Genomic DNA, 53847 nt, shown 5'->3' with positions numbered 1-53847 from the left:
AGTTCATTACTGGTCTCGTTCCCCTACAAGGGAATCAATCATCTATCTATCATTCTAGATATGAATATTGTGCATATCAGTGTGGTAACTTACACAGTGTAAGTGAACTGGAGAGGAGGATTTTTGCTTCTCTCCATCAACCCCTAAGCCAGTGAGAAATTTAGTAGGTAAATATTTATTTTTATTTCATATATAATAATAGTGACCACCCCCCATCAGAACATGCTACAAGGAGGAGGTGTGGCTGATCTCTTTGACCACTGCTTGTTGTGGATCCTGATATGTCAGGTAATTGACAAAGTGTGTCACTGGGACCCCAAAGGGCAAGTGCCAGAGAGGTCAGTGTAATATACAACACAAAAATCCCCATTAAGGGCCATTGGTGGGCAAGGCATTATACACTTAGAAGACCAGGCCCCTGCTCTGAGAAGATGAACATCTATGACAGATATTATTTACTTGTACTACTGTAGCTCCCAGGAGCCCTAGTCATGAACTTGAACTCTGTTGCGCTAGTGCTGTACAAACACAGAACAAAAAGATGGTCCCTGCCCCCAAAGAGTTTACAATGTAAGTAAAGACAATGGATTGTGGTAGACAGGAAAGGGGAAGAGATACATGTAAACAATGGGAAAGAACTAAAGCTGAGCTCTTGTAATCACAATACTTTTTAAGGACAACATAGTCTGTCTATCTGCATTGTCTCTATAATGGCCAGATGCAAGAGTGGGAGTAGATAAGAGTGGACTAGGGGAAGGTCTCTGATATCTGGTGAGGGGTGATCCTCAGGGATGTGGAGTGACGGAGACCTTGGAGTCTGGGCCATGTCAGATCTTGGATTGCAGAGACTGCAATAGTCCACCCTAATCACATCTCTTTGTGAATGTATTGGACTGCTCAAGCAAGGAATTCGAAAAAAGAAGCAAGTACATTCTGGAAGAGAATTTGGACATGAGGAAAACAGAAGGGGAGATTTACTTTAAAAACCGTAGTTAAATCCAGATTGGATTACAGGAAACAGCCACAAAGCAGGCATCTGAAGCTGAGATCAAATGAGCTAGCTCTTTAGGCCCAGCATGAATTTCCCCTGATCAGCAGTTCTTTAGTTTCTCATGACCTTCCACTCTTTCCTCCTCAAAAGGCACTTTTTCACATCTGTTCAGCACCAGGGGAGGTAGGAAAGGAAGATGGGAGCTCTAGTGTAGATAAGGTAGCAGCAATCACTGCCATTTTAACCACCATGTCATGTAGATTTGCTCTGGCTTAGCCAAAATGGTAGTTAAAACACCAGTGGCTACTGGACTGTTGTTTACCCCATGCTAGTGCTCCCAGGGCTGCTACCACAGATAGGGCTGCACTGGAAGGAATAAGAGTGGGAATTATTTGCAAGGAGGCCTTTTAACCCTACACCATTCACCTCCACACCCATGGGGCTTACTTGAAGAAAGCATCCATAATTGTAAAACATACTACATTTACCCACTCAGTCACACTGTCTTTTGTTCTCTTCATCTTGCTCATCACCCCAGCATCTGAGCACCTTTTGTAATTCCCTTCCACCTCCCTTTGACTGCATGTTGTTTATCTGTGGCCCGATCCTGCCACTGGATCCCCTCAGGCAGATCTTTCCACCAGTGATCTGCAGGGGTGCAGGAGCCCCACCTACATTAACCTGATTGCCGGATCCAGGCCTTAGATTGCGTGGGCTAGTTCTTGCAAACAGCTGTGCCCACAGTGTGTCAGGCACTTTACAAACACATAAGAGAACAAAGGTCTTTTGGGGCAAGAATGTTGTTTTCTGATCTAGCTATAATGTGCTTGGTAGACTAGAGGCGGTAAGGAAAGAATTTACACCTCAACTGGGTCACTTATAGGCAATGAGGGAGAGGTTGTTGAGCTAATAGACTGTTCACAGGTATGCAGAAGTTTTCTTGCAACAGGGTGACTTCTAATATCCTCTGTTGTATGAATCTCTCTCCCTCCCTTGCCTAGATTCCTCTTTCTGTTCGTTTTTTGCCCCCTCCCTGTATCTCCCTTGCCCCAATGGATAGCTTCCTGTTTCTCCTTCTTTTGGACGAATGCCTCTCTTCCTTCCCCCTCCCCTTTCTGCTATGCAGCTCTCTCTGCCTTCCTCCTTCCCTTAGATTCCCCTCCCTGGCTGTCCTCTGCCGCTGTTTGTGAATGAGACTCAGTTTCTGAATGGAGTTGCTGGGGGCTCTGGCTGGCTCATCAGGGGAAGCAGTATTGGCCATGAGAAGGGGAGGGGGACGGGTTGTCTTTGCTTCCTTCCTCCCTCACTGCTGCTTTTGAGGAATAAGGACTGTGAGACAGACAAGCGAGAGATGGAGGCTGCAGGAAAGAGCTTCATTCTCTAAAAGGAAAATACAAATGAAGAGAGGGAATTGATGGTCTCCTGCTAACTATATTCAGGAAGCAACAGCAGGGGGATCTTGCAAAGGCAGAGAAGAAAAGCCCAGGCGGACTCAGCCACAGTCTGGAGAGATTGCAAGCAGATCTTGTGGGGGGAATGAAACTTCCAGAGCAGCTGGGTTTTTTACCCCCTTCTTGTGTGTGCAATTTTCTCTAACCTGCAAAAGCTTTTATGAAACCGAGGAAGAACTGAAAGAGCGTGACGTTTGCAAAGAAACCAAAAGAATCGTTGCAATTTAAAAGGGAACAAAACTGAACTTTAATTTATTTTTTCTTGCAAGTTGCATCAGCTTTTCGGGGGAAGGGATCACTGCATTAACCTTTCTCCCTCCAAGTGTGTAGCTAATCTACAAGAGAGACTAATGGGTGCTCCCTGGGAGCTCAGGAGCAGCGTCCCCAGTTGAGCGGGGTGTTTGAGGGGCCCCTGGCTGGGAGGGAGGCCAGCTGCCTTCTCCGGGGTGTTGGCTGGGGGAAAGGGGGCCGGTTTGCTGCTTTTGAGTCAGACTGGTCGATGTTTGAAAGCCCTGGTTTAAAAACTCCAAAGAAGCAAGCAGCAGCAGCCGCCGCCTCCTCCTCAGCAGTTTGCAAGCAGGAGGAGCTGCGGCAGCAGGATGGCCGCAGAGCTGAGCCCGGAGGAGGAGCAGGTAAAGCCGTACCCCCACACCGGGCGCCCCAAAGCAGGGCGGGCAGGGGGTGGGCGCGCGCACATCCGAACTGGGGGATGGGCCTTGTGGGAGCAGGCAAGTGGGGGGCACATACTGCTCCCCATCCCCCCCGTGTTTTCTCTCTGAGCTCTGTGGAGATGTGGGTGCCAGCGGGGGGCTGGTGCCTCGAGCGGCTGGATTAGTGCCCCCCACGTTCGCTACATCCCCTTCATTCTCCCCTCTCCGCCTCGAACTGGGGGGCTCCCCAGCCCCTCCGATTGGGAAAGGGTCGGGGTAGGGGGGACCCCATAGTCTAGCCTCCCCCTCCCTTCCGGGGGGCTGGTTCCCTTCCGGCGGTCCCGGGGCTCTCTCCCCTAGGGGTGTTATCCCCTCCATGGGAAGCAATGGGGGGATCACCCCGATTTGGGGCCAGGGGCTCCAGGGTGCGCGGGGGCGGGGAGGAGGCGGCGCGGGGATGGTCTGGGGGAGCCGCGGCCTAGTCCCCGGCCTGGCGGCTGGGCCCCATGCGGACCCCAGCGCCCCCACCCCATAGGGCTCCACGCAGGGGGCGCCGCCCCGCCCCAGGACGAACAGCGCGGGGGGAGGAGTTGGGGGGCCCCCTTGTTCCGGTGGCAGCCGCCGCCCAGGGGCTCGAAAGGCAAAAACGATCGGGACCATCCGCAATCGCCCGTAGACCCCCAGCTCCCCCGTTGTGCATGGGGTGTGTAGGGGGACGATGGGGGGCCAGCCCCCCACCAGGGGCTGCTGTAGGAGGGCTGAACCCCCAGCCAGATGGGGGCCTCAGTGTCGGACCCGGCGGGGGGACAGGCCCGGGGTGTTTCTGGGGTTTCCAATCTGTGCCCCTTTCCACCTTTTATCCCCCCACCCCACCCCCAAAATCATCCCGGCCCTTTTTATTCTTTTGAGTGGGGGCGGCGACGTGAAACTGAAAATTGTGCAGAGAAGTTTCCCCCTCCCTTCTCCCTCCTTCTTCTTCCCGTAATGTTTTAGAGAGTGGGGCGGGCGAGAAAAGACTCAACTCTCCCCCAGGCTGTGTGTCCCCAGCTGCTCCAGGGGCTGCTGCTCAGTAGAATCTGCCTCCTGTCCCTGTCAGCTCCCGAGAGATTCCGCAGGGCAGCTTGTGCTCAGGGAAGCTGGCATCTCTTCCTGGACTTGCCTCAGTGTGTGACCTTGAGAGGGAGTGGCTATGCCTTTGTGCCTCAGTTTCCCCGTCTGTAGAATGGGGCTGTCCACCTCGTCAGGTGTGCTGCGAGCCTTACTGGATATTTGTGCGGTGTTGTGCCCTCCCCCCACCCCCCCAGCAAATATGCTGTGGCAGTGGTATGAAGGGATGACTGCGATTATTGCCTCACTCATTTTAAACTGGGGCCACCCCCTTTTCCTGTTTTGCCCTCTTCAGTTCACTCTCTCCAAGGCTGGATTTAGGATTTTATGCTTCCCACGCCCCATTCCTCCCTCTGACGTTTGTATCTTCCTGTCACTGGGTTGCATCACTGCAGGAGGATGTTGCATACATATAAATATAGGGACTGTGCTGTGAATTTTATGGGGGGGGGGGGTGTTAACCTCATCCTGGTTATGGGGGGAAGGTGGAGAAGGCTGGTGGGTATGGGTCGTGCTGCTGATTCAAGCCAGCTCTGATTTTCCCATGCTCCTGTGCTCTTTAAAGATGAGAACTCTTATAGTCTGTATCTTTAACACTTCTATGTCCACATCTTCTGCCTGCTGTGCCTGGCGCTCTCCCCTTCCCGTACCCAGCTGTCTTCGCCCCCCCCCCCCCTTCCCCAGTCTTCTCTGCTACCCTTGTGGACTCACAGCAGCTCCTTTTTCTGCCCAAGCTTAGACCAGTGTCCTCTGAGCAGTCCAGAGTGGTCCTCAATCCAGCCAAGGAAATATCTCTATCTGGTATTCCTGGGAGCAGAGGAAGGGAAATGCAGCTTCCGGCACAGATCTGTAGATCAGATCTGCTTGGTTTGGAGCTGTAGAAAATCCAGGGCTCTGCCAGGTTCTGGTTTCAGTAAAAATAAAGCCCGGTGCCCTGCACTTGCAGTGAGCTCCAGGCAGGCAGGTAGACCCACTGTGCTGAGCCCCACTGAAGTCAAGGGCATGGGTCCTCATGGACATTCATTACAAGACCACTGGTCATTACAACATGAAGTCAGCCTCAGCAACTGGCTTCTGTATAAGATCAGAGTGAAACACGATAGCTAGGTTTTAAACAGTGGGGAAAGGGGGCCTGGATTTTTTTTTTTTAAAAAGATATACTTTGCTTTATATTTTAAAAGTGTCTTTGATAAATCAATCCTCAGAACACCCCTGTGAAGTAGGAATTGTAATCACCATTTTACAGCTAGGGAAACTGAGCCACAGAAGGTTTGAGTGACTTGGCTCAAGGCCGCAGGAATCAATATAAGAGCTGGGACTAGAACTCCACAGTTCCTAGCTCCTAGACATGTACACTCACCACAACGTTCTCTCTCCTTATAGGTCACATGAGAGATTTGTAGTGATGAAATCTAAGTGAGGTTAATCAGATCCCATGCAGGTAGTTCCTGCAGGGGTCAGATAGGAATTAATTCCCCTTGTCACATCATTGCACAACTTGTCTGGGACATTATTATTATTATTGGTCATCTTCTGAATCCTTAATTAGTGCCTCCTGTCTCAGACAGGATGCCAGATTTGAAAGACCAGTGCCCCAATCTGATTTGGCAGATCTTTTGTTCATAGATTCATGATTCTAAGGCCAGAAGAGATCATCTAGTCTGAGCTTGTGTATAATACAGGCCAGAGAACTTCCCCAAAATAAATCCTAGAAGAGCATATATTTCAGAAAAAACATCCAATCTTAATTTAAAAATGGTCAGTGATGGAGAATCCACCCTGACCCTTGGTAAATTGTGCCAATGGTTAATTATCCTCACGTCTTACTCCTCCACTATCTCCGAGTTCCTGGCAGGTTCATCACGTGTCTAAACTTCATATTCTCTTAAAATATCATGAACTGCTCTACAAATCAAGATGATTCTTGGGTTATTATTGGCAAAGAAACTGAAGTAGACATCGATCCTGTGTAAATCAAGGCTCCACATTAAACTTGATGTAGATTTCTTTTTCTTAACATCAAACTCTACTGTTGCGGAGGAAGCCTGGTTAGCACTGAGAGTCACAGGTAAACTCCTTTATCCCAATCTCTCTGGTGTTACCAGATTTGCCCGTTGCTTTGGGATACACTAATTTATTAGGGTTACTGTTCTGTGGAGGGGGGAGGTTCTGTAATTCTATCAATGTACTGCTTGTGTCACTTGTGTTCTCATACGGAGCTCTACTTCTCCCTGCTGCAAGTTCCCTCCCAGTGGAGCTATCTTGCAGGACCTGAGTTCCCCAGGGCTGGGTTCTTCCAGCCCCAGAATCGGACGGACAAACACACACATTAACAGTGCACGTCTGACAGGACCGGGTTAATCAGCACTCCCAAGCTGACCCCTTATATGTTCCTGGACTCAATAGTGTGGGTCGAGCAACGCTTCCATGCTGTCACCCTCCTATGCCATGGGCACTGCACTGGAATAGTGCACGCCTGAGCAGGTTGAGTCAAGCAGCACTTTCAATCTGCCACCCTCATATGTCCCAGGTTCAGCATGTCCCTATCGCCACTTTCACATTACAATGGTACTGGTAGTAACCCACTTGATGAGCAAACCCCACAAAATTTTTGGGCGCTGCAGGGATCTTTAGCTTAGGTAGGAGGAGCGTTGCTGCAGAGCGAATGGGGAAGCCAAAAAACATCCATGAGAGGGAGAGAGAGAGAAGCTATCAGCTTAACCATGAGTTATTTATTGCCAGGTAATAACCATACAAGGGGTGCCAAACAAACAAAACAGTTATAATATTAAATCTAACTTAAATTTGATTATAAAAGTCAGGTTTAGAAAACTGTAACTGATCAGACAAGTCAGGGTGAGAAGGCTATACCTAGGGAGAGAGGGTTGGGTTCTCACCGCTCCTGAAGCTTGAATCGATCAGGGTTCCCAGGTGGTGGTGGTGGTAACTGAGGGTCCGGAGTGCTGGAGACAGGCAAAGCCCTCAGCATGATCAGTCAGAAGAAAATGAAGTCCGAATGGAACTGATGCAGATGTTGGATACAGGCATCAGAACGCTTACTTGAGCATGGGTAGGGGTTTTTGTAGGGAAAGAACAATGGTTCAAGGGAGAACACTAGATTTGTTTATGGATAAACTGATGGCTCAAGGGAGTATACCAAAGTTGTTTTGTTCAGGCTAGACAATGGGAGCTGATCATTCCTGGCTATGGGCGGTGTTCCTTGGCGGAAACTCACAATGCAATTAGGGAGCTTCACTATTTTGGATACCAATAAAGGATTTATTACTAGAATTGGTCTGATAACTACTGAGCTGGGTGTGTGCAGGCGTGGGTTCATTAACATCTGGAGCAGAGATCCCCGGTCATACAGTGCTTCCCTCCTTTTCTGATCCCAGAGTTTCATTTGGTTCTTGCCTTGGAATCTCTGTTCTCCATTCTGTATGCTAATGGGGATGCCTCCCTGTCCCATCTTTGATGCAAATGTGGCTAGGGGAGTTTCCTTAATCCTATCATCATTGTCCGGAGTGGTTTAGGTGTGTCTTCCAACTGCCATTTCATTGCTTTTTGTAAGTCTGTCTTCTGATTGGCTTTGGTTCAAGCAAAGGCTGTGGGTGGGGCAAGGTCTTTCACGAGTCAGACAGACTGGACACTGTGCCCTGGTTCCCCAAGAACACAGAGCTGATAGGTAACACGGGGGAGACATCTGAAACCTTTGTTTACTAATGTTGCACTGAGGAAGCAGAAACAAATACAATACTCATGGCTCAAAAATCCAAGCAGAGGCCTTTAGGGGGAAAGAACTAATGGTTCTTCTGATGGGGGGGAGAATTCTTCCAGTTTTGACCTTGATAGTTTGTCTAAAGATTTTATGCTAAAAAATCCTGTATGCTTGTTTATTTTTAAGAGCCGGTTACACAACAGTCAAGGATGGTCTAGATAATACTTAGTCCTGCCATGCATGCGGGGGACTGGACTAGATGACCTTCCAAGGCCCCTTCCAGTCCTACGATTCTATGATTCTATAATTTCTGTGCAGTGATCTATGGATGCTGTTTAGGCTACAGTAGAAATGCTGGGTAGTGCTATCATTGCAACCCATTCTCTCCACCTGTCCTCATATAAATGGATATTACCATTTTGATCCCCCCAACCCCCCGGGATTTCAACCTTCAACCTCCCGTTAGTTTGGAAGGGTTCTAGTCTTCCATGTCACCTCAAGCAAGCAATAGGAACTGTTTATATGACCAGTGCCAGCTTTTAGTTCTTTCCCAGTGTTGCTGCTATTCTGGATGCACGAATCAGTATGTGGGGATAAAATATTCTTTGCTCTTTCCTCTGAAAAAGAAATGGCCACTGTGGTCAAATAGGGGTGACATGGCACACTGGAAAATGAGGTAGTTGCAAAGAATTGTTCAGTCAGTAAGGACTGGAGATCTCTGAGGACTTGTCCACTAATGTAATGTGGATGGATCAGAAGTGCTAAATCCATTATATCCTGATGTAATTTGTACGGAATATATGATCTCCCAACTTTTTGTTGAGAAGATAGTGGGGTTTCTTGATGTCACTGGATACGCCATCCCTGAAAATGGGTGGGCAGATGGGCCAGGGCTGCAACGTTCAATTGCACAAATGTCGGGCAGTGCAATGTTTTGAGAGTTATTGATACTTTTTTAATTCCACCCTCTTGCAACGAGGGACTTCTGACATAACCACATAAAAGGCATGCAGTGATTAAAAAATTCTGTGGACAGTTTCACTTAAAGCAATATTGTCAACTTAAGAAGTCTGACTTCTTTCTGAAAATGTTACCTATTGCCAGAAGTAATGCTTAACGCCCTGATCCTTCAAAGACTTAAGGACGTGCTTAAGTTTAAGTGTGTGTGTAATCCGAATTGAATTCAATGGGACTACTCACAGTGCTTAAAGTGAAGCATGTGAATAAATCTTTGCAAGATTGGGGCCCAAAATGATGCTGATTTAAAGAGTTTAGCAACAAGAACGATTTCCCACCCCCATCCCCTTTGTCATTTGTTTACTTTGTGAATTTGAGCACTTTGGTCCATAGTAAGTTTTTTATTGTTTCCCTTGTAGGGTCAGTTTCCCTGTTTGTTTATTTGGGTCTTTCACACAGCAACAGGAAAAGACAAACTCTTAGAAAGAGATTTTCTGGAGCATTCAGTGTTGTCCTAACTCTGCTTCCGGTGAAGGCACTGGGAGTTTTATCACTTCAGAGTGGAGCGGTTAGACTAGCGCCGTGAGCCCTCTGAAAATCCTACCCTTGGCTAATATTAAAACACAACTGCAACCATGACAGTTGTCAGGAGAACTGAGGGCAGGGCAGGTGGATTGGGGAGACCTGAAATGACTTTACCTGCTATTTAGATATGATTAGATTTCAGGATAATGGTGTCCCTGTACAAATCCAGGTGAAGGGGCAGTTTCTACATAAAAGAACACAGGTGCAGGCATATCACCTTGTGCTATGGGCCTGCCATATCTCACCAGCTAAACAGGGTCAGCTTTGTTTAGTTAGCACTTGGGTGAGACATCTTAAGAAACATCCATGTGCTGTCTAAAGTGTTGTTGATTAAGGTAGTATTCTTCCCTCTGAGTCATTTCTGAACCAGTGATCTAGCTTGATACTACAGGGCGCTGCGCTTCTGGGCGCGTCACTTCCCAGACGAGAGTTAAAACCTGACAGCTTGTGGTCACTGGAAATCTTGGGGTACCTTTCACAAGAGTAGGGAAGTTAATTGTAGTAGTCTGGAGAAACTGACTAATTACATTCTGTTGACCTAAATAACTCCTGGAATTTCAGAAAAATTTATTTTTCACTTCCTGTTCTAAACTAATGTGCAGTCATAAGCATACCATTGAAGAGTTGCTGTATTTCACTCCAGAAGTGTACAATTCACTCTATTTACATGGATTTTTTTGAGGAACAGTGTAGGGAAAAATTATTTCTCTTCTGTCATACTGTTTGACTATCACGTGAGTCTCTAATTTATGGCCCTGTAACATAAGACCCTACTGCAATGCGTAAAAAAGGGGTACAGTTACAAGTACTACTTACACTTCAATTTTTGATTCCCTGATTCTTGTGCCATTAAAATGTCAACACAAGTATGTTTTGGATTTTATCTTCTGCTGAAAAGAGAATGCTTTGGAATGCTCTTTCCAAGCACGTCTGCAAAGCCCCTACCCTCTTCTTATTCAAATTTTGTCCCCCAAACTTTGCATCTGCTCTGATGTATACAAGAAATTAGTCAGCTAATTTGAAGTGCAGCTGGGAGTAGATTAGTCATGGCAGGGTCGGGGGAAGAAGGGAGGGAAGATGAGCTTGCAATATGTGTGAGTGCTGGTCATTACAGAGACCTCTCTGCCTATCCTGTTGCTCCAGCCATTAATTCTGTCTCTCTTAGATATATGGACCCTCATCACCATAATATGGGAGTGCCTCACAATCTTTAATGTAATCCTGGTGAGGTGGGAAATTGAGGCACAAAGAGACTAAGTGACATTCCCATGGTCACACAAGAAGTCTGTAGCAGAGCAGGGAATTGAATACAGATCTTCCGTGGCCCAGGATAGAATCCTGACCACTGGAACGTCTTTCCTCTCTTTGTTTAACTCTCGGATTGTCTATTTGCTGGAGCAGGGACTCTGTCTAGATTAAAATCAATTTTTTTAAATAAAAACATTTTTTTAGGATCTAAATTAAATACATATTTTTCTTAAAAAATGAACATATTTAAAATTTATGACAACCCATATTAAGCCCTAAATTTACTTTAAGTTATTTTAATAGATTATACTAACAAAATTCAAGCAGTCCATGTTTGCTGCCAGTATTTTAAAGAAAATTAAACCACTGAACTGGTGGAAATCATTGGCCAAGCACCTGGAACCAGAGTTTGCTAAAAGGCTAAACCAGCTTTTGACATCAGTAGCCTCTTCTGTAGGTGCAGAGAGAATATTTTTTTCATTTAGGTTTATTCAGCTATTTCCATTCAATGACTAGTTCATTCAAACTTGAGACAGCAATTGGGAGCTGATAAAGTAAGAAAGCATGTTTTCTTCTAATCTGTGAATAAAAATGAGGTGTAAGAGGATGAGATCTACTAGTTCTAAAATCTTGAAGGACGTGGTGACCTGAAACAGTATGTTCAATTCACTAACTACAGGTTAATGAATACTTCCTTTGTTTAATAAACCAGTTACTTTTAAATGCAAAACATCTTTTGATAAATTTATATTTTCTCTTGTAGTCCGGCATAATTGAGATAATTGTCTTTAACTAATAAAAAAATCAATTTAAAAATGCGGGTTTTGTGCATTTTGAGTTGAATTCAAATTTCCATCCAAATGCAGCTTGACACAAATCACAAGTACAAAAGTTAATAATCTAGTAAATGAGAAATGCATCAGTCACTGTTGTCTAATGTAATAAAAATGTAAAAATTAAGAATCTGAATAAATGTAAGTGAAACTATTAAACTGCTTAAATAAACACGTATAGATATTTTGTATCTTCCTGGTTATCAAAAAGAAGCACCAAATGTAGTGTAAAGGCTGTATTTAGTTGCAAATCTACATGTTTTAATGGTTACCAACCAATGCAAATGAACTGTTCTTTAGGAAAATAATTAAAAAGTACAAATGCAAAACAAGATTAAAATCAGTTTTAAATCAAGGATTCCTGTGCTTGCTGATTTTAAATTACCCATTTTAATAATTATTTAATCCCTTTGATTTAAATCAGTACACCCCAGTCTGTACAGCACCTACCACATGTTGGGAGCTACCACCACGTGAATAGCATGTCAGTAATTATTACACTTTTAAAAAAAAATCCCATCTGTTTCTATTGGCTGCTTGAGGCTCAAACATTCTAAATGGATTATTGTGTTTTAAATGGTAGTGTAGCAGAATTATAATAGAAGACTCCATATGCATGATAGAGATCGCTTGCTCCAGGTGAGTGATAGAGAATGATAATCAAATAGCACATCTCTCCAGGTTAGATGAAGTCCATAATATATTTAAAATTATGGTTTTGTTTCTTATTTTTGATTTTAATATTACTGTAACCCAGGTGCTAGTTTAGATCAATGGTTAGGACATCTGAGATTTGTAATACTTGGGAGTAAGGGTCTGAATTGCAAAACATGAAACATTTTATGTCTTTAAATAAAAGGTGAACATGTTTTTTTCTTCAAACTCGCCCTCCCCCCCCCCCCCCAAAAAAAAAAAAAAGTTCTTGCCTTTAGGATAAGCACTAAAAAAGTATGTGTTTTGGAAAGTTATGAGACCGTGAAAGTGAAGCCTTAAGGGCAAACAGGCTGCATAATCCCAAACTATAAATAAATGCAAATACACACGTCCTAATGCTATGCAAAGGTTGCAAACTTACAGCGAAAAAGTCAGGACATACAAAAGCTAAAGTCCTTGTAGCCATGTTTCCCCATCTGTTTTTGAAAATGGACCAGATTTTCAAAAGCTGGCCTTCACCATTTGCATCCACACATAATTACTGGTAAAGTTTTAGGCCTGCAATTATTTGTGACCACAATTTCTGTCACTTGGACATCTAAGTACCAGTGCTTAGGTGTCTACAGCCCCAACCTGCAAATGATTGTGCATGGGAGACTCTAGCAAGATCCAGGCCTATAGGACTTAAAACTGTGCCCAGAAAATTACATTCACAAAAAGGGGAGGCCCAGTTAGGGCATGGTTGCATATCCAGCCTTCTCTGTATTAAAGTATTAAATTAACAGCCTCCCTTGTAATCCAGATTTCCTCAAGTACAACATTGGTGAATTAACTTTACCATTACAACTGCATTTCCTGACTGATATAAGCACCTACCTAAGTTAAAGCAATGATAGGAATTTTGCATTTAATTCCCTTGTTTAAAAATAGCCGTAGCGCTATGGAATTATGCAAAATAGAACTGCACAACTCCATAAATTCCAGCAGCCTGTTTGTCATTGTCTGCATGGGAAAGTTATACCGATAGAAAGTGAGGCATGAATTTAAAGCGCTGTAGTAATATCCGCATATTTCCCCAGATACACGCTCTTGTGGCATAAGAGTGGCTATTGCCAGTTTATCTTATGTCACTTTGGCAGCAGTTTAAACTAAGCCCCCCCCCTCCCCCCCCAAAAAAAAAAAAAAAAAAAAAAAAAAAGGCAAGCTACTCTTACTCCAGAATCAGAGTGTTCGGATGTGGAGTTACATTGGAGTTTAACTATACTGGCCTAACTGGAAAACTTTCCTGTGTGGACACGCCCTAACTCACACAGTTTCATTTTTCTTGCAACTCCACTGGTTTTATACCACACCGGTATATGGATACAGAAAAAGCCCAGATGCAGCATTGTGTATGTGTAGGCTTGGACAGGTTAGATTTGCATTGGTGAATGTCAGTCAACATCAAGTTCCAGGTAGACACACAAACAGATGGAAAAAAAATTTCCATTGATAATAGAAATTTACAGCTAGGTAAAAATAAGAAAAATGCTACTTGAGAACTTATTAGAGACTGTCGTTAAATAATTGTCTGACCCGTCCGCATCATAATTTCCCGTAACTGTGAAAATTTAAATAGATATAAATTAGGAGAAAAAAAGGGTTAAAAATAAACATTGATCTTATCCGTTGAAATGATGAAAATGCAAACTGAGTTCTGCGAAGCTAACATGCGTGCATGAAAATTAGGGCTTGTCTCCACTTGAAATGCTATGGCAGCACAGCTGCAGAGCTTCAGTGAAGACACTACCTAGGCCGACGGGAGGGGTTCCACCTCCCTGAGAGGCAGTAGGTAGGTGATGGAATAATTCTTCCACTGACCTAGTGCTGCCTTCAGGGCTTAGTTCAGCTTAACTTTGTCGCGCAGGGATGTGGATTTTTCAAATGCCTGAATGACGTAGCTGAGTCGATGTAACTTTTTAGTGTAGACCAGGCCTTAATTATGAATCATGTCCAGTTTACTGTGGGAAACCTTCTATCAGAAAGGTCTAAGTGTACATAGAGCAGGATTTTCAAAAGCGCTCAAGAGTTGGCCTAACTGTGCTGCCAGAGTCCATTTAAAAATTTCCGGTGACATCAGGCCAATGCCGAGTGCCTTGGGAAATCCCACCTGTACACCGTTAAAGTTCAGCTGGTTTTGACTTACTTGTTCGCAAGATGTCCTTTTTTTTTTTTTTAAATGGACAAGTTTTTAACTCCTTGTTCCTGTAACTAAATAATGGCAGAACAAATTTTGCTCTGAGAAAAACACACACAGCTACACCTAACATCAGCTGCAAGGGCAAGATTTGTCCCAAAGGTCGAACTTTGCAGAGAGCTGTGAGTGAAAGTAGAGGGCGTTATCCTGGAAGGTGAATTGGCACCATAAGTGCAGTGTGTGCGATTTGAAAACTATAATCAAAATGGAGAGAAATTCACTATTGCCGGAATGCACTACAAACTGCAAAGCATGATGGGTACAGTGGAAAGCAGAAGAGTAGCAGGCTGCACAAACATTGAGTAATGAATTAAATAGATCCTTAATTAGAAGGAATCTATTTCAGCAAGAAATTACCCTGGGACCTCTGTATCCAAAAGCGAAAGGTGGATCTATCTGAGCTAAAGGCAAACCGGTGTTGCTGTGAGTAGTAACCCTATGTGAGGCCCTTAAACAGTTCAGTGTGCAATAGACACACGTGTCCAGACTCCTTTTTCCCCCTATGGAAGTCTCCATCCAAGTGCTGCCTAAGCCCAGCCTTGCTGGAGTCTGAAGTCCTCTGTTTAACCCACAGCACTGATGTTGTAGAGCAGAGGCAAGGCCAATGTCAGCTTTCCCCACACTCCTCTGCCAGTTAGCCTCAATCGTGATGTGGAGGGATCGGCTCTAGCCTTGAGAAAACAGTTAATTTTCCATGTCCATTCACTCTGTGTTCTCCCCAGTTTGCTAGCCAACAAGGCTGTCATTTGTGGTGGGGGCTGTCTTGTGATGGCCCCATCTCCTGGGAATGGAGACCACTGATTGTTTTCTCAGAAATTACGTATCCATTCTGTGACTCCCGTAATTTATTCATCCCAGGATAGACTTATACAACTGCTGTATCATCTGAGTTTTCTTACACAACTAATGTTACAGTTTAAAGTCCCAAACCTATAAACACTTGCATAAAGTAGCTTAGTTCAAACCACTTATTCTCAACCAGGGGTACGTGTAGAGTCTTCCAGGAGGTACATCAAACCATCTAGTTATTTGCCTAGTTTTACCACAGGCTACAGAAAAAGCATTAGCAAAGTCAGTACAAACTAAAATTTCATACAGACAATGACTTGTTTATACTGCTGTATGTACTGGGGTGGCCCAGCCGTGGCTCGTGGAGCCCCTCATGCCACCCCCATTCTCCATCTACCAAACTGTGTGGGGAGCTTGGGGCTTCTGCCCAGCTGGAGAGGGTGGTCTAGGGGCTTCAGCCCTGCCAAGGCACCTGCCAGGGCCGGGGGCTTCAGCCCCGTGGGGCACACCTGCTGGGGCTGGGGGCTTCAGCAGGAGCGGGGCTGAAGCCCCGGACCCTGGCAGTTGCCTCCTGTGGGGCTGATGCCCCTAAACCACCCTCCCCAGTTGGGCAGAAGCCCTAGCCTCACCACCCCGCTGCAGGGCTGAAGCCCTGAGCCCCAGCAGGTGCGCCCGGCTCTCAAACTTCTGAAGATTATCGTATGCACCTCAGAGGGTCAGTAAGTTTGGCCACCCCGGCATAGACGATACACTGAAATGTAAGTACAATATTTATATTATATGGTAAAAATGAGAAAGTCAGCAATTTTTCAGTACTAGTGTTCTCTGACACTGATTTGTGTAAGCAAGTCGTTTTTAAATGAGGTGTAACTTGGGGGTACGCAAGACAAATCAGACTCCTGAAAGGGGTACAGTAATCTGGAAAGGTTGACAGCCACTGTTTCAAACCACTGCTCGTCAGTTACAGCTTGAGGGGGTTAGGAAAATGATCTCCCATACAAATAGCTTTGCCTTCACGTAGAGCAACACACGCAAACGTGTGTTTGACTCGGTGAGGAAAACACTGGGCTGAGCATGCTCAGCAAATAATTTTCAATTTGCTTGTATCTTAATTTCCAAAGCAACTTTCCTAGACCAAGTCAAAGCCCTATTCTTCATTCAGGGATGAACTTCTTCCAAGTTGTTTAGGGTTGGACAGCGTGGTCTGCTCTGCGAGAGACTTGGAGCAAGACATGAGCCCAGAATTTATAATCTGAGTTGACGGACAACATACTCCAGGGATGCAATTCACTGGGAGATCAGGGAAACTTCCTTCTGAGAGTGTTTAACAAACATTTATTATTGATAAAGTGCCTAAGGTACTTCATAAGAAATAAAGTCACAGACCCCTGCCTTGAGCATTTTACATTCTATGGGCCCCATTCTTCAGTCCTGCTCTTCGGGTATCCCCCAGCTCTCAGAGGAGTTGGGGGGAGGGATAGCTCAGTGGTTTGAGCATTGGCCTGCTAAACCCAGGGTTGTGAGTTCAATCCTTGAGGGGGCCATTTAGTGGTCTAGGGCAAAAATTGTGGATTGGTCCTGCTTTGAGCAGGGGGTTGGACTAGATGACTTCCTGAGGTCCCTTCCAACCCTGATAGTCTATGATTCTATGAGTTCCTCACTTGATGCAGAACCATCCTTATAGCTAGGGCCCTACCAAATTCATGGTCCATTTTGGTCAATTTCACGGTCATAGGATTTTTAAAATCATAAATTTCATGATTTCATCTATTTAAATCTGAAATGTCACAGTGTTGTAATTGTAGGGGCCCTGATCCAAAAAGGAGTTGGGGCGGGGGGGGCAAGGTACTGCCACCCTTACTTCTGTACTGCTGCTGGTGGGGCGCTGCCTTCAGAGCTGGACGCCTGGCCAACAGCCGCTGCTCTCTGGTTGCCCAGCTCTGAAGGCAGTGCAGAAATAAGGGTGGCAATACTGCAATCCCCCTAAAATAACCTTGCGACCCCCCCCCCCCCACTCTGCAGCTCCCTTTTGGGCCAGAATCCCCAATATGAGAAACACTGGTCTCCTCTGTTAAATCTGTGTAGTATAGGGCAAAAGCACACAAAAGACCAGATTTCCTGGTGGGAGACCAGATCTCACGGTCTGTGACGTGTTTTTCATGGCCGTGAATTTGGTAGGGTCCTATTTATAGCTCTAATCTGCCTTCCCCTCATGCCTCACTGTATGGGAGCAGGGAGTGGAAGGGAAGAGGTGTAGTAGCATGAGCACACTGCACTCCGGCTATCCTCAGCTTGCAATCAGCATAAACTAGAGCAGCCCGGAGGCCTTAGGCTAGGGGTTGGGCAGCCCCCCTTGGAATTCAGGAGGCTGAAATGACACTTAAAGCCAGTATTGTCCCTCTTCACCCAGTGCTGGACTGGAAGGTCAAAAGAATGGCACTTTTAGTGACTTGTTTAAGTCTGAGTAAGCTGGACACAAAACATCTGTTCTCCTAATGGCTGAAAAAATGCCATTTCCTTCCCCACCCAGATATCTCAGAAATAACTGAAAATGGGTTTTTTTCCCTTCAAATTTTCCATCAAAGTCACTGCTGGTTGGAGCCCAGAGTGTGATCAGTTTCAGGTAATTTACCTGAGCAAATGCCAGAGCTGGGGAGGCGGGGGGGTTGGAATGAACATGCCCTCTGATGGAGCTCTGACGCTGCAATCTCTCGTCTTGTGGTTGTGGTGTCATGGCTGGCGGGGACTGTGCTGCTGAGTTGTGTTATGTGCTGTGTGACTAGAGGTTAGAACCAAGGCAACCCTTTCCCCTCCCCTGCTCCTCCTCCTGCTCATGCGTTATGGTGCCTTCAGTATCCCAAACACAAGTACCATCTGCTGGAAACAGGATGTGCCTGTGTTAATAATTGCATTAGAATGTGACACTTCAGCACCTGTTTGAGTCCCTGGTGTATTTAACAAGAGAGACCAGCTGAGATCATTTTGTAGGCGGTAGAGGGTTTACAGGAAGGAAGGACAAAGCACTGCAATTCCCCGGGGAGAAAAAGAAATTGGAACAGGGATCATTAAAAGAACCGATGGCAAGAGGGTGTCTTAGCACTTGATGGCCATTGCAAATGGGATCCCCTGGAGAGATGACTTCATGTTATCTGAAAGAATATTGAGTGTGGCAGGATGCAGGCTGCTCTCCTACAACCTGGAATCTCAAGGGGACCCTGCCAGGGAGCTGCCAGAAGCCTTGGCTGGGATGGGCATTGCTCATAACCTTTTTTTAGAGAGCTCAGACTGCTGGAGTAGTAGCTGCTGTTGGTCAGGCACTGTTCTGAGAAGTTCACACTGCTGGAATCCTAGCAGGCTTTGATAGGAAACCGCTGTGCGGAAGCTCACGCTGCTGGAGTCCTAGTTCAGTGCTGCGAGAGGGCTGGGCTCTAGGTAGATCTGCACACTGGGGATTGATGTAGCACAAAGAAACTAGTTAATTACAGCCTGTGTGGCCATGCCTACATGCACGGTGGGAAATTCCCCCCCTCTCTAACATCGGCACAGTTCCACCAGCAATAGCAACAGTGGGAGCTCTAGCTCCAGGCTCCGAGCAAGACTGTGTTTAAAAGCACTGCCGGCTTTGTTTGTGCAGCCCCCAGCACAATGAGGGGTGGGGGTGGGGGGCTGACTTTTGATTGGCACCACTGGAGTGCAATTCATCATCACCTTGTCTATGCAAAGGTTCCCGCCTGCTGTTGCTACCTCTGGTGGGGAGCTTTCCCCTACCGTCCTCGCTCAGGCAAGGCTCTGCTGGGAGTGTGCGGCTGTGGAAATGGTGGTGTTAATGGATAACTTAAAAGCCGCTCCGTGATGGGCTGGTGAGATAACAAGCTTCATCATATTAAAGCAGGCAGTGCAAATGGAAGGGACGTGGCAAATATCCTGCCCCATTAGCTGGAATCATGAGGTGAAGCCATACATAGGGGCCCAGGCCCAGGCCTGGGCCAGTCACACATGGCTGGTGAAGTGCTGATAAACTCAGGTCCTTCACTTCCTCCCGTAGGAAGTCATTAACACGGAGGCCCTTTTCATGCTGACTAGCTCCAAATCATTCCAGCCGTTCTGCCTCGCTGGGAGCTGGCCGGCTCCCCAGAGCAGCCGGACACCCTACACCGCCGCTTTGAGCTTCCAAATTCTTCCTGTTCCCGCTGCGACGGCGGCATTTCTCGAAAGCCAATCTTAGCTGCCTTTGCTTGCTGTTTGTTGCTCTTGCACAATGCTGGGGATAATGGAAAATTCCTTCATTTCAGAATGGCTCTTCCTGTTTTATGTCACGGGCTGGGTGACTTCAGTTCTTTGTCTGTGTTCGTTTGGCTGTATCCTTTCTACTGGGGTTTGTTTGAGGAGAGGAGGGGTAGAAAGCCTAGTTTAATCCTGAACGGTTTACTAAAACACACCCCGCCAGATGGTCTCTAGCTTAGAGCAAAGGAGTTGGAGGGATTGGGTGTCCTTTGTGTGTGCACCTTTTAAGCAATGAAACGGTGTTAAAAGCAGTACTGATTCCTCTCTCTCTCTCTCTTCTCATCAAGTTTTCAAAACAGGAAAATCACATGCTGCTATATGAATAAAACCTTCACATGACTGCACACTGGAGTCTGATAAATACACGGCATTACAAAAATGATAAAGGAATACATAACGTTTGTTTTGAAAAAAATTCATTTAATTGAAACCATTAACCTTTAATTATTTCTTAAACTACAAGAGACCCAATTCCCTTATCATGAGTTATTAAAACAGACTTATTTGTACAAAGAAAATCCTAGGGTAAAGATGGAACTAGAAAGAATTCCAGTTTTTAAAACCGGTGCCTTTTAAAAAAATTATTATTATTTAACCCTTTAGGCACAAATCAAAACTCTGTCCTCTGTCCAGCCCCTCCAGCTGTTGCTTGTGGCTCCTTCATGGCTTCTCCAAACCTAAAAGTAGTTTGGTTTATATGGGACAGTTTGGCTGGCTGGGGGAGGTTTGTATTTACAGGTGGATCCATGCTGGCACATTTAACAGGAATTTATATGTGTCCACAGCGAGAAATTCAAAGGCTTTTAACAACAAATCCAATAAGCTATTGAAGAAGGAGTTTGGAGACCATGTGAGACAGACAGGTGTCCTAGGAAAAACTTGAGGTGGACACTTAATTTTAGCTGGGTCCAGTAGATTGGTGGTTGGTTCTCAACCTCTCCAGACTACTGTACTCCTTTCAGGAGTCAGATTTGTTTTGCATACCGCAAGTTTCACCTCACTTAAAAACTACTTGCTTACAAAATCAGACATAAAAATACGTAAGTGTCACAGCACACGATTACTGAAAAATTACTTACTTTCTCATTTTACCATATAATTATAAAATCAATCAATTGGAATATAAATATTGTACTTATATTTCAGTGTACAGTATATAAAGCAGTATAAACAAGTCATTGTATAAATAACGAGGAGTCCTTGTGGCACCTTAGAGACTAACACATTTATTTGGGCATAAGCTTTTGTGGGTTAGAACCCACTTCATCAGATGCATGGAGTGAAAATACAGGAGCAGGTATAAATACATGCAAGGATGGGGGGTTGCTTTACAAAGTGTGAGGTCAGTTTAACGAGATAAATCAATTAACAGCAGGATACCAAGGGCGGAAAAATAACTTTTGAAGTGGTAAGAGTGTGGCCCATTACAGACAGTTGACAAGAAGGTGTGTGTAACAGTAGGGAGAAATTAGCATTGGGAAAATTAAGTTTAGGTTTTGTAATGACCCAACCACTCCCAGTCTCTATTCAGGCCTAATCTGATGGTATCCAGTTTGCAAATTAATTCCAGTTCTGCAGCTTCACGTTAGTCTGTTTTTGACGTTTTTTTGTTGAAGAATTGCCACTTTTAGGTCTGTTACTGAGTGACCAGAGAGATTGAAGTGTTCTCCTACTGGTTTTTGAATGTTATGATTCCTGATGTCAGATTTGTGTCCATTTATTCTTTTGCATAGAGACTGTCCGGTTTGGCCAATGTACATGGCAGAGGGGCATTGCTGGCACAACCCCCATCCTTTCATATATTTATACCTGCTCCTGTATTTTTCACTCCATGCATCTGATGAAGTGAGTTCTAACCCACGAAAGCTTATGCCCAAATAAATTTGTTAGTCTCTAAGGTGCCACAAGGACTCCTCGTTATTTTTCCTGATACAGACTAACATGGCTGCCACTCTAAAGTCATTGTATGAAATTTTAGTTTGTACTGACTTTGCTAGTGCTTTTTATGTAGCCTGTTGTAAAACTAGGCAAATATCTAGATGAGTTGATGTGCCCCTGGTTGAGAACCACAGTAGCAGATAATGCATTGGATTGGGAGTCAGGAGACTTGCCATTTTTCTGGCTCTGCCACTCACCTGGTTGTGACCTGGTGCAAATCACTTCATTTCTGTGTGCTTCCATTTCACCCATTGTCTGTCTTGTGTACTTTGACTATAAGCTCTTCAGGGCAGGGATTGTCTCTTACTATGTGTCTGTACAGGGCCTTGCACAATGAGGCCCCCATCTTAGAATCATAGAATATCAGGGTTGGAAGGGAACTCAGGAGGTCATCTAGTCCAACCCCCTGCTCAAAGCAGGACCAATCCCCAATTTTTGCCCCAGATCCCTATAGTTGGAGTCTCTTGGTGCGACTGTAATTCCCTCCTACTAATAGATCCTTTGAGTCATTATAGCGTGTAATATTGATAGCTGAGGTTAGTTATTCTGAGATCACTCAGGGGACCAGATGGGCGCTTTCCTTACAAACAGAAATAAATAAAATTCTGTCCTCTCCTGTGTGCGGTCCGCTCTCATTGACTTTAATGGGAATTGTACATGCATGGCTCATCGCAGAATTTGGCTTGAAATCATTCGCATAATACGTGTGTAGCGTTGAAAGTACAAATAAAGGCATTGGAAAAAGGAAACTGAAATATTTATTTCAACCTGCCAAGACCCTGGTTCAACAGTCCTTGTGTTTCTCCTTTGAAAGCAGATGACCTCACTAGCCCCTTAGTTCACAAAAGGGAGCAGCCCTTAAATTCTCAGCTCTGGGGGGGGGGGTGTATTGTCACCATCTCTCGCATGGGAAACAACAGAATCTTGACCATGGTCTTGGCAGGTAAATGAAGGAGGAAATGAATTGCAAATATTTGCTTTAATAATGTATTTATAAGCTGTAAGTTCACCCCTAGGGTCTGAGAATGGTTTAGGCGCTTAATTTTTTTGTGTGTGTAGTTATAATGGGTTTTATACTTCTCGGCTGTTGGAGCTGCACGGACTGGGGACGGATAGCTCAACTGACCAGGAATGCGTGTTCTTAGTCAGTGTTCATGCCACTGGGAAAGTGCTTATGCCCAGGAGTGTAGCGCTAATCCTCTGCAGCTGCTGACCGAGGCTTAAAACAGTGCCAGGGGACACCCAGAGAAGGCTAGATTCTAGCTGATTTACGCCAGTGACAATCCTGAGTAATTCCACTGAAACACATGGTGTCACTTTGGATTTTCTGATTCAGAGCCCCTCTTCTTTAACTACCTTTTGGGATCCTAACCTAACTCTTATTTGTAAGTTTTTGGTTGTCTCTTCGGCTGCTACCGTGTAAAGCGACTGCTTTATCCAATGCATCTGATGAAGTGAGCTGTAGCTCACGAAAGCTTATGCTCAAATAAATTGGTTAGTCTCTAAGGTGCCACAAGTACTCCTTTTCTTTTTGCTTTATCCCAGTTGATGTGTGTGATGGGGGCTTTAGTGAGATGGATGAAAGAGCTACAGGATGGTGCAAGATTTCTACCAACCTGAAACCCCAAGGAACCCCAAGCGGGTAACTCGCGCTGTATGCATATGGAGTCTTCAAACATAAAAGGGCCCCTGGTGTACAAACTTGCAGTTCCATAAGCAAAACACAACGAGCAAGTTCTCAGTCTACTAACTAGTTTAGCCTCGCTCTCTTTTTGGATCAGCCCTTCAATATCTATTCACTTTACCAGTTGATTTGCTTTTTCAGCACCTAGCCTACTATGAAGTTTCAACCAAACAAATCTAAGGCCAAGATCCTACAAATACTTAGGCATATATTTCAAGTCAAGTGTGCGTGCGCTTTTTGCACCCTGCAAACATTTCCTCAACCAATGTTGAGCTGCTTGAACCGGGCATCTAAAACTGACACAGTATTAAATTGAGTTGTCTTGTCTTCCTTTTGTTTCCATCCACTCTCCATGCCCCTGTCTCCGGTCACTAGCAACTCCACCCATTTCCCTTCTAGGCAGTTCTGTGACTTTCTTGTTGTGCCTAGTTGGAAACAATAACTTTGTTCTCATCACTTCCCGTGTAACTCAGTAGGATCAAAGTTTTCATTCTCAGATTGCAAGTCGACTAAAATTTCTACTATCTAAAAGCTTTCCAGTCTATTTCTGTCCCTGGATGTGCTTTTGGAATGTTGTAGAAGCACATCAAAAAACCCAAACAAACAAACAAAACCATGTGGGGGGGGACCTACTGGGTTGGTTTTAAGTTTATTTCTCAACCTTTAAAGGCTGCTATCATGACTTGTGTTACAGGACTGCCAAGAAGCAGCAAACACTATTGGGACCCCATTGTGCTAGGTCTGTATAAGCATATTGTCAAAGACAGTCCCTGCCCCACAGAACTGGGCTGGTTGCATCCACTCTCCCTTCTATTCAAAGGGACGGTACAAAAACTAGAGAGGAAATTGCAAGACTGATGCTGCTGTTGCTAGGGATGGAGCAGAGCAAGTGGCATATTTGTATCTGTCATATCTATTAAGATCCCACCGTTCTATAGACCAGGTTATTCTCACAAGGACCAATATCCAGGCCAAATCCGAAAGAACTGTTCCTATGCTCTGAGCCAAGAATCACATCCTGGCCAGCAGGAGGCAGAGTCCGGCAATTGCCCCCTGGAGTTGAGGCCATTTCAGAGGAGGAGCTAAGTTTAAAGAGATTATCGTTATTTGATGTTTGTGTTCCCAACGGGCACAGAGGCCAAACCAAGACTGGGGCTGCGTCATGTGAGGTGCTGTATAAACACCTACTGAGAAACAGCCCCAGTCCCCAAAGAGCTCCCCATCTAAACAGACAAAGGGGAGGGGGAGAGAAACAGAGGCACAGAGAGGTAAAGACACTTGCCCACTGTCATACAGCAGGGCACTGACTGAGCCAGCGAGGGAACTCAACTGTCTTGAATCCCACCCACCCCTGCGCCCTATTCACTAAGGGTAAAATTTTCAAAAGCAAAAACGGGACTTAGACGCTTGAAAACGTTACCCTAGATCCCACTGCCTCTGTGGTGACAACTAGAGCTGTCTAGCCAAGCCTCAAAAATCATCTCACGTTTTTAATGAAAGCTGAGAGCCTCCTATACTTACGCGATTCCCGGTGCTGAGGCTATGAGGAAAGCACCAAATATCATGAGTCTTGCACTAAAATGATGAGCGTTCGGCAATGCCGCTATTGCTTGAGGAAAGCAAATAGTGTGGATTAATCATACATGTGGTTTATTTTATGCAGAGCCATCTTTATATCTTGCCGGGTGATGCATCCCATTCTGCGGAGGGTTCTTGGCTTCTTCTGTCTAGAGATTTATTGTCGGTTATTTATTTTTGAAATGATTATCAGCTCAGAGGGGATGAAAAGGTCCTTTGTGTGTTCTCACAGCAGAATATTTGGGGTTTTGTTCTGCTAGGATCTTTGGAGGATCCCGTTAGGAGCTTAGCGAAAAAAAGTATTGTCTTGGCTAGAAAATGAAACCACTATCTCAGGGAGCGCTCAGGGGAACTGACCCTCATCCAGCTCCTGCCTGTGGTTACACCTGTGCGATCCTATGGATATGCTAGGTATAGCGGAGAGCAGCATACTGCCCTATATGTTTGGATGTGGTTTAATTTCTTCCTTCCTTTGCCCTGGGCTTTGTTTGTTCACCTGGCCTGGGTTGTCCAAGGCAGCAGTCTGTTTCCTTCTTGGTCACTGTGATGTTTGCTGTTTCAGTCCTCCTTGCGGTGCTAAAGCTTGTTTCTCTGGTTTGGTGCTAACTGGTTCCCAGCCAATGTGGTATTTAAAGCAGGTCGGGGTATAGCTACTAAAGCCATGGCTGGTGGTGAGCTTTATGTCTTTGTCATCCACCCTCTTGTATGGAGCGCTCTGGTATCTAGCCAATGTTGGTGGTCTCTGTCAGCTTTCCAGGTGGGTTTTGCAGGAAGGAATGCCTAGGGTAGGGGCACTAACAGGTTCATAGGTATGGCTGGTTTTTAACTCTGAGTTTCTTCTCTCTGGGACAATTGCCATCAGCAGCTGTCTCACTGTCATATTTAAAGGCAAAGACCTCGGAGGTGTCCTTTCAAACACCATAGAAAGCCCTCTTGCTGGTACACAACAAAGCTCATGTTCTTTGAACATACTCCTCAGCCTGTCAGAAACCCAAACCTGCATCCCTGCCTGTCCCTCTAATTTCTCTCTTTGGATGTTTTGCTGCTGCCTCAAACAACTCAGTATATGCAAACCAGAGCTTGTATTTCCCGCAGAATCCCCTCTCTGCTCTAATTCTTTGTTTTATTCACAGAAGCACCATCGTTCACTTCATTCAGACCGTGAGACTCCTCTTCCCTCTGCCCCCACGGCTAGGCTTTTGCCAAACCATTTTGCTTCTTTATCTACAACAGAATTCATCCTCCCCCTCCTGTCCATCCCAGTCACCAAGATATTCCATCCTTCGCCAGCCTCCCACCCTGGCGGCTCCAACTCCTCCTTCTCCCTTGATCTCTGCTCCATCCCTTCCTGGTACTGTTCTTCCATCCCAAACTTTGCTACTCTGACCGAACCCCCCTTCTCCTTGTCTCTCTCCATTGGCTTCACCTCTTCTTCCATGGCAAGTGTCCTCTCCTGGCTTCCAGAGCTCTCCAAAACTCCTCCCCTCCCTGTGGCTTGGCATCACCTGTTCTCTGTGCTATGCCCGATCTCCTCTCCAACTGTTCTGTTTGTCTTCACCCTTTGCCTTCTCTCCCTGTCAGATCACACCAAGTTTGTTCTTTCTCTCTCTCATAAACCATGCAAACCTTTGCCTATTCCACAGTAACCACTAACACATCCCATTCTGTGTGTATTCCATCATGGATTGTACCTGCTTTTGCCTTTTGGTTAGAGTGTAATCCCTTCAAGGCAGAGGTTTACAAGTTTGGCATTTACTGTATGGAAATGCAAGTACTTACTGTGCTGCATAAATAACTAACGTGGGACAAAGACCCAGCTTGAGTCACACAAAGAGGACTGGTAACTAAGGATGCTTTTGCCTGATGTGGAATAAATTTAATAGGTTGATAGATTTCAAGGCCAGAAAAGGCCATTATGATCACCTAGGCTGACTTCCTGCATGCGACAGGCCTTGGAATTTCACCCAATCATATTTCTGTCTCTCCCAGAATTCCTTCACTGTAACTGATCTACAACCTCGTTATCCCAGTCGGAACAGTCAATGTAGATAACTCAGGGAAATAGCGAGAGAGCACGAGGTTGGTGTTGGAAGGAAACGAACCTGGGTCTAAAGTGAGGAATGTCTCTCTAGTGAGGCAAGCTGAGACAGTAAGAGACCATGACTCTGGTAAGGTGAAGGCTGGTGGGATTCCAATGTACCTGGCATCGTCTGGAGATGGTACAGTTCATTCTCAGCAGGTATCCAGCAGTGCGGAGGCTAGGAGATCTAGCTCCCTTTCTCTGGATTGCCAGCTATCGCGGTTTCCAAAAGCACTGGGTGGCTTTCCAGATTCAGTCTCTGAGGCTTGTCTAACTAATCACACATAGCTATGACCCAGCACTCTTATGGCTTCCGGATGCCTTTCATAGCTGCCATGGAAAGCAATATGCAAACTCTGGAGGCCTGTGTTAAGTAGAAAAGTGACTTGCTGCTGTAGCTAACAATGCACCAATGAATGATCCCTGTTCTTTTATTGCTCAATCAGCCAGAGCTCGTTTGTTCCCACCGCTCTCATTGGCTGCTGGGATTGATGAAAAGAGTGAGACTGAGTGATTGGTGCATCATACTGTACAGCTTCACTGCCAGCTATCCAATCATTCCATCTCTCTCTCTCTGCCGATTTGTGCAGGCTGCTTTGAGCTGGTGATTTGCATCTCTTTTCTCATTTCATTGTTTCTGCCTTACCGTGTGTCACCTACTTATCTGATCCATCGAATGCTTTTAGATACACAAAAAGAACAGGAGGACTTGTGGCACCTTAGAGACTAACAAATTTATTAGAGCATAAACTTTCGTGGGCTACAGCCCACTTCATCGGATGCATAGAATGGAACATATAGTAAGAAGATAGATAGTTAGATACAGAGAAGGTGGAAGTTACCATACAAACTGTGAGAGGCTAATTAGTTAAGATGAGCTATTATCAGCAGGAGAAAAAAACTTTTGTAGTGATAATCAAGATGGCCCATTTAGACAGTTGACAAGAAGGTGTGATTAGATACACAGTGGGTTAGAGTGGATTTCAGAATAGCTTCTGTACCAGATTATTTTCCATCCCTTGGTATTTAGTATGTGCAAACACTAATGTGTCTCTTCCCTCTTGCCTTACCATGCATGTCTCTCTCTCAAATAGGCCACGAAGCAGTTCCTAGAGGAGATTAACAAGTGGACTGTGCAGTACAATGTATCTCCGCTTTCCTGGAATGTGGCCGTCAAGTTCCTCATGGCTAGGAAGTTTGATGTCCTCCGAGCGATCGAGCTGTTCCACTCCTACAGGGTACGTGAGCCGGAGCTGTCTCGGTGAAGGGGGGAGCTGGAGTCAGGCCGGGCTTTTCTGTGCTGCTAAGTGATGTGATGCATTGCAAAAGCTGTTCTCGTTTCCAGGGGAACAGTTATGCTCTCAAATGCTTTTTTTCTCAGATATTTTTTTGCTTTGGTGAAAAACCTACAAGCGTATAAATCAGCCATGCAAAATCATTGTGAGTCACCCAGGCACAAAATCAATTCAAACCACCCTGCTAGGATGATGATAGCAAAAAAACCTAGACAATGTTTTAAACTTGCCCATCCCCCAAACTTGTTCTCTTTCAGACGCTTCTCGTCTTCCCCTGCTTGGTCACAGGTTTTTTTACAGGAATGTGTCCAAGGAATTATTGAACTGAGTAGTTCTAGGCCATGCCAACATCCAGCCTTCTTCCCCATCCCTTTTCAGGAACAATATTGGATTCTGTTGAGCAGGGGTTCTCAAACTGGGGGTTGGGACCCCTCAGGGGATTGCAAGGTTATTACATGGTGGGTTGCAAGCTATCAGTCTCCACTCCAAACCCTGTTTTGCCTCCAGCATTTATAATGGTGTTAAATACATTAAAAAGTGTGTTAATTTATAAGGGGAGGGTCGCACTCAGAGGCTTGCTATGTGAAAAGGGTCACCAGTACAAAACTTTGAGAACCACTGCTGTAGAGGTGGTTATTCCATGCTTATCACCGTAGTACCCAAATGCCTTCTGGTCCTGCATTAAACAACTTCACTACACATCTGTTCTAAGCCTCTTCAGGCGACACTGTTAGGAGCTGTTCACAGCAGTCTATGAAACCTGAACAAACATTAAATTGAGAATCGAAGATGGTTTCTCCATGGATTCTCGCATACACCCATAATCCTTTGCCCTGGGATCTGGCTAGTGGGTTAACCACACCCACAATGGCAGCTAAACTCTTAGTGTGTCTGTCCCCCCTATATAAACCCAGGAACTACATCACAACCCCAGTCTGCTGCTTCTGTGCCAGACAAGCTGGCTTGCCTCCCATCCTCTCCGCCAGCCCCAGTCCTGGGCTAGCTGGCTAGATTTGGTGGCCCAGACGGGGAATTGGTGGTTCTGGCCAGCCTCAGGGATGTGAGAAGGTGGCCCAAGTTTTGAAACCAGATCTGGAAATTTGTTTGGGTTAGATGTGCATGAGGCTTGGTCACTGAGCAGGTGGGTGGTGATGGTGGCCATATACCTTTAATGATTCCCAGCTGAGCAGGAAATAGTAATGGCAGCTGATTGGAAGCTGCTTCCTGTGCTGTCTGCTGTCCCTGTGATTGTTGTGTGCCTCTGAACCCTTAGGAAACTCGGCTGAAGGAAGGAATTGTGAAGCTGAAACCTCACGAAGAACCTCTGCGCTCTGAGCTGCTCAGTGGGAAGTTCACCATCCTGGTAAGTGTGGGATCACGTCCTGGCCTTTCTCTCCCACGGGCCTGGTTTGTGCAAGAGGAGCCCTCTCCACGTCCAAAGGGCCTGCAACCTGGAGAGAGAGCTGGGCAGCACTGGGAAAAACTAAGTGTGCACGGGTCTTGGAAGGTGAAATACAAGGTGGTGTTTGCACCATTGTGTCTCATGAGATTGTAACCCTAAGGCAGGGATTCCAGATTTTGGGGTGGTCCAGCTGGGATCCTTGAAGAAGTGGGGGCTGTGCTTATTCACCCACAACAGCTGTTTTCCCCTCTTAGTTTCTCCTTTTCTCCCTCTCCCATTGGCTGCATCAGTGAACTGCTCCTACCTCCACGCTGAGCAAGATGGCAACGTCTCAGAGATGCTGTTAGCTCATCACTGTCCTGAGCAGTGGGGGTACTAAGGGAGCCCCTGGGCCAGCTCTCATGCGCAGCAGTAGTTGGCGTTAGCTACTCCTTGGGCTTATCCCCTTCCCTTGGGCTATCTGGTTGGTCTGGGGAAAATGCCAGCTAAAGATGATCAGCTTTCGGAGGCTCCTCTGGTTCACTTTAAGGGTGCAATAGACTAGTGGGAGGCTCGTAGAATGGAATGAGTAAGGAGATAGAATTGTCTTCTCCTCCGTGGGTGTAAGTCATGCTTTTCTTGTCCCCCAGGGATCAGAGCAGGAAAGCTCACAAGTTAATGAACATTGTGAAAGGGGAAAATAGTCTCCCTAAAATAAATCCGTTCTGTATGGGGTGTCCTGCACATGTCTGCTACATTCACACTCACAGTTCTGCATCTCCAGTTTGCTGTAGCATGAAACCTCCATCATTACTATTTATTTGTAGTGCAAAGGTGCTGTACGATCACACAAGTAGACCCTGTCCCTGTCCCAAAGAGCTCTGTACCATCCATGGTCTCTGCAGAGACTGTTCTGCCACCTGTCTGGTCTTTATGCTTTTCCCCTGATTACCTTCTAGAGCGCACGGGACCCCTCCGGAGCCTCGATCGCCCTCTTCACCGCCAAGTTACATCATCCCAATAAAAGCGTCCAACATGTGGTGCTCCAGGCACTGTTCTATCTGCTGGACAGAGCTGTGGAGAGGTGAGTACAGACGCGTGTAGCACGCAGCTCCTGTCTGCTCAACTTGCTGTTCCTAGATGGGCTTTAATACCTGTAATGCCCATTGCAATCTAGGCGGGGTGGTTTTCCCTGTCCTGCTGAACTCCACAATCCAGGTTTTCCATCAGTACGTGCTGCCTGGCAGGAATTTGAATTTGTAGCATGGATTTTGGGGGGGAAATCTTGGCTTCCCTCCCCTCTGCCTCCAATCCCTGCAGCATTTCCAGCCTCTGTCTCTTGTTGTAGACAGATGTGAGTGCATGCAGGACTGGGCCTGGGGACCAAGGCAGAGGGTTTCTTTTTTAAACCCTACTCCAGAGTTCATGAGTCTGTCTCTTTCAGATCCCAAGCTATTTGGGATAAGAGAGCAAACCTGAGCTGATTCATCTGAATGACCTTGGCCTATCTCCTACAATATAAAGGAGACTTGCGTATTAGCTGATTTTCCAGGCCTACGGCAGAGCCTGCCTGTCTGAGCAGCTGCTGGTGGAGGCCCGCAGCACTCAAGGATAGGATTTCTGTCCAGCGGGAAAGTGCAATGGGGGCCTTAAGTTGTATTGGCCACATGATCGGTGATCACACAGTGGGTAACTGCTGCTACCTTGGCTGATTTTTCCCTTGTATCTCATTGTGGTGTTGATATGATGCCTCATGATGGAATTTCGTTTTTTTCAGTTTGCTTTCTTAAAGACCTACGAACTTACACACACAAAAAGAACAGTATTAAGGTTGCAAAGTCCAGCACGCAAAAGAGGAAATGCCAGAATTCAGGTAGCCTGTGAAACTTTAATTTGGTCCCTTTGTGCAGCTGCATTATGATAGGTTTCAGAGTAACAGCCGTGTTAGTCTGTATTCGCAAAAAGAAAAGGAGTACTTGTGGCAACTTAGAGACTAACCAATTTATTTGAGCATAAGCTTTCGTGAGCTACAGCTCACTTCATCGGATGCATTATGATATGGGCTTTGGTGTCGTGGTCACATGCTATTTTCCCCACAGGGCCTCTGCCTCATTCAGTGCACAGGCAACCATCATTCTGGCATTCCCTATCTCTTGAGTGCTTGACTTTGCAACCTTAGCAATGTTCTCTGAATGTAATTTGCATGTGTGTTATAACTACATATATGTAGGAGATTACACTAACAGCTACACAAGCCCTTGATTAGTTTTTGAAGATGCCCCATAGATGGTTTATGTCCTTGAATTTGCCTTTGAAGGGTCCGTAAAGAAGAGAAGTCAAGGGGCGTTTGGCCGAAATACTGAGGAGTATTACTTGAGTCAGTGCTGTTAAAGTAGGGATTTGAAATCACCAAGTTGTAATTGTGGTACGGCTGCCCCCCCGCCCCCCGCAATATAAACTCTCCTACACGAGGTGCATTAATCTGTTGAATTATAGGACTTTGGGATATCTAGTTGAATCCCAGCACTTGGCTGGTTGAATGTCCCTAATGCTGCTGTTTGTTTGTTTGTTTTTCATCGAGCTTTCAAAATGAACTCTGTTCTTCAGAGCTGTCTGTGCGGGGCTCAGTCAGAAAGGCCAAAGGCCTGCGAAAGAAAAGCTTGCTGCCCTTCAGTAAGCTTACGGAAAATCCCTAGGCCCAGCTGGCTTCCCTGAGAAATTTGCTAAAACTCATAAAGATCTCGCACCCCTGATGCTTTCGACTGTATTCGAGGAAGCCGTGATCTCTTAATCCCTGAGTCATTGGCTCTGGTATGCTTTAAAGAGCTAAGAACCATGGTCTCCCCTGAAGATTTTCAGGGAGGATTTTTGGTAGGGTGACGAGGCAGGATGTTATCTGGGCACGCACATTTGGAAGCAGGGAGAATACTCGTTTTATATGTAACAGTATCATTCTTTGGAGCAGCTCATATGCACAAAGGTTAATGTAACAAAACAGGGAGCGTATTGTGTGACACATGACAGGCTGACCCACTTTCAGGGCTTTGATTTCCTGATGCAAAAGTGAAAGGAAATTCTCAGCTATTCACCCCTTCCCCACTCTGCTTGTCCCTGGGGTCTGCAGTGCGTAGGGCATGGGATGATCATTCTGCGTTGCGAGAATTCTGAATCCAATAAGTTGCAGTGTCAGAACGTAGTGGAGAAGGCTGAAACAAGAGCTACTTTACTTCTGAATTGTCTTGCTTGTCAGGTGCTCCATATCAGTGTTTCTCAACCTTTTGGATACCAGGGACTGAGCTTGTTGCCTTCTTAAACTGTGTCAGGGAGATATCGGGGACTGGCCTGTTGAGAAACACTGCTCCATACAACATGAATGCATTTTGTTGGTATTTAAATACAAGGCTAGTTTGGAGTGTTACCATGCCTGATGCACCCTCAACCCTAATAGTCTACTGCATAAAGTTAAATTTTGAAAAAGAAGTGTGTGCTTTGCTATAGAGTGCATAGAGGAATATGCATTCATTATCCCAAGAGCTTATCTTCTCTTTTGGGCAGACACGCAGTTCAGACTTGTACCTTAAAGGACTGGGGATTGAAAGGTCCAATCTCTAAGCAGTGCAAAGATTGCTTTTTGTTGGGGTTGCTCATGGATTCTCCTCAAGTGTCACAGAAAAGGATGCATCGTCCCTTTGATTATCATTGTTCGTGACTTGTATTCCAGTAGCACCCATGATGTGGTTAGACACTGTTGAAACACACAGGATGACACAGTCCCCACCCCAAAGAGCTTATAATCTTTGGCCAGGTCTATGCTTGGAAGGCTTTGCTGGTATAGCTATAGTGATATACTAGATTGGCAAAGAGCCACGGCGGCTGCAACTTATACTGGCAAAACTCATCACACCCTTGATGGCAGAAGTCTGTAGTGTAGATATGGCCTCAAAACCTGACACTTCTGCAAATGTGAACCCCAATCCTGCAAATGGATCTGTATAGATGCAAAGGACTCCCAGTGTGGATTCAATTTCAGGATCAGGGCCGCTGTCTATAAATGGGCAAGTAGTTGCACCTCTGCCTGTGAGTACATCTAGTCAGCTACCATTTGAGATTATAAAACATGTGGGCTGACCTGGGGGAATGGCTCTGGGGTGCTAGTGAATTTAGAGTGCCATGCGTACCTATGGCACTGCAGAAATAATCAGCATCAGAATTTTCAGTGAGTGTAAATTGGGTTCTAAACTGAGTGAAAGTGTTTGTAAGTTTCAGAAATCAGGAGTTACTGAAAAGAGCTCAGCTTGGAATGCTTTTATTTCCATTTGCTGTGACTGAGTATGGGGGGAATAAATTGGATTGGGAAAGTACTTAGTGAAGGTTTAAATTTCCTTTGGATAAAAGCGTTACAAAGTTGAAATAGATCTCAGCTGGCAAAGCACTGGAATTATTGTTGATTTTCTTTTTGGCTGTTTTTTTCTCACTATTGTAATTAAAGATAAATTAATTAAGATGCCTTTACACAGGCTGAAGGCAAGCGGACCGTTAAACTCACAGTTTGAAGATGCTAGCAGAGCTCCAAAAAGGACTGGACACTGCTGTAAATAACAAGAGCATCCAGAGTTAATATTAGGAGGGTTAAGGAACATTTCCAAAAGTCCCTGACAGACATAAGAAAATCAGTGGGACTCAGCCCTCTTAATCAGTGGGGCCCTTTTGAAAACTTTACCCTTAAAAGAGTTTTGGAAGGCAGAGGAACACGCCATTATTTATTATGTGTATTGCCAGAGTGTCTAGGAACCCTGGTCATGGCCCAGGGCCCCACTGGACCAGGTGCTGTACAAACACACGACAAAGAGACGGTCCCTTCCCTCATGTTTCAGAGCATAAACCTGTCTCTTATCAAAGAGGGGTAGGTAGAAATTTTACCTTCAGGCAGGTTATCCCATAACAAGAAACCTGGCAGTAGCTGGTGCTGGCCTGATCTAGACTGGCATTTTTTTGTTGTCGTTCTTATAACCGCCCAGCAACATACAAATAATCCATATGGGGGAGGAGGGACAGATTAACTCAAGGAGCCAGTAAATCAAAGCAGCAGAAAATCCCCTTCCTTTTCCATTCCATCCAGGAGCCCCAGCTTCCACCCACCCCAGAAACCCTATAGAAAAGATGGCTTTTGCCTTCTGCCTAGCAGGCCAACGTTGCACGTTCAGTTTAATTTCAGTTTTGAAATAAACACGTCCAACAATAAGCGAACGAGGTAATCAGAAATACACATTTAAAAATCTTGAGAGGACACTGTAAACTCTGTTTAATGTACCAAGTTCTTAGCTATGCCCGATTCGCCATGCACCCTACTTCAGAAACATCCAGTGTGATCTCAGAGAGCCCCAGACAGAGGCGTTGTCTCGTGCTGCAAGTAGATATGTAACTGAAGCCGTATCTGCCTAGGTGCATCCTGATTCCCCATCTCTGTCTCATGCATTGCAAAAATGAGAGAGAAGGGGTCACATTGATCCCTGGTTTACAAACTTCCTGTTTTCAGCTGAACAGGAATTCTGGTTTCAGCATGAATGGAAAAAACAGGTTTTCACCTGTTACAGATTTTCTTTTTCGCTGCTGAAGCTATTGATTGTTTGAACCAAGAGGCAAGAAGCTGTTTGTACAGGGTGGTGCACATATTAATTACAAGCAAGGTGTAATTAACAAGCAACGGGCACCTTGATCAGTTTCCTCGTGCACAAACCTGCCCCAGGCTTTTTTAATCTGCCGAGTGGATCACTTAACTGCACGACATTTAGACCAGTGATTTTTTTGATGTGCACCTGGCACTTAGGCTGCAGTTCAGAAAATAACGGGCAGTTTGTGGGCACAATTTGGCCCCCTTACATCTGGAACTGTTGCATTGCAGGTGTTACATTTCTAAGCTATTTTACTGGCCAGATCCTGTTTAAAGCAACAGGGCCAGTTCCCCCATTCATTGGACCTCGTGCTTCTGTAGTAGAAATGCTACATTGAAAGTGCCATTTCCAAACTGCTTACAGGGGAGAGGATTACACCACTTGATAGCCCAGCATCCATCTTGTTTTTATTCTCCTTAACTTTGAATGCTCGATTACTGGGACTTGCCTGTAGTAAGGCCCCAATACAGCAAAACACCGTAAGCATGCAGTTGAGTCCTATGGACGTCAATGTGAGTTCAGTGAGGAGCAGGGTGACCAGATATCCTAATTTTATAGGGACAGTCCTGATATTTGGGGTTTTATCTTATACAGGTGCCTATTACCGCCCCCCACCCCCATCCTGATTTTTCACACTTGCTGTCTGGTCACCCTAGTGAGGAGTTTGCCAAATTGCCATCTATGCCAAGAATTGATAGTGCAAATACCCTATTTGAGTTTCTGTGATCTTTTTTTTTTTTTCTGTTCCTAAAAACCTGGGGTCAGAACCTCAGTGGTGTCAATGAGCTGAGGGTCTGGCCTCTGTTGTTCAAAGTGAATATCCTCCTTCATGCATTGCAAAAAAAAAATAATCGTGGTACTTAATGGGTTAAAAGAATCCGTGCTTTGCGTGGCTCTGTGCGCCAGGATTCCACGTCACCGGCGGCAGGTGATTTTTTCTTTCTCCCCCGTGCACCCAGCTTCGAAACGCAGAGAAACGGTCTGGTGTTCATCTACGACATGGCAGGCTCCCAATATACCAACTTCGAGCTGGACCTGAGCAAGAAGATCCTCAACCTGCTGAAGGTAAAGGAAACGGTGCGGGGGGAGCTGATGGGAACGGAGGCTTCCCCCCCCCTGCGTATTCTGAGACTCTGCAACCTATTGTAGGGGGGTAGAAAGGATAGCGCAGCGGATAGGGCACTGGACTGGGACTTGGGAGCCTTAGATTCAATTCCGCAAACTTCCTGTGTGAACTCGGGCAAGTCCCTTAATCCATCCTGTGCCACAGTTCTCCCTCTGTGAAATGGGTACAGTAGTGCTGCCCTACCTCACAGAAGTGTCATGGGGATAAAATCCATTTTAAAGACTGTGAAGAGGGCCCTATATGTCCCTAGACAGAGACTGCAGAGTGAAGCAGCTCTCTTTGAACCCTGCTTTCCCTTAGACCCTGAGAGTTCAGAACACATGTCTGTCTCCACTCTTCATGGTAGCAGGAGTCAAAGCCTTTCCCAGTGCTATAAATAGAAAGGGTGAGAGTACTTGTGGGAAGTCACCATCTCTGCAGTGACTTCTTTCAAACACTAATATCTCTGCTCTACTTACTTTGCTATCCAAAGCTATCTAGACTGTGAGGCAGTGCTGTCTAGTGGGTAGAGCACAAGACTCAAGATTTGATTTCTAGTCCCAGCTCTGCCACCGGTGCACTGTATGGCCTTGGGCTAGTCAACCTCAGTTTATCCATCTGTAAAATGGGGAGAACAGTAGTTCCCCATTTACCTCAAAGCGGGTATTGTGAGGATCAGTTAGTTAATGATCACAAAATGTTTTGGACATGTAGGGCCTGATCTAAAACCCACTGGAATTGGTGGGAATCTTACCACTGACTGGAGCGGGCTTGGATCAGGCCTGTAAGTACTATTTAATGTGAAGGGTTTGCTATTAGAATGTCTCTGCTTCATGGTTCAATGGCTGAGAATGTTTCAATTAAAACAGAGCCAGGTTTTTTGACTAGTTTGTTTTTAGTATCCTGACAATTACTGATTTCCCAAAAGAAAACATAAGAGAAATAAGGAAGCATTACACAGGGAAATGTTACCACAAGACTTTTCTTTCAACGCACAGACAATTAAACTGTAACCATAATGCATTTTATGTATATACAGAAAAGTTAAATAAACCAGAACAAATTAACTCATGAGCTTTAAGGAAAAAAAGATCCCCAAGTTCCAATTGTGTGTTAACACAGCTAGGCATTTATAATGCACCCATCAGCATGGCCTCTGGGCTCCACTCCTGTAACTTCCTAAAGAGCAAAGAGTCAAAGCAGCTTGTTCTTTCCTCCAGTTAAATTGCCTCTTGCTGTTGGGCCCCTTGCCTAATTTCTCTCCAGGCATGTGCTGTATCCTCCCCCTGCTGGCCGTGAGCGGGGAAGGCAGGAAAGAGAAGGCATGGGTTGAGGTTGTGGTTTTAAAATGCATCCGTGTGCCATCCACAGGGAGCCTTCCCGGCTCGTCTCAAAAAGGTGTTTATTGTGGGTGCCCCGATGTGGTTCCGAGTCCCCTACTCCATCATCAGCCTCCTGCTGAAAGAAAAGCTCCGAGAGAGGGTGAGTAAAACATGGGCCGGGGTGGGGAGGTGCTGGCACATGGAAAAAAGCTCCGAATCAGAGTCTCTGCCGTGGGGAAATTCTCCTTAAACAGGGTGTCACGCAGGGAGACTGTGAGGCAAAGGCTGATGTTGCGTGATAGATAGGTGATCTCATAGCCCCTGGTGCAGCCCTTTTCATACACGCTGGCCAATGCGTTCCAGTGAGGGCAGCTGGATATTTTTCCCAGGGTTGCTAAAGAAACATGAGGCTAAGGGCTAAATGCATGAAGGGTGCAAACAGGAGCAGCTGCATTGAAGCCAGCTGGGTTGTGTCCATCACACCCAGGGTTGACTTAGCCCTGAGCACTCAAAAACGGGCCCGACTGTTGAACTTGCAAGACTCTCCGCTCACTTGTGCCTGCGTGTGTCCACACCAAAGTGCTTTTGTGTCTGTGCAAATGGTTGCACCGTTACCCTGCTGGCACAGCGACATGCTCTCTTGCAGCCAAAGCTTCCGAGGCTGCACTTGGCTGAGAATCTCCGGTTGGACTCTCTTGTTGTTGTTAATGTGTATGATAACTGTGGCTGCTGGCCCCAGTCCCATTCAGGGCCCCGTTGTGTTTAAAGGGGAAATTAAATGTTTTTTTTTTAACATGTGTGGGAGGGTGTATGTAAAAAAAACAACCACCATCTGATTTAGGTCCCAGTGCAGCAAAGCAAGTAAACATGTGCCTAACTTTAAGTAGATGAATAGTGCCATCAAAATCAGCATAACTACTCAACTGTACTTGCTTTGCTGGTCTGGGGTCTACCAGAACTCATAGGTAGCCTTAAATTAAAGGCCCAGTCCTGACTTTTTGGGCGGGGTTTAGGGCACGCGGCGTATTGCAGATCATATTCTAACAGGCTAAATGGAAAAGGCTTTAATTTGCAAAGTCCTTTGATCAGGCTTCTGGGCTTTTCCTGCAAAAGTGGATTGTATCACATCCAGCTACTGTCTGTCTTAGGTTTTCACTTTTCATTTAGCACCACAGAATCTACAAGTAGTAAAGCAAAGCAGGGGTTTGCATTCCTTCCAGTGGTTCGGGTGTTTATATTGTCATCAAAATGTAAGGAGTGCAGCTTCCTGCTTTTGCTTCCAAGAAGGGGTTGAGGTACCATCATCTCACTCCGAAGCCTGACCTTGGGTATTGGCAAATAAAATTATTTTTTAAAACAATCCTTTCTTCACAGTCCATTTCCAGGGCTGCCCATGAGTTCTGTTAATCATCTAGGGTCTGAAACCATTTCTTCCTTTTTGGAAAATAAGGACAGTTTTTTTAATTCCCTTTTAATCATCAACCAAGAGATCATATTCAGACCTTGAATTTGGGCAGCATTTCAAAGTAAAGGAATTTAATCAGAGTGTACGGTCTTTTTATGGCCCCCGGAGTCTGCCACACTCTATAGACCAAGTCCATGCCTGGAAGGGGTCCTCTTTCAGATAACTAGCAAAATGATGACCACAGTTTGAATGCTTCTTAACCAAAGAGGATGTACAGCTGACAACCTCATCAGTATCCTTAAATAACTTCAGATGGAACCATGTCCTCAGAGTTTAATGCTCCCAGGTCCTGTAATGGTGTGGCTTTGAATTGCACCTGCCCTCCCCACTCCTCCTGATTAGAGCAGGAGACTTGTATGAAAGGCATCCACCTGAAATGTGGACTTCTCCCCAATAGTCACAAATCGAGCCTTGTAGTCGCGGAAAGGGAGCTGTTTCTATCCAGACGGTTCACAGACCAGAACTCTGTTCTGCTCCAGCCGAGGAAAGGCAGACTCCCCCTACTGGAGTATGTCAGAACAGCTCCATTCACTAAAGAGAACAGATTTCTAAACAAGAGAATGGAGAGGAAAGGGAGCTACTCAAAGACCCTTTTGTGAGGAATTTTCCAGGCCTTGTAATGGCTTCAAGAGGGAAGTGGATCAATTCACTTCTTAGCCCCAGCCAGGCAGACTACATCCCCTTCTACAAAAAGAAAAGGCGTACTTGTGGCACCTTAGAGACTAACCAATTTATTTGAGCATAAGCTTTCGTGAGCTACAGCTCACTTCTACGTGTCCACTGTCTCAAGCAAGCCCCCCTCCCTTCACGTACAGGCTGGTCAAGTCCATGCTCGGGGTGCGTTTCACCCCATCCCATCTCACTCTGTTCCCCCAGGTTCAGATGGTGAAGATGTCAGAGCTGAAGGAACACCTGCCCCGGGAATGTCTCCCTGAATACCTAGGGGGATCCCTCAAGCTGGATCCTCTCAGCTGGAACTGCCGGTTCCTCCCCCAGCAGAATGGCCACCCAGACCCGTTGGATGAGCTGATCCTGGTACCGCTGGTTTCACCGCGAGATAATGGCTCGGTGCATGTTCCTGGACCAAAGTGCATGACTGTCCATCAACTGATGGACCATGTGAACCGAAAGCAGAAGCGGGGAATCTATGAGGAGTACGAAGACATCCGGCGCAGGAGTCCTGCAGGGACCTTCATCTGCTCCCTGTAAGTATGCAAGGAAAGCCGCTAGGCACGGAGATGGCGGTGTTGGAGGGATAGATCACCAATGGGTCTGCAAAATCAGAACCACAGCTGGGCTTGCTTGACACAATCCCTCTCTTTCAATGAGGAAGCTGCTTCCATTCTCTTCATCCCGGGCTGGCTAGTCCGTGCAGCGGCAGCGGGTCTGACCTGAGTCTCTTTCCTCTCACGGCAGGCTCAGCAGCAGGAGACGGAGGGCAGAGGGATGGTTTAGAAATCAGCAGTAAGATTGAAAAAGGGACTCCTCAGACCAGGATGCATTTATTGTGCATGTGTCCACGTCTTACTGGCGTCGCCAGGGGAGAACAAACCTGGTTCTGCTGTGTGTCTCTGCATGCAGAGAGCCACCAAACCAGCCCCTTCCTTTGTGGCCGTGCAAAGCCGCGGCCGGAAGGAGGCAGTGCCTCCAGCTAAGAAGGTTGCCGTTCTGCTGCGGGTTCCGGTCATGTGCATTGGGATGGGTGATCCCTCGCTCTAGCTGCCCGGGAAGATTCAGCCTGGTTTATTATTGGATTGCAGACTTACCAGTGCTGTCCAAGAGCATGAGGGAGAACAAAGAAACCCTCCTAACATCGCAATCCAACTTAGCAGAGACGAGAAGTGGGTGTCAGTTTTACCATAACGATCTGCTAGACGGGCCTTTCCCTAGATGAGGAAAGCCCTGGGTCTGATTGACGGCAGAGCCCAAACTCGGGCACCAGGTGCATGGTGTGATCTAGAACAGAGTCCTTCACTGCTTCCCGTCCGCTCTCTCTTCCTCACTTTTCCTGCCTCTTCGGTGCCCCACAGGGCTCCGTATAACCAGGAGAAGAACCGATATGGGGACGTGCCGTGCCTGGACCAAACTCGAGTGAAGCTGACCAAGCAGTACAGCCGCTCGGAGGTAAGCAGGCAGAGTTTTCCCTGGGGCGCTGACTCTCCGCCGTCTAGACGGCCCCTCACCCTCATTCCTGGGGTGGCAGTCGCATGCTGGACATGCCTGTGTGCTAGGGTGAGTGACTTGCCAGCTGGGGCAGTGTGAGAGCCGTGCGTGGCCTGGTGTTCTGAAAGCACCGCGTAAAACTGTGAGGGTGGGTTTATTTTGGCTGGGGACTCCTCTCTCCAGCCCAGAGACCCAGCCCACCACCTGCTCCAGGCTTTCACATGTGCCTGCTCCTTCACAGCAGGGTCTCTCCTGGGGCAGCCAGCTCTGAGAGAGCAGAGGCTCTGGAGGGTGGGACCCTGAGGTGCTTTTAGGCCAGGTCCCCAGGAGAGGCTGGCAACTCTCTCCCCTCTTGCCGCTCCCTCCCACCCCTGAGGAATGTCCTCGGGTCCTGCCTTAAGCTCCTCACGAGGTCCCTCCGTCTCCTACGCTGTGCACTCGGGACGTAGGCAAACCCGCAGGCCAGTGTGGCTGGCGGGAAGAGGCCTCCCTCAGAGTCGGGAGACACCTCTACATGCTCTGCCAGCCTGTGGTGCCTCAAATCAGAGTCTCAAACCCACATCTCCCACCTGGTCGTGCATTGCCCTGCGCTTAAGCAACAGCACAGGCCCTCCTCGTCCCTGTATCGGAAACCCCAGCACCGGTTACAGCAGTAGTGGAGAATTCTCCTGGACAGAGCCACATGCCTAGCAGCGCTGGGCAAGGGGAACCCTGAGGGCCTTGGCCATGCTGGGGTGACCGGAAAGGAGCACCCCATGTCCCACCCTACTTTAACACGCGGAAGAATGTAGGCCTTTAACATTAAGGGCTGGATCGTCATCTGAAATAAATTTGCCTAGCTCCATTGACTTCAGTGAGCTAACACTGATTTACACCTGCTGAGGGTCTGGCTCTAAGCATTAGCTTCTCCTCTGAAAGCAAGAGGGGAACTCGTTCGCCGGGTACGACGTTGAGCCCCGACAGCCAGCCAGCGTCTCGCGCTATGGGCTGTGCTAGCTGGAAGCTCCCAAATGCCAGTTTCAATCCTCTGTTGTCGCTCTCAGCGCACGTGCTCCCTGGTGAGAAATGCCTCCTGCCAGAGTGAATGTGGGGGGCACTGAGCCAAACAGTGCGCTGGGCTGGCTGCTCAAGGGGCAGCAGTGTGGCGCTCATTAAAAACAATAGCTCAGCCTGTCGAGCTCTGAACCTGAACGTAGCACACGGGGAGGCTTCGGAGTAACTGCGGCTGCGTGAGCATGCAGCCGAAAATCGCTGATGAGAGCCTTGTTCATCTGCCCAGGCTGGAGTCTTGGGGGCGCCACTCCTAGAATGGTCGATTATGACACTAACCCCTAAATCCCTGAGGGATACAGCTGTGGGCACCACTTTGGGGTGCGTGTCAAGTTTTCATTTGCCCCAGGAGGAACACAGACCCCTGAGTGCCCCAACTCGGGTCCTTGCAGAGAAAGGAATCTTTGTTCCTTTAAGCTTCCGGCATGTCTGAGCTTTCTATGCGAGGAAGGGAGTGAAGAGAGCCCATGTCCGGAACAGCCCTCTGCGTCCCTGGGCGACATAGACGGCAAGGCATCGTGGGAGGTTATTTGGGGGCTCTGATTTGAATCTGGTCAGACTTGACAGTTTCTCTTCCCTGCTGAGTTCGTTACTTTAAGACGCCTCCAGGTGATCGGAAGGGCTGGAGTGTCGCTCCATCACATTTCACTCCCTTCCCCTGCTTTTAGTTGCTATTTGATCTCTGCGGGCATTTGGGCTCCCTTCTTTCAACTGCACTCCTTCCCCCCGGTTATTTGTCAGGGGTATTTGGAAATAGCAATAGCCTAAGCTCCACCCAGCCTGGCGGGAGCAGGTTGCACGTCCCATGGCACTGCTGCCCCAAGTGTAACTGGCCTGTGTGGTGGTAGCGTAATTGTAAACAGCATCATGGCTGTGCAATGGGCCGTGGGCGGATTTTGTTTTAAAATAGGCCAGTGTCAGAGTGTTTTAAAACTGATGCAAACCTGAGCTCCCTCCCAGAACGGAAGCTGGGTTGCAGGAGATGCCCCAGATGAGGTTCAGGGATCTGGGAACGCATGGTGCCCACTCCTCTTCTATCTATCCCAACCTGCATACCTCAGACTCGTTCTGTTGCTCAGCTGACTAACAGCTTTCCCCTGCCCTTGGGCATTCCTCCTCCAGCATGTTGTGGTGTTATGCTCTGCGTGGTAACGGTCTGTGTATCTTTCTCTCTCCAGCTGACAGACTACATCAATGCCAGCTTCATGGATGGCTATAAACAAAGGAATGCTTACATTGGTACTCAAGGTAAGATCAGACTCTGCTTAGAATGGGGTCAGTACGTACGACGTTGGGCCCACTGGTAGGCAGTGTCGGGGCAGTGAGCTGGCAAGTTGCTGTTCATATGCTGCCGACGTGGCTGGCTGGGGGAGTCTCGGCACTGATCCAGTCTGTGCTCGTAAGAGTCCTGTAAAGAGTGATTCTTGCCTCTGGAGGGGCTGGAAGGAACAGGGTGGAGCCACAGACGCCGACTTCCCCTCTTTCCTGTGGGTACTCGACCCCCGCCCCCACTCCACCCTTTCCATGAGGCCCCGCCCCAACTCCGCCCCCTCTCTGCCAATATTCCAACTCCTTCCCCGAATCCCCACCCCAGCCCCGCCTCGTCCGCAGAGCGTGCCACCTTCCCGCTCCTCCACCCCCCCCCCCGAGCGTGCGAATGCTGCCAAACAGCTGTTTGGTGGCAGCCAGGCAGGAAGCGCTGGGAGGTAGGCAGAGGAGCGGGGACGCGGTGCACTCGCGGGGGCAGGGGGGAGCTTGGTTGCCTATGGGTGCAGAGCACATGCTAATTTTTCCCCGTGGGTGCTCCAGCCCCAGAGCACCCACGGAGTCGGCGCCTCTGGGTGGAGCTGCGGTGTTGAGGTGTTGGAAGCATCCCTAGAGTATGGCTGCTTGTGGGAGGGGCTCACTCAAAGGAGTGGGGAGGGGAGATATCGGGTGAGGGCTTGATCTAAAGCCCATTGGAGTTCATGGAAAGACTCTTGTTGATTTCAGCGGGCTATTCGTCAGCTGTGCGTAGGACAAGTCTGGGAGGTGAAGCAATAGTTTAGACAAGTCACTTCGCTTCTCTGGGCCGGTTTGTTCCCCTTCTGGAGGGTGGCATGCTTATTTCTCGGGCCCTACAAAATTCATGGTCCATAATTTCACAGTCACGGGATTTTTAAAATGATAAATGTCAAGATTTCAGGTATTTAAATCTGAAAGTTCGCGGTGTTGTAACTGTAGGGGTCCTGCCCCAAAAAGGAGTTGTGGTGGGGGGGGGAGGGTTTGCAAGGTTATTGTAGGGAGGGTTGCGATATTGCTTCCCTTACTTCTGCGCTGCTGCTGGGGGCAGCGATGCTGCCTTCAGAGCTGAGCAGCTGGAGAGCGGCGGCTGCTGGCCGGGAGCCCCGCGCCGAAGGCAGCAGCAGTGGAATAAGGGCGGTGCTGCCACCTGGTCTGTGCTGCTGCTGGCGGGGAGCGGCCTTCAGAGCTGGGCGCCCGGCCAACAGCTGCTGCTTTCTGGCCGCCCAGCTCCGAAGGCAACGCAGAAGTAAGGGTGGCAATACCGTGACCCTCCCCGCGAACTCCCTTTTCCGTCCGGACCCCCAATTTGAGAAACACCGGTCTCCCCCTGTGAAATCTATATAAGACGGGGTAAAAGCACCCAAAAGACCAGATTTCATGGTCCGTGATGCGTTTTTCCTGGCCACGAATTTGGTAGGGCCCTACTTATTTCCCTAGCAGCTGGGTGCTGTGAGGGTTAGTTAACGTCCGGAGAGCTCTGTGCAAAGATAAAGTGCTGCAGAACTGCTTCCTGCAGAGTGGAGGAGCAGCACTGGCCGGGGACAACAGACATCCCTCCCTGCAGGCTGGCACAAAGCCCAGAGGGCCGGGGGAGAAGCTCGGCCAATGCCCATTGAGAAGGGAGAGCAGGGATTTTGGGGGGTGGGGGAACGAGAAGTTTGGCGGAGAGGGGGTGTGACCAGAGGCACAAATGCAGCATGTGTGGACGTACCCGAGCTAGCTAGCCTGCGAGAAACAGCAGCATGGCGGCAGCTGTGTGGGCTGGCCACCAGAGCACGTACCGAGGGTCCCCGGCAGGATTGTACTCGGGCAGCTAGTTCATGCCCCTGCCGCTTTGCTGCTGTTTTTAGCGAGCTAGCTGGATCTGAGGTAGCGCGGGCATGGCTGTGCGTGCTGCAGCTGTGCCTCCCAATCGCAGCACACACATACCGTTCGAGGCTGATATCTCAAAGGTGCTGACACCCATTCAAGTCCAAGGGGAAATCAGGCCAAGTATCTGTAGGCCTTGCGGGCAGGGAATGGGGTCTGTCCTAAAACATAGCTTCCCTCTCCCATCAGCCGTATGAGCGTACGGCAGCCGAAGGTCTCACCCAGTACCGATTGCCTGTTTGGAAATGAGCGTCCTGGCTAAGGCAGATGCCCTCTCCCGGGAACAATCACAGCCTCCGTCTTTACGGCACTTGGCACCACGTACGTTGGTTCCTTTCGAATCAGGGACCTGCCGTGCGAACGAAGCATCCGTCTCGCTGTGCTGGGGCTTGCAGAGCATCTGCCTGCATTTAAGGAATGATCCAAGGCCCCTTTTGCCAGAGCTCGTATAACTCTCATGTGCCCTGGGGTCTCAGGGAATGGAACAGTCCTGGCAAATCATCTCGCAGGAACCTCCCCCGTTACTCCTCTGGGGAGCAGTTGAGCCATTGGTCAGGACAGAGCAGGGGTGGGACAGACTGGCTGGTTTTATTTGATTTGTCCATGGTCCAGCCATGTGGTCAAACTTAAAAAAAAAAAAACCAAAAAAAAACCTTTCCACAAATTATTTGCCCCCAAAGTATGTATCAAATCACTCAGTGCCGTTGCCTAGTTACAGAGCACGCTCTCTCTCTCTCAAGTACGTACATCCCTGTTGCTTCCCAAAAAAAGTGTTTCAATAGGACCACATGGTCTCCTACCAGACAAACAAAATCCCCATCAATATTTCCAACTGAATAGGGGCGTAGCAGCGTAAAGCTCCCCCGTCAAATCCCAGTGAGCTCACAAGGTGCCTGGTGTGCATGTGGCAGCAGAGATGCTGTCTGTTGTGGAGCAGCCCCCCTGGACTCCCCCATTTTGCAGCAAGTCGTGGCCTGACAGAAGCATCTGCCTCAGTTTCCCCTTTTAGAGTCCCTCGAAACAATCCAAACGCTCTGGTGGGGTTAATTCATTACAAAAGTTCCATGTATATGCATCATAACAAGTCCCATAACCATAGTCCAGAATTCCCCAGCATTGTCCAGACAGTACATGCAGTGTACAGCCCTGGCATCTCTTGCCACACCCTGGCTGTCCGGCACAGCCTCAGTGTCCCTCGCTATGCCCTGGATCTCCAGCACAGCCCTCTCCTGGCCTTGTAGCAAGCAGGCCTCCCCAGCCTTCCAGCTGGAGTGCAACCCCTCTGTTGCCAGCTTCCCCACAGCCTCTCTGCTGGGAGCATCCCTCACTACCCCAGGCCCTCTCATGGTTCCTCTGGAGATGTCAGCAGGTAAGGTCCTCTGCTGCTCTTCCTGCCTTCAGCCTTCTCTGGCCCTGGCCAGCCAACAAACCCATCTTGCTGCTCTTCAGCCTTCTCCCAAACTTGCCAACTCCTCCCTCTTCCCAGGGAGTGCCTGCGGAGAGCATTCGGCAGTTGTCCCTAGAGATCCCCTCCAGTCTCCTAAACTTTCCTGACTGACTCATTGGGTCTCTCCCTGATCTTTTCTAGCCTCCAGGTGCTGCCCCACCCTCTTAATGGCCAATTGGGAGTACCGCTCTGTCACAGGCGCTGGATCTGCCTCATTTACACGGGCCAGCCCATCCCTGACGCAGCAGCATTCTACCACAGAAGGCTCAGCTGTTTTGTTGTCAACACCTTTCTCAATGTTTACACAAAACCACCACGGGGTCTAGGGTCCACAGCAAATTCACAACCCTACCTCCAGCTCTTCCCAAAAGCTTTTCATGTCACCACGTTGCTCTTCACAAACCTGGTGGCATGCAACTGAGACATGGCCAGCAGCTAAGCAGGGCCAGAAGAATGGGGTGCAAACCTGTGGCAGACATAGCCAGCTAGAAATTTGTCGGCCATTTTAAGCACTTGGCCTGTATCGTGTTTGGTCTGCAGGAGGAATGGGTGTAGTGTTTACAGTGGGTCGTTTTCCTCAATTTCTTCCTACTCTAGCCACGTTCTCCAGCCATGTGAGCTGGCTCTGGTACCAGTGACAGCAACTGTAATGTGGCTGGGAGGGGAAGGGAACTAAAACCAACCACCCAACCGTTAATAATCACACAGGAGTGCTGGGCAGTGAAAAGCAGGAGCTACCATATGTGCATTTAGAGCTAATACTCCTAGAAGCTCCATGTAGCATCTCAGCAACCCACATGATTTGATGAGGCAGCCCTAGGAGATCTGTTGTCATTGTTAGGTGCTGATTTGCCATACACCAATGGTCCAGGTGCTGCCTTCTTCTTGGGTTGTTCCTGAGGGTGTGGCCAGAGGGGACTGGCTGGAGCAATCCAGTGGGAGGTGCAATTTGTGCATCCCCACGTTCACTGGGATGCTGGATGAGAATTGATGTGTCCAATACCTATAACCTTTCTCATGTGTGATCTGTCCTGTCAGGACCCCTGGAAAACACGTATTGCGACTTCTGGCGCATGGTGTGGGAGCAAAACGTTCTGGTGATTGTCATGACTACCAGGTGAGTGAGTGTGCGCGGAGAGCAGAGACCCACTCAGCCTCTTGGATGAGAAGTCCTGGCCACTTGGGGACGTTCAAGATCCTATGTCCCTTTTTACAGAATGAGAGTTAGTGCCATGGTGCAGGCTGAAGTCTGGTTTGGGTGACCATATTTTGTTTCCTTAAATCTCTACTCCTGGGACTTGAGCAGACAGCACCGGATATGGCATAGCTTGCTTTCTTCTTCACTTGCTGCCCTAAACATTTGTAGAGGTGTTGTGCACTGTTAAAGCATCTGCCATATTCTGCCCAAGAAGTGGCTGCATTTTGGTTGTTGGTGGCCATAATTTATACATGTATATATGTATAGGAAAAGTTCATGTGTATATGTGTATACGAAATGCCATACAAATTTTATATATATACATATACGCACACTATATATATATTCACTGTGTGTGTGTGTGTGTGTGTATATATGCAGAGAGAGAGAGTTTGTATAGTACTTTGGGATCCTGTTTCCCATTTCTAAAGCCCGCTCCTTCTGTGACCTTGGTCAGGTGATTTAATCTCCCTGCCTCGGTTTCCCCATATGTAAAATCAGTCTATTAATATCTGCCCCCATGGAGTTTTGAGTCTCTTAATGTTTGTGAAACACACTGAAGATGTGTGAAGCATTATGATTATTTTAAGTGTGGAGTCTGATTTTAGCATTCTGGGAAATAGCTGACATCAGTGGGTCTCCGTTTTTTCCATACCTGGAAGGGCAGGATGACTGCAACTTCTGATGCTTGCTGGTGTCCACCACTCCTGTTGAGAGCCCCTGAACTGTTGTTAACCGCCCAGTCAGGCAGGGCTCACTGCATCCAATTACGCTTTGATCAGGTTTACAAGGTTCTCTCCACAACGATTATGGCTGGAAATCTTTTTTTTTTTTTTTTTTTAAATGAAAAGGCAAGAAACCTGAGTACCCCGGTGTATGTCGAAATGACCTATCAGATTGATAGGCCCCTGTAACGATGGATTAAGCAGCCCAGCTGTTTGTCTGAGTGTAGTGTTTACCAGTCTGACATGTGGCTGCCCAGCATTTGGGGAATACTGTCAGGTCACTGCTAAACCTCAGCAGAGCAATTGTGTCTAAGGGTGCTTGGCTCGTCACATCCTTCACCCCTCCTGCAGGGGAGGACTGTGTCTCCCATTTCCCTCCTCTCCCATTACCAAGCAAGGTCTCAGTATAGGGTATGGGCAGGTGCAAGCCCGCCAGCATGTCTGTTACCGAGCTGCCCTGCAGGTCGGTAGGTGGCTTGGCCAGGATGGAACAACCTCCCCGATCCGTTTCAGGGAGGAGGCAATGAAGAACCCACCCTTCTCCCCACCCTTTGTATATTACAGGCTTGAGGAGGGAGGCAGGAGGAAGTGTGGCCAGTACTGGCCCCTGGAGAAAGACTTCCAGGTGTGCTACGGATCCCTCACTGTCACCAACCTTGGGGTGGAGAACCTGAACCATTACAAGAAAACCCTTCTGGAGATCTATAACACTGAGGTAATCCCCCGCCCCTCGCTGCAAGGAACCTCTCCAGAAAGGGGCCAGAGGACTAGGCTCCGTGGGGAAAGGAGGCTGCAGTCCTCACTGGTGCCCGTGAAGGAGCAGGCAGCGTGGGTGAGCCCCAGCTGCCGTCCTCTCGGCTGCCTGCGGAGAATCGCAGCTGCGTGGGGAGAGGGGTACGGCCACCTCTGCGGAAGGGAGAAACGTGGGGTGGAGCATGGTGTCTCGGCAGCACTGTGGTGTGGGCCATCTGGGCTCCGGACCCCGCTGTGCTGATGAGCTCTGCTGGCTTGGAGAGAGGTTGTGTCTGGGTTGTTTGGCATTGATGGCAGCCTCCTGATCCCCGGCTGGGAGACGGGACCCTTGGAAATGCTGTATGTGGGTGATGTGACAGGAGAAGGGATGGGCTGGGTGAGGGAAGGCCCATGCTGCTGGGCTTGCAGTGGCTGGTGTGCAGCTGCTCCAGGAAGAAGAGGGAATGCCTGGAGTCCCACCCTGTGCATTGGGAGGAAAGGGGCGCTCCCAGGGCGGATGGGGGTAGGGGAGTGGAATGGAAGCAAAAAGCACTGATGGTGGGGCTTTCGCACACAGCACAGAGAGAGGCGTCTGGTGTCCCATTTCCAGTACTTGAGTTGGCCGGATTACGGCGTCCCTTCTTCAGCTGCCACTCTGATCGACTTCCTGGGGGCAGTCAAGCAGCAGCAGAGGTTGGCGGCCAGTGCCCTGGGGCCTCGCTTCAAAGGTCACGCAGGAGGGCCGCCTATGGTGGTCCACTGCAGCGCTGGCATCGGCAGGACAGGTAATTCTCTCCAACTCCGGAGAGCAGGCTGCCAGGGGAGCCCCTGTAAATAGGAGACAGAGAGAACAGAGTGAAACCCTGCTGGAGTCATTCCTAGTGAACCCCTAGGAGGCGCCGCAGTTCAGAGGGAAATAGCTCTTCTTTCTTCTTACTGTATTTCCCCCGCATGGGATGCTCTCCAGACCCACTGTGAAGCCACAGAGACTGTCAACCTCCCCCGGTACTTTCCAATTCCAGCTCCGCGCCCCACGGGGCTTTTTGCACACTGAGGGCTGGCTGCGATTTGTTTCTGGTTCAGGCAGTCCTTAGTCCCTTCCCGGGGGGAGCCATTTACCTTCAGCCTGAGAGCTGGGATCCCGAGAGCGTCTCTTTGACATGGCAGATTGCTCCCAACTGGGCTGGTCCTTCATGGGAGACTCAGGCGGGAACTCCTTTCTGTGGAATCCGCCTGGACACATTGACAAGGACACATGCACGCCTGGAGCCTTAAATCCCTGCATGTCCTTCAGGGATGGAATTCCTCCCCCTTGCAAGAATTCAGTGTTAATCTGCGGAGTTAGGGCAGGCAGTTCCCCAAGGGTAGCTGAGATTGTAGGACTCCTGAGGACAGTAACTGGGAGTCTGCGAGTGGCAGCGGGGAGCGGGATTGTCGGGTGTTTCTGTGGGGTGGTGCTGCTGCAGTGGCAGTGTTTTGATGGATGGCCTGTTTGTCCCCTCCCTCAGGTACCTTCTGCGCGCTGGACATCTGCCTCTCTCAGCTGCAGGACACGGGCACGCTGAACGTGCCCCAGACGGTGATGCGGATGAGAACGCAGAGGGCCTTCAGCATCCAGACCCCCGAGCAGTACTATTTCTGTTACACGGCCATCATTGAGCATGTGCAGAGAGAGGGCCTGCTGCCCCCCACTCCCACACGGGCAGGCCAGGAGAAGAGCTAATGGGGACACAACCCAACCCGATGGCAGGGACTGGCTCTCCTGTCAGTCACGACCAGCTCGCCTTCCTCACGACCAGTCTGGATTCAGCAGAGCCTTCAGTAACCAAACTCCTTTGTCGTAGGGCTCCAACCTTTCCTTGGCTAGCTGGTTCTGATGAATCACAGCTAGTAGCCACTGACTAGCGACTCGTGGTCTTAACTATTACCACCTGCTGTTGAACTGTGCCTTATTCAAACCAAATTGTGGCTGCCACTTGCCAGGGGTAACTAGAGATAAGTGGGAAGAGGATCTGCTCCTCAGTATGATTTTTGTTTTTGTGGGACCACCTGAAATCCACCTGGAGGACTTGACTTAAATAAATATCCATTTCCAGTACCACCCAAGCCTTGGGCTTAGAAAAGGCACATACGTCAGTCTTACCTGCCACTAGGTGTGTGTGTCCGTCTGTATGTATGTGTGTATATAATATATACTCCATGTGTTCAAGTCTAGCCTACGAAAGTATTATATAGATACATATACACACGCACCTGGTTCTGGCTGCTCCTGGGGCTCAGTGTTGTAATGTTGTCTCACTGCTGTGATCTCTCGAGTGGGGAGTTATAGCCTTGCATTGTTAATGGCGCTGTGATGTTACTGGCTCTGTTTCGTTTGTTTTTTTCTTTTCACTCCTCTGCTGCAGCTGTAGAAGACGCACACTCGCTAGTACACACGCACGTCAGCGTACGGACCACGGCGTGTGTTGTGCTGATACATTCCTGTTGGATCGGAGTGGTGCGGAGACGCTGCGCTAGGCCCAGCTAGATCAGAGCGCATGTTACATCCCCATGCCGGGGTGCCGCGCAGGGGTTACACAGTCTTACCTGTCTTTATTTGGAGGAGGGGTCCCGGGGCCCATCTTTTCCCTTGAGTGAGGAGTTGCAGATCTTCACTGTGATGAGGGGACCCTTCCTTCCCAGGCTGGAGATGACTCACCTGCTCACTAGGGGGCAGCGACGGGCGGCAGTAGGTACGAAATGTTGCAGGGCAGAGGGCTGTGAAGTGCTGTCAGAGTAACTGGGCATTATCAAGGAAGTCTGAACTCAACTGATGGTGGTAACTTACTTCTGCGCTAGAAGCGGTGCTTTTCCAGGGAGTCCCCCTCCCGCCTATCTCTGCCAGGCAGACATCATCGGGATGAGCTGCGGCTGCCAAGTGCCAAGCCAAAACCACCTTAAGGTAGAGAAGCCAAAAACCTGGAGCAGCTGCTTACCCCTTCCTTCCTGCCCCGGCGGTGCCCGGCCTGCCATTCAACGCACAGACTGTGCAACCCCAGCCCTCCCAAGTGCTGCTGAGCTATCTGACCATCACGCCCCTTCTTCCCCGCCCAGGGAGGTGCGGTTGGCAGCTGAACAGACCCTCAGTACCTTTATACTGTAATAAGCTCTCTGAATGTACATTCTTATTTTTACAACCTTTTTGGTTTTGTATTTAACGTTCACTTGATCGAGCCAGAGCTGGAGATCATTGTAAATGTTCCTATGCGCTGTCGCATGGCGAGACAGTTTTTGTATTTACGTATAAATATACCTACAGACGATCCATACGCCTTGCTTCGTCAATGCAGCCGCTCGGGGAATGGGAGGGGAGTTGAAGTGAGGGAGTCTGTGGACGCAGAGCGAAAGAGGGACTGGGTTAGGATTGTGGGTCTGACAGTCTGAAATTTAGCTTTGTCCAGGGGGACCCAGGCTTGGTCCAGTGTCCAATGAAGTCAGTGGGAGTCCATCCTTAAGTCCAGTGGGGGCAGCATCAGGCTTGCAGGGGGTTAACCGGTGCAGACCTCTCTTCCGCTCATGTTGGCCTCAGCGGGAATTTGTGGCTCCATGGGAGAAGGACCTCCTAGGTCAGGGGTGGGCAAACTTTTTGGCCCGAGGGCCACATTGGGGTTGCAAAATGGTATGGAGGGCCAGGTAGGGAAGGCTGTGCCCCCGGAAACAGCCTGGCCCCCTTCCACTTCCCGCCCCCCTCAGAACCCCTGACCCATCCAACCTGCCCTGCTCCTTGTCCCCTCACTGCCCCTCCCCCCCCGTCTCCTAACTGACCCCCACCGCCAAACCTCCACCCCATCCAACCGCCCCTGACTACCCCCCGGGACCTCCTACCCCTTATCCAACACCCCTTCTCCCCACCCCCTTACCATGCCGCTCAGAGCAGCAGGACAGGCTTATTGGAAAGCCTGGGAGGTGGGCGGGTGCAAGCCGCACTGCCCGCATGGCTGCAGGGGAGGGGCTGGGGGCTAGCCTCCCCAGCCGGGAGCTTAAAGGCCGAGTAGGACGGTCCCGCGGGCCATAGTTTGCCCACCTCTGTCCTAAGTAGACCTTGGACTCAATGGTAGAACTTCACACAAACCGTTCGTGGTAGCAGAGAGAGACAGAGGCTGCTGCTGTTGGTTATGCATGCTTTAATTATGGATTAATTTACTGTGCTTCTCATGTATACAGTACGTGCCTAGATAATCCCTCAGGATGTCTGTTGCTTAGGGCCACAGCCAGCCAGAAAAATCACAGGTAAATGAGTCTCTTCTTACTTTCCTGTTGTTTGGCTTTGCGCTAAATAGCCTTGTTGAAAGAGGTCGGGCACAGCTGTTCGTCTGG

General features: G+C 47.9%; 1 protein-coding gene across 2 annotated transcripts; it reads left to right on the top strand.

Moving 5' to 3' along the window:
- The first annotated feature begins 1694 nt into the window (after nt 1–1694).
- On the top strand, nt 1695–52795 carry PTPN9 (protein tyrosine phosphatase non-receptor type 9). 2 transcript variants are annotated; one of them, XM_027831053.3, is made up of 13 exons: nt 1695–3074; nt 27878–28021; nt 29352–29441; nt 30419–30543; nt 36091–36196; nt 37608–37718; nt 39900–40228; nt 41054–41147; nt 43415–43484; nt 47875–47953; nt 49324–49474; nt 50069–50276; nt 51000–52795. In XM_027831053.3, exons 1-13 carry the CDS (start codon nt 3042–3044, stop codon nt 51212–51214), a joined length of 1755 nt encoding a protein of 584 aa, XP_027686854.2. In that variant the 5' UTR covers nt 1695–3041; the 3' UTR covers nt 51215–52795. The 2 variants fall into 2 exon arrangements, with proteins under 2 accessions (XP_027686854.2, XP_043379736.1); XM_043523801.1 differs by lacking the exon at nt 1695–3074 and adding an exon at nt 12134–12179.
- The last annotated feature ends 1052 nt before the right edge of the window (nt 52796–53847 follow it).

Source organism: Chelonia mydas, chromosome 10 (assembly GCF_015237465.2).
Source record: "Chelonia mydas isolate rCheMyd1 chromosome 10, rCheMyd1.pri.v2, whole genome shotgun sequence".
In the NCBI taxonomy this organism is placed as follows: Eukaryota; Metazoa; Chordata; order Testudines; family Cheloniidae; genus Chelonia; species Chelonia mydas.
The sequence above is the reverse complement of the archived record's forward strand: the minus strand, read 5'-3'. Positions and strand labels throughout refer to the sequence as shown.

Coding starts and splice junctions, on each gene's coding strand:
- PTPN9 (XM_027831053.3), top strand. CDS start 3,042: ATGGCCGCAGAGCTGAGCCCGGAGGAGGAGCAG. Junction 30,544..36,090: donor CTGGACAGAGCTGTGGAGAG/GTGAGTACAGAC, acceptor CCGTGCACCCAG/CTTCGAAACGCAGAGAAACG. Junction 43,485..47,874: donor TGCTTACATTGGTACTCAAG/GTAAGATCAGAC, acceptor CTGTCCTGTCAG/GACCCCTGGAAAACACGTAT.